Below are 72,089 nucleotides of genomic sequence, written 5' to 3' on the forward strand. Positions count from 1 at the left end.
GTCTCTGGCTTGTGATAGTATTAAATTTCAAAATAATGATTTTGTTTTGGGTTAAAACTTACTTCATAGGTTTTCTCAGAGTAGGTCATCTTACTCAGAAATTGTAGAGGAAAACGAAAATAAAGAGAAACCTGTTATGAAATTTACTCCAGGTTAACATTTGCAGAGAGACTCAGAGAAGGATACCATTTAAATGACCATATTAATGGCATTAAAATATTTAATTTGCTAGGCAAATCTAAAATCAACCTTTTCTCTAGAATTTGAAAAAGACAGTCACATCTTCAGAGAATTTGACTTGAGTGCCCTTGTGAGTGGCTGACAGAAATACTAGATGAAAGTTGGTGCAACAGAATCAAGGACATCACAATGTTAAATTTTAGACCTTCCTCATGAGAGAGCAAGTCCAGATAGTGCACCATGACCAGGTAAATGATCAGAAAATGACTTGGGAACTCTTTGTGGCTGCCTAGGCATATCGTGGCTGTGGTTGGAAGGCTGATTTCCCGTGGCTGGCATTGCCCTGCACCTTGAATATGGGCATTCGTCTCTACAACTGCCATCAAATGCCACTAAATGGTGTTCCCATTAATAAGGTCATTGTAATGCATGTAACGTAAAGACGGAGCGCACCAGAGTTCAGGATTATGGGAGTATTTATTTTATTCCAGTGTTTTTAATGTGTGTTTTTGTCTTTCAAACAAGGAACTCACAAATAGGATTTTTTTGGTTTCTGGAGGCTACATATTCTACCCCTTGAAATACAGGTTGGGCCTACAAGGTGACATGGAATTCTGCCAGTCATGAGTGGGACTCAGGGTAGAAAAGGGCAATGCAGCAGGTCCAGGTTGAATTGCAAACAGCTCAGCCCCTTGGGCCAGTGCAGACACAGAATAAGGCCATTGTAATGCATGTAACATAAAGACAGAGCAAATCAGAGTTCAGAATTATAGGAATATTTATTTTACTCGAGTGTTTGTAACGTGTGTCCTTGTCTTTCAAACAAGGAAGCCACAAATAGGACTTTTTTGGTTTCTGGAGGCTACATATTCAACCCCATGGAATACAGCTTTGGCTACCAGGTGACATGAAATTCTGCAGTAGTGAGTGGAACCAAGGGTAGAAAAGCGGTCTGCAGCAGGTGTGGGCTGAAGTGCAAACAGTCCAGCCCCATGGGCCAGTGAGGATACCGACGACTTGAACAAGGCTATCAACCATCTGGACAAGACTGATACTTAGAGAACACTCCACCAAACCACAGCCGATTCCATGATCTTTCAAAACATTGGCTAATGATACATATATTTTGGGCAACAAGATATTTCAATAAAATCAAGTTGATTGAATCATAAAAAATAAATTACATATAACTGAGGGGATTGTGTAAGAAATCAGAAAGAGAAAGTTATCAGAAGGGGGTTGGTGGGAGGAGGAGGGATGAAAAATTACCTATTGGGCACAAGGTACACTGTTCGGGTGATGGGTGACTAAAGCTCAGAGTTCACTACTACACAATTCATCACTGTAAGCAAAAACCACTCGTATCCATCAGGCCACTGAAATTCTAATTTAATTTTTTAAAAATTTGCCAAAAGAATCTAAATACTTGGAAAATAAGTAAAATACCACTAAATGTAGTTTGGGGCAAAGAAGCAACAAAAATGGAAATTACAAAGTACTTTGATCAGAAAATAAACATCACATATCCAAATTTATGAGATGCAAAAATATGCAGTTAATTTATAGCAATATGATTGCATTTTAGCAAAGAAGTTTTCACATCAATCACTGAAAATGTAATCCTGACAAACTAGGAAACAAAGAACAAATATTACTCCAAAGAACGATCTTTTATTCTTAGAAATGTGAGGATATGACAAGCACACATCTAGTATTCCACCAATAGAGTCATATCAGTCTCCAAATGTAAACACCATGAGCAGCTGCAGAAGAAGAAAGTCTTAGAGTGGATGGGCAGAGTGAGTAACTGCTCAGAGAGGATGAGGAGTCAGGGACTGTCAAAATAAGATTCCTATGTGATATTATTATAAGTTACACAAGCATGAGACTATCCTGAGCCCTGACTTACTCATAAGTCAAACATCATGGAGTGCAGGCCGCCGTCCATCCTCCTGATAGTTGGTGAGAGTGGGTTCACTTGGGAAAGCATGGGAAAGTGCCGTGAAGGTCATCAGTGGCTGCAGGTGAGGACAGGACACACTAGAGTCCCCTACAGTGACATGACTGAGTATCTCTACAGCCATGAGAACAGCAGGGAACTTTAGGGGCTGCTCCAGGGATGATGTGGCAGCCAACCCTGGAGGGTCGATGGGGCTTCAGCACCCTATGTGTGGAGGAAGGAGGAGGCTTTGGAACGTGTCCTGGAGGACCCTGGCCGTGTTCACGTAGAAGTGGAGCCTGTGCCTGTGCCTAAGGCCTCATGGCCTCTCTTCCTTCCTCAAAGGCTTTCCAGTCATCTCCCTGAGCCCTCCTGACTCCAGCTCCTGGGGACACATCCCCTGGCACCACAGCTGCTCCTGCCACAATGAGAGGCTGAACTTCCATTGAGGTTTGTGTTTAAGGCCATCACACTGTGCAGGGACCTGGTGAGTGTCCTGCTCACGGGAGGCTGTGCAGCATCTCCAGTCTCCAAAGTGGTGTTTGTGCTGGTGAAATCCCTAGAATTTTGGCTAGATGTGTTTTCTCACTTGTGAATACCTTCTGTAGACCTGTCATTCTGTGCTTTACAAACTCTTTTCTGTAAACTGTCTGTTCTTTGTTTTTGGACTTTGGGGTTAAGAATGTAATTTTAATTGTACTATCTTTAGTCTCCACACTGCTGATTGTGGAAGTGAAATCAACGTACTTCTGGTTCGATGCGTGTTCTCACACATGAATATGTGTAGAAAAGTCCTCTGAAGACTTGTCTGTCTTTGTTTGTGATAGATAATTTCCTATATACCATGTTTTCATTATTTATTTATTTTTGATATTTCTCCTGGGGAATACAGTTTTAACTTCATTTACCATGATGTGGATCATTGCAGAAGAGAATCATTTCTGATGGGGTTGATTATTTTAACCAGAAAAAAAGTATTTTGTCCTATTCATACAAAAAATTCTATATGTTGATTATAACACCTCATGAAATGAAACTGATTTGCCCATGATTTGTTCATAAATATTTTTGAATAATTATTTTAAGTGACACCATGCAAAACATACTTTTTCCATCCCATCACTGTTAGAATATTGGAGTCAGATTTATTTTCCGGTATTGACCCTATCATCTAAAAATTATACATATGATTATTTCAAAACCTTTTATTTTTTGTGATAATTTGGTACCCAAATTGTCATTTCTAAATGACTAGTAAGTTTCAAAGGGAATCTTCCTATTCTAGGGCAACAATGTAGGAGTTGAAAGGAATTGAAACCACTGCAAGAACCTGGTGATAAAACAATACAAAAGTTTATATTAATAACAGCAGAGAACAGGAGAAGAAATGAGAACTAAGTGACCTCAAATTCCAAACTGAAAAGCACCCCTTCTAGAGTTTAGCTGCCGTTGGCCTGACTCTTTGTCCTCCTGACATATCTCCCAAGTTTGCATGTGGACACAAGATCTCTCCTGGCACAAGCAGAGGGACTCTCCTGGGAACAGAGAATCAGGTTGACCTTCAGGGGTTGTGCAGGGCAACCTCTATACATAGCGTATGTCCTCTGTGGGGCGTAGGCTGAGGTCTGACTCAGGCGGGCTGGAGGAGATGGTCTAGAAAAACATAAAACTTCCACAGACTCAGCATGTTCTTCCAAATCCCCAAAGCTGAACAGAGCATACTGAATACATGTCTGAATCATGAATATCGATCTCCATCCCTGCAGGTGTAGACCCTGCCTGGCCTTCTGCTCAGCATATCAGTGCTTGTGACATCTCCAGACCCAACCAGTGGTCTCTGCTAAACCACCTCTAGGGGCAGAATGAGTTTCAGAAGCTCTGCTTGGCTGTTGTGATTTGACTTAGGACTGAGTGACATGACCTCAGGTCTCCTTGCACAGGGTCTTCACTAAACCTTTGGTGATTACAGACCTAAAGCCCTACTCACGACATTACTTTCCTGTGAGACTCCCAGTGGCACAGGTTTCACCCAGGAAGCCACGCAGCAGTGCCTTCAACTCTGTAGTCCTTCACCGGTATCACATATGGCTCCTTTGTGGGTCCAAATTAACTGCCAAGCCCACCACCATCCACATCCCCACCCACCATAAGCCAAGGCAGTTTAACTGAACAATAGCTGACCTCTCCTGTATTCCCCTCATGCTCCCATTCCTGCAGTCTGCCCAATCTTGAATTCTGCACTATGGGGAATAAAAAGTTTATATCATCCTTTATTTTCCCAGTGATTCATGGAAAATACTACATCTTCAGTATACTACCTCTTTCAGGATTTGCTTTTAACTTTGAAAACCAACTTTTGGAATTTCAAGAACTAACTTTTTCCATCAGCGAGAGACAATTATAATAAAAAAATTTTGTATTAGCATCTTGCATCTGATATGAAATTACAAAATCTACTTGACATTCACAACCAAGGTAGTACTAATTGTCCTCAGCCAGCTCCCTGTGAGAGTAACTAGTGGAGAATACCGTCTCAACTGACTTACGGAGTGAGCAATGAGTGTTAAATAGAAAAGCAAGGAAGCTGAAAAAGTAGGAAAGTACTTGGATTTGGATAAAACTGAACACAGATTTGCACCCATTGTATCTCACACCTTTAACAGGGGTCAAGGCATCTCAGCCTGGTGCAGTAGCAGAGGAAGTGGATTGAACCTCACCTAGTGAGGTCCAGAGGCTTATATATCCTTCATCAGCATCAGTGGGCTTCAGCCTGGGGTTCTGGGGAGTATTACTGATGCCCGACTAGGAGTGGTCAAATCACTGTGGCAGAGCCCCTGCACACACCCTCCTGTTGCCTATTCAGGGACCTGAATTTTGAGAAACTTATTCATTTAGAGGGAAAAAGGGAAACTTCCTATTTGCCCTCTAAAGGTTTGCAGAAAATGAATGGACAAAACACAAATTAATAGAAGAAAGAGGCAAAAAAAAAAATTGTGCAAAATGCAGGGGAAAAATCACAGGGTCTCACTCAGTTACCCAGCATGAAGTGCAGTACTATAATCACGGCTCATGGCAACCTTGAATTCTCCAGTGCAAGTGATTCTCCCACCTCAGCCTATGGAGTAGCTGGGATCACTTGGACGTGCCACCATGCCCACATACATGGGTATTTGCTGGATAGGAGATGGAGACTCTCTGTCCTGGATGTGAGACAGGAGGTTGGCATCTGGCTAAGCATGATGTTCCCTCTTTGCTAAAGAGTAAGAGGAAAGTGTCAATGATAGTGCAAGGCAGGGACATGCCCTCACCCAGTGAGGTCCAGAGGCTTATATATCCTTCATAGGGGAGTGGGAAGAAGACAGTGTAAGAAACCCATGGGAAACAAATGAACTAAAATAAAAGAAATAGGTCATCAAAAGTGTAGATGTATTAGTCAGGGTTCTCTAGAGCGACAGAAATAAAGAAATATATATATATATATACACACACACATATGTATACATGTATGTGTGTATATATATATGACGGGGAGTGTGATGATTAATACTGAGTGTCAACTTGACAGGATTGAGGGATACAGAGTATTGATCCTGGGTGTGCCTGTGAGGGTGTTACCCAAAGAGATTAACATTTGAATCAGTGGACTGGGGAAGGCAGGTCCACCCTTAATCTGGTGGGCACAATTTAATCAGCTGCCAGCAAATGTAAAGCAGACAGAAAAATGTGAAAAGGAGAGACTGGCCTAGCCTCCCAGCCTACGTATTTCTCCCATGCTGGATGCTTCCTGCCCTCGAATGTCAGACTCCAAGTTCTTCAGTTTGGGACTCAGACTGGCTCTCTGTTCTCATCAGTTTGCAGACAGCTCATTGTGGAACTTACGATCCTGTAAGTTAATACTTAATAAACTCCTATATACATATACATATATACACACACACACACGTAGGGGTGTGTGCTTGTGTGTGTATGTATATGTATGTGTGCATATATATATACACACACATATATATATACACACACACATATATATATCCTGTTAGTTCTGTCCCTCTATGTGTCACTTGCTAATACAGGAAGTTTATTAAGTAGTAACTCAAACAATCAAAAGGTCTCACAATAGGCCGTCTGCCAGCTGAGGAGCAAGAAGAGCCAGCCAGAGTTCCAAAACTGAAGAACTAGGAGTCCATGTTCGAGAGCAGGAAGCATCCAGCACAGGAGAAAGATGTAGGCTGGGAGGGTAGGCCCGTCTCTTTTCACATTTTTCTGCCTGCTTATAGTCCAGCTGTGTTGGCAGGTGATTGGATTGTGCCCACACAGATTAATGGTGGGTTGCCTTTCCCAGCCCACTGACTCAAATGATAATCATTTTTGGCAACACCCTCACAGACAAACCCAGGATCAACACTTTACATCCATCAATCCAATCAAGTTAACACTCAGTATTAACCTTCACAAGCACACCCCTTGCCAACTTGAACACATACATATCTCCTGAGATAATACATAATCTTAAAATACAGACAGTGGTAAGGTCATAGTTACCCCTAACGTAATACAACTATCCACCATATGACTGTTTCCTTCAGACCAGCTGAACATAGTGTGGCCGTGGCACACAGACTGAGAAGTGCAATTCAAGCTAAACATCCCCTTAGGGGACCAATCAATAATGATCCCATAGGAATCATTGCGCTGCACCTCGGACTGTTCTGCGTTGCAATCTTCTCAAACAAGTACATTCATTTTTTTCTGACCAGGTCCAATCCTGTTTACAAATAGGTTTTTGGGGGCAGTATGCTTCAATTATAGGAGCAGATTTATTTTGGTAAACCCTGAGATCAGAAAGCATGTATAACTGTGTCATAGAGTGATTACATCCAGGCATTATCATCAGGCAAGATTGATATTGAGGGGGTAGGCAACTAGTGGCCTTCCCCAAACAGATAGGTGGATGTTCAAATCCTAAAGAAATATTCATAACAGTTCCATCCTCATGTGGGTGAGATGTGCCTCTATCATCTGTAGGATCACGCATCCAAGAGCTATCATTAGTGTATACGTCCATTGCATATGGGGTCCAGCCAAGTTACAGGCCGTAGAAGTGGTGGATAAGATAAATATGCCCAATAAGTATAATTGTTCTCTGTGTCAGCCCTTACTGAAGGAATACTCATGGCAGTGGTGATAATCGCTACCATACCTATCATTAAATTACTCATTGTGACTGGTTGTTTCGCTTTCCTCAGGTTTTCCCCATCATCTGTGACAGTTTCTTGATCTGTCCCCAGGTAGGTGGCTATGTTCAACCGGTGTTGCTCGTGACAGTTGGGGTCCTCCTTAGTGTCAGTCTTGACATGACTGAAACTGGAGTGTCCTCAGGTTCCTCCCAGAATCTCTTCTTCGGCATCTGGCTCATGATTAGGTTTCAGGTGTCTTGATGGTATCCAAATCATATTCTGGTTTTGACCTGGAGAAACACAAGCATAATCTCTACCCCATGTTATTATTTTACTTATTTCCCAACTTTTTGTTATCAGATATCTCCTCCAAACCAGTTATTCTGCTTCTGTCTTTGCAGATGGTTTATGTAGATTCTGTTCAGCTGCTGATAGCATCTGGCCTTTAGGCAGGCTCAAAATATTTAAAGTCAATAATGCTAGATTCAATTGCATATGTGGGGTCCCATAGTCCCTGTTTCTCCCCTTTTGGTTTTGCAATGGCTGTTTCAGGGAGAGATTTATTCTTTCCACTATGCCTTGTCCTTGAGAATTATACGGGATACCAGTAATATGTTTAATATTCCATATAGAGAAAAACGTAGCTAGAGCTTGGCTACTATAGCCTGGGGCATTATCTGTTTTAATAGAAGCTGGAATGCCCATCACCGCAAAACATTGCAAAAGGTGACATTTAACACAGGAAGGAGACTCTCCTGATTGGCATGTAGCCCAGACAAAGTGAGAAAAGGTGTCCACACATACATGTACATAAGCTAGTCTCCCAAATGAGGAAACATGTGTGAGTGAAATCCATTTGCCAAAGAGAATTAGGGTATTAGGAAGGGTATTGTCCTCCTCTTGAAGTGATTTTTTTCCCAAGCTCTAATGCACACTCCTCTAAGCTGCTCTATGGCATCATCCTGCATAACAACTTGTGCATCTACACCAGTCCAGCTACTGATGCCCAACAGTTAATCTACAGTTATATTAATTTGTGGTTGGACCCGGGCATTGTGAGTAGCCTGAATGGAAGCTTCATCTGCCCACCAAGTTTTAAATTGTAGGAACTGAGCAGGAGATAGACAAGCTCAGGTAACAGCATCCCAGTCAGGAGGAATCATCCAACTGAAGACAGCAACATTCTGTAACAGTCCCATTACAAAAGGAGAACCTGGTCCATATTGATTAACAGCTTGTTTAAATTCTTTGAGTGATTTAAAAGGAAAAGGCTCAAATGTAGCTATAATATTTCCCTGTTCATCTGGGAGTTGTATTCTAACAGGGAACTGTCAAACCTCTGTGTCACCTTCATGTCTAGCTTGCTGGATTCCTGCCTGAATAGAAATGAGAGCGATTGCTCAAGGCGCTGCTCAAACAGTCACTGGGGCAACTACTTTTGACCCAGTGTCCTCTGAAACAGAAGGATCTGGAGGGTCAGGCCAGTCTTTTTCTTCAAACTAAAGAGGGGGTACAGAAGGGGAGGGATAAACCTCTCCTTCATTTGCCGCTTTAGCTTTAGCTTGCAAACAAATCTGCTCTGTCACCTCTTCTGTTACTTCATTATATTCTCCTTCTTCCTCATCATCAGTGTGAAAAGGTTCCAAGGTGGAACGAACCAGAGCTGACACTTGACCCATTGTTACCCTGATGCTTCTGAGCTCCGCTTCTTACTCACCACAGGGATTGCTTAAGAGTAGTCGAGTGTCCTCCAGCATAGCTCCACATTCTCCAAACACCACTGTAGTGACACTTCAACCTGGTTTCGAACCTCACGTATGGGCACCATGTGCTGGGACCAGCTCGGTCGTGGAGACTCTAACCCAGCAGCGCTAGAGGAATTAAAGACAAACACACAGAAATATAGAATGCAGAGTGGGAATCAAGGGGCTGGCAGCCTTTAGAGCTGAGAGCCAGGAACAGAGTTTTCCCACACATTTATTGACAGCAAGCCAATGATAAGTGTTGTTTCTATAGATATAGATTAGCTAAAGGCATTGCTTACAGGAAACAAAGGGATAGGCTTTTGCTAGTTATCTGCAGCAGGAACATGTCCTTAAACCACAGAGCACTCATGCTATTGTTTGTGGTTTAGGACTGCCTTAAGCAGTTTTCCACCCTTGGCGGGCCAGGTGTTCCTTGCCCTCATTCTGGTAAACCAACAACCTTCAGCATGGGCATCATAGCCATCACGAGAATGTCACAGTGCTGCGATTTTGTTTATGGCCAGTTTGGGGGCCTGTTTATGGCCAGATTTGGGGGCCTCTTTCCAACACCAGTCCAATCTCAGACTCCTGGGATGATGCGATTCTCCGGACTTAGCCTCTCAAAGTGCTGGGGATTACAGGCATGAGCTACCACACACAGCCTTATACTGTGTTTCATACATTATCCTGATTTTTCTGTTTCATCTATGACTTAATGAGTTTTCTTGCTATGAACCTAGACTTGCTGGTAAGACTTGAAAGCACATTCAAGTATATTTTGGGACAAGCTGTGACTGGCAAAGTTTTGAGCCTTGTGGAAAGAGCAACCTTACTGACCTGTCAGCTATCAATTCCCCATCACTACTATCACTTCTGGAAGCACATTTTCCAAAACCCCTTTTCTCTCTATGGTTTCTTTAGAGTTGCTTAACCAGAGGCCCTCCCATGAGATTGGGAAGTCAGAGTGGTGGATTCATGTACACTGACACCTGAACTAAAGCACGTGGAGTTATGTGTGGACTGGACAATCACCTGGAGACGTGCCGCAGGCAGCTGAGAGCATCAACACCCCCACCCTGGTCTTCCCAGACAGGTCTGAGGATCATCACACAGGTACTCAGCACATACCACCAGGGGCAGGTGCACTCTGACTTCTGTAGGAGCACCTGAGAATCCCTTGTCTCTAGTGGCTACTTCATGAATAACGTACCATATGCTTCGAAAAGACTGTGGTTTAGACTCTAATTTGATCAACTTGAAGAATTTATCCTTGAAATACCGAGAATATCTTCTCTTTTGCTGTATGAATTCCAATTATCCCGTAACACAGACTCCTAACGTGGACTTATACCTCTTCCTTATTCATTCAGGACAGGCATTGTCCTGTCTTTTCTGCTGGGGATGAGGGAAAAATAGGCTTAAGTTTCAGAGGAGCCTCCCTGAACCCCTCTACAAAAGTCTTCCAATGACTTTCAAAACCTGATTGAATTTAACAAATGCTCTTATCAGATAGAGGCACCAGGAGGAGCATCTGGGGTGGCTCAGCCTCACACATCTGCTTCCTTGGGGGTTTATGTTATGACTTGTAACACTGTGGGAGGGGTACCATAACCATGCTGACAGTAATAAGTTGCAACATCTTCAGGCTGCAGGCTGCTGATGGTGAGAGTGAAATCTGTCCCAGATCCACTGCCACTGAACCGAGAGGGAATCCCACTTTGCAAACTGGATGCAGCATAGATCAGGAGCTTAGGAGTTTTCCCTGGTTTCTGCTGATACCACGCTAAATTACTATAAATGTTCTGACTTGCCCGGCAAGAGATGGTGACTCTGTCTCCTACAGATGCAGACAGGGAGGATGGAGACTGGGTCATCTGGATGTCACATCTGGCACCTGAGATTGGAAACATAAAAACAAATATTCTTAATATTAATCATGTTACCAGAGGACTTCCCTGAAGTTTCAGCCAGAACTGAGCACACTGACTGAGTAAATTCCTAGTGTTTTCCTTCCTTACTTGGGAGCCAGAGCAACAGGAGCCCCAGGAGCTGAGTGGGGACCCTCATGTCCATGCTGTGTCCTCACTGAGACTGACTCCTGCACAGGGTGTGACCAGCCTATTAAAAAGTCTTCAGGGCAGGAGGCTGTGCTCTGGAACATGCAAATCAGCAGGGGATGGGGCAGGCTGGGCACAGCTGCAGGGCTGGCTCATCTCAGTAACTCAGCACAGGGGAAATATCCCCAGGGTCCCAGGTCATACCAGAGCAGTATAGATTTGCCAGGAGATAATGTATTTCTCTCTAGGGCCACTGTTGTGACAAGAGATATTTTGAGGGAAAAAAAAATCAAACTTTAATACAAACCTAAGGACTACATGGAATAATATATTTTATATTTGTATTGGGAGTGTACAGGAGAGTATAACCATTTGTAGGGAACATCTAATAAAGTCTTAGAGGGTGGATCTATCAGGTCTTCAAGTTACTTGAATGGATGCAGAGAGTAACAATCCCTTTTGCTATACTAACAACACCTCCGTGATTGTCACAGAGTTCCCATTGTTTCATGTGAGAGAAACAGTCTTTATCAGAAGCATATTTAATACACTCCAAAGTATTTGTAGTGACCATAAACATTCATTATTACCAGTATGTTTTCAAGCAATTCCCTTCAGAGGCACAATAATGATGCCGTGATTCCTCAGTGCCTCTGCCACTCACAGATCTTCCATTATCCAGAGCTACGGGTCTCTTTAGTACCCAGGGTCTCAATGGGCAGCAGCTTCATCTTGGTTTGCAGCTCCCCTTATTCTACACATTTTTCTGCTCTTGGGTATTATTTCCCATAGGTCATCAGTATGAAGGGTTGTCAAGTACTGCTAGATCTGTTTACTTCAGAAAACACCTCTGTTTCTTCCTCCAACTGTTGAAGCCTGAATCAGGATAAACTTGAAACTCCGGGTCAATCTAGACCCCCACATCAACTGCCTCCAAAGAAAGAAGACCAAGTTAATGCATCTTGCTTAATGCCCTGATCTGCCTTTTCCACCAGAGTGTTAGTGAGTGTTCAGGTACAGTTCTCGAAAAACTTGGTTCTCTGGAAAGCAGGGGAGGGACAGGCCCTAGGGAAAAGCCAGGTCAATGAACACTTTCTCTTCTGTGAGGGTGGCAGCTACTCAGTGCATGTCCCTGCCCTGCACCATCAATGCCACTTTTCTCTTTGACCCTTTAGCAGTGAGTGGGGACATCATCCTGACTCAGATGCCAGCCTCTTTGCTCCACATTCAGAAAAGAGAGTCTCCATCTCCTGCCAAGTCACCGCCCATGTACATGGAGAAATGCTTTGAATCTGCACAAAACTTGGAAACAGATTTGAACCGCTATACCTCACATGTCTGCCTCTGCCCAGGCATTCCAGCCTGGTTGTGCAGCAAGGGAAGTGGAATCAACTACATCAACATGAGAAGACTAGAGCCTGGGGAGTCCAGGGAGGATTACTCATGCATCACTAAGGGTGGCCAGACTGCAGTGGTATAGCTGGTACACAGATTTCCTACTGCTTTCCAGAGGCCTGAATTTCAAGAGAAGTTACTGGTAAACTGTTTGCTAAGATTTACGTTCAGAAAGAAGCAGTTCTGGATTGCGATACACAATTTCGTGTGTGTGTGTGGGGGGGGTAATATAGCTGTCACTCTTGCTACCCTTTCCATTTTCCGTTCACTATATTTCTGCTGACCCCCGTTGGCCATATCTTTTCCTCACTGCTCTATCTGAAGCTGGAGAAGGCAGCCCTGACTGCACACATGGCCTATCACAGCACCTGGAATGAGCATCCTCTAGGAAAGCCCTCAATAAGTGAGGACAGGGGAGGTGTATACATACCCCAGCTCCCTCCCTTCTGAGGTGGAATAATACCGAGACATTTTCCCATGTTTCCACGTGGACTTGAGCTCCATTCATGCTCAGTGGTAGCTTCTTGTTGAGGACACTTTTGTTATCACTACTCTCTTTCCTTTCTCACTGCCTTGTTTCCTCCCAGTGTTTCCTGTGCATTGTAAATATGCTGCTGGCATGGGCATCATTGTCTCTGAAAGATCCAACCTAAGATAGTGTACAAACCCTTGTTTTTGGACAGTAGATTCTGAATATTTGCCAATTTTCTTTTTCATGCATAGGGATATTCAGAAAATTTAGGAAACACCTGAATTATCTGGGAAAGACAGCATCATCACAAGCGTCTTTATAATAGGGACAAGTGGGGGTAACAGTCAGAGAGGAATGGAGACAATGGAGAGGGATGCTTCAGTGATGGAGAAAGGGGCCAGGCAGCCCGGAACATGGGGCTGTCTTTGAAGATGAAAAACTGAGAATCAGATTCTCTCCCCTGGAGCTTCCAGAAGGAATATAGCACTACTGGTACCTCGATTTTAAATCAGGGAGACTTCTCACCGCCAGAACTGTATGATAATAAATTTGTGTTGTGTGAAGCCGGTAAGATTCTGGTAACTTGTTACAGCAGGAGTAGGAAACTAACACAAGGGGCAGGGGTGTCTTTTACATCCTTAAGGGCATGGCCACCATCTGTTCTTCCAAATACTTTTATCTTGTCATTTTGTAGTGTCAATTTTAACAAGACACATAGAAAATTTCACTGTGAAGATCGCTAGAAGAATCCTTGTAATGTGTAAATGCTCTTGGATAAATCCTTTGATTGACTCTCGTACTCTCTGGATACGTGATTATTAACTCTTGTATGCTCTGAATATGAGAAAAGTAGGGGAATATTTGTCCATTTGTTTTCATATTAGGAGGAGAAATCAGATTTACAGTACACAATTTGAGGGGGAAGGACAGGGTCAGAGAGATGCGGATGGTAGACAAGATGCAAAGTGTTCAGGACAATGCAAGGTATTGCCTTGCCCCTGCCCTCAAATATTAAAGAAAGACATTTAATATTTGTAAAGACTTTGAGGAAGTTTTGCTTTGTAGACAAAACTGCATAAGGGCCTGAGTTTATAATTGGGGTAATCACGGTAAGGTGCAGAGGTAGCAGGGAGCTTGTATTGAGAATTTCACACCACCCTTCTGGCTTTGTCTCTTCTCTGAATTTAAAGCCATTCAATCCTCTGTGAAACAAACGTGGCCACGTGGAAGTAACATATTTAAGGTTATGCAGACGATGGTTCCAAGCTCAGTCCTGAAAATTGCTGACCATGTGTCCTTGGGCAAACCACCTCTGTTGAAGTGTTTCAACTCTGGGCTCTGATGAACAGTTTACTCGTCTGAAATGTATCACCAAGGGTGTCAAGGGCTGTACTGAGGATTTCTCTAGTTGATGCACTAGGAAATGTACCTGTACATATATGTATATGAAAAGACTACTTAGGGCTCCTTGAGTATCTTAGAATGAAGATTCTAGATAAGATACTACTAGTCAGATGTCATTATTATTATTATTATTATTATACTTTAAGTTCTGGGGTACAAGTGCCCAGTTTGCAGATTTGTTACATAGGTGTACATGTGCTGTGTGGGTTTGCTGTACCCATCAACTCATCATTTACATAGGGCATCTGTGGTCAATTTTAGAATAAGTGTGATGTGCTGCTGAGAAATAAGTATATTCTGTTGATTTGGGGTGGAGATTTCTGTATATGTCTATTAGGTCCACTTGGTCCAGAGTTGAGTTCAAGTCCTGGTTTGGTGTATTTATTTACTTTTTTTTCGAGGTAGAATCTTGCTCTCTTGCCCAGGCCTGAGTGCAGTGGTGGGGTCTCGGCTCACTGCAACCTCCGCCTCCCGAGTTTAAGGGATTCTCCTGTCTCAGCCTCCTGAGTAGCTTGGACTACAGGCACATGCCACCATGTCCAGCTAATTTTTTGTATTTTTCAGTAGAGACAGGGTTTCATCGTGTTAGGCAAGATGATCTCAATCTCCTGACCTCGTGATCTGCCACCTTGGCCTCCCAAAGTGCTGGTATTACAGGCGTGAGCCACCAAGCCCAGCCTCAGATGTCATTTTCAACTAAGAATTCTCATTATTTATTCTGTAACTAATAGATGCCCTGTATACACTGTGGGATTTCCTGTACAATGTTTCCATCATGAACTTCTTCTAAGCAATCATGTGTAACATTAGAGAATTGAAGGTGGAGACTACAAATCATCATAGTAACTGGAGGCTGGATTTATCCTAAGCCCCATTTTTATTAAAATTCTTGGGCTGCTATAACAAATTACTACAACTTCGGTGGCTTAAAACAACAGAAATATATTCTCCTATAGTTCTGGAGGCCACCAGTCCAGCACTAGTTTCAGGAGTCGAGAGCAGGCTGTCATCAGACCAAGCTTCTTCAGGGACTCCAGCGGGGGAGTACACTTTTTGGCTTCTTCCAGCTTTTGTTTGCTTCAGCTTTCTTTGGCTTGAGTCTACATCACTTCAATCTCTGCCACTGTCTTCAAATTGCCTTCTCTTCTGCAGGCTTTGTTCAAATGTCTGTCTATGTCTATCTTATAAGGACAATCGTGATGTCCTTATAAGATAGAGATAGACATTTAACAAAGACAGGCCCATTTAGGGCCCACCTGGTCAATACAGGATAATCTGCCCATTTCATAATCCTTAATTTATATGTTCAAAGGCTCTTTTCCTATATAAGGTATATGTATAGGCTGCATGGAATGGAACCTGATCATTGGAGCATCATACTCAGCAATAAACCATTAAAGAACGTACTGTCAGTGTTGGTACTATACACACATCACCACCCTTCTCTCTCTCGCCTCCTTTCCCTGTCTCTCTTCCTTGTGATTATAAATCTCCTCACTGTCGTAAGTGTATCCAGTGCCACCTGTGTCCAGGTTAGAGCAGCACACATAGGAAGGTCTTGTTGTGGTTTTGCTTACAGACCTGCTCCATCCCTCATTATCATTCAGAAGAAAGGACACAACCAAAGACAGCCCTCAGCCATCTGGGGAGAAGCTGTCTTTACAGGGGACAGTCACGAGCTATCATTCTCTGAACCTTTGCTTGTCTTCAGATGCCTGTGGGCGTGAGCCCTCAGTGGGGGTCTGTGTGGCCCCTGATTCCAGTAGGATCCAACAGGATCCTTATCAGAATATCTGATTCACAGAAGGCAGCGAGTGTAAGGTAGGAGATCGTCAGGATTTGTACTCTGAGCACTGATCACACCAGTCATGACAACACTGACCAGAAGAGGATCTGGACAAAACAGGATGCACTACAGAAACTGGCCCAAACCAGCTAGAACCCAGATGGTGACAAAAACGACCTCTAGTGGTTAGACAGCGTGAGCTGGTCTTCCCTCGGGGGCTCCCGTCAGACAGAGTGGCCGCCATGGCTCAGTGGTGTTTGGTCATAGTATAAAACCCCTCCATGGTCTTTTCACAGCCCCCCTCTGACTGCAGTGATGTGGGATTTCTCTGTCCAACATTCATGGCTCAGGCAGCTTCTGGGACTCTGTTCACAATGGGAGGTCATGAAGGTAGTTAGGCTGCTGATGGCCAGAGTGACATCTGTCCAGACTCACCCCCTTGACCTAGGCAGGCATCGTGTCCAGGGGGCAGTGGGAACCAGCAGGAGCTCAGTGTCAGCCCTTATTTCACACGGAGCTAGGCTAGGACACTGTTATTACCCTGACTGGCCCTGCTGGTGAGAGTGACCCTGTCTCCTGGAACACAGGGAGGACCTGGAGATGAGCACCACGCAATATCCCAACTGTCATGTAAGTGGGGTACAAATATGAACATTCCTAAATATTAATTCTAATACTTCATTCTGTTTGATTAAATTCTGTTGAGAAATCAAAATGGGCTAAAAACTTCATCTTCAAGGAAACATTCATGTTTAATGCACAGAAACTGAAGTTGAAGCCTGAGTCCTCTCTCCTCACCAGAGAGTTGGAAAAGCAGGAGGAAGAGGAGCAAAGCTGGGTCCCCATGTCCACGAGGGCTTCCTGAGGTTGCTCCTGTTCACAGAGGGTGGGGAAGGTGGATGAGTCAGCTTGTGCTGCCACATTGAAAAACCTGGACTGGATGGTGTAAACCACAGCATTTAATTTTCAATTAAATTAAATTAAATGTCTGGTGCCTGGAATATCCCAGATGGATGCTCAGCAGGGTTTGTTTTCTGATAAAGACTTTCTTCCTGGTTTGCAGATGCCACCTTCTTTCTCACCACGTCTTTACACAGCCTTTCCATTGAGGGGAAGGCAGTTAGAGAGAGAGAAGAAAAAGGAGAGGTCTCTGGATCTTATAAAATCACAAATCCTACTGGATCAGGGACTCCCCTCTTATGACCTCAATTACATCTCTCCAGGTCCTAATTTCTACAGTCACATTGAAAATTAGGGTTTCAATATGAATCTGAGGACACAATTCAGTCCATAGCAGGCGGGACAAGGCCAAGGCCGTTAATCCAGCCTCAGGGCACGGGGCCGGTTCCCACAACTCAGCACATGAGTGGTTCCTCCCACCTGCCCTGGTCATGGGAAAGATTTGACTCTAACTTTAGGACTCCCTGTTGATAATGGGACACTAGCATTTCTACTTTCCCAGGGTTCCTAACACCGTGGAGCTGTCTTCTGTTTATTGTGGAGCGTGTTTGCCATCTTCAGGCAGGTCTCTGACATAGCAACTTATAGGACATATGATTCTGTGATTGGGAAAATTAATTATTGATTAATTAATCGTAAGTAACAAATTAAACAATACATTGAATCAGAAAAAAAGGAGGGCCAAATGAAGAGGTTAAAAGGAGTCTGAGTATCTTAAAAAGACATATTCCTTTCAAACAACAACAGTTAGAGTCATAGATTTTTTCAACAAATAACTTTTTAGCAGCAATTATGAATTGTAAATGACAGCATCAAATAGGCTGCCGTCTATATAAGTTTATAGTCAAAAAATATTTTCAAGAATCATGTAAACACATTTTCATATTAAAACAAGCAACGAATGTGGGTTTATCAGCAGATCCACTCAATGGAAAATTTCTCAAATGTGTGATTGAGTCAAAAGAACATTTGTCCCTGATGGAAAGCTCCAGGATTTTTTGTTTCTGTTTTTGTTTTTAGTCTTTAGAAGAAAACAGCTTTCTCTCCACTCTGTTCCACCTCATGCTACTGAGGATGGCTGGGCAGGCTGTGACTGTGAGGAAGGAGGAAGGCTGTGTACTGAGGGTGGTCGTGCCTGCTGCCCATCTGAGTGACCTCATGGAGCAGAGCCACCGACACCGCCAAGGCCACCTGCCTGCCTCTGCACTGCCATGGCACAGACACAGAAACCTTGTCCCATTTAGTTCACCATATTAACAGGCTTCTATGTAATAAATTTGATTATGCTTTGATTCTCCTTGTATCTCTCCCCTTTCAGTTTTTTAGATCATTTACTTTTCACTATTTTGCCTTGAGAATATATGCCTTTGGGATATCAGCAGCATGTATATTGTAGATTTGTTTGCTTTCACTAAAATGTAACTAACTACCTTGAATGGGTTTTTATTTTATCTCGTTTCTCACAGAAAAGCAGAAACTCAAGGTGACTAGGTGCTCTCAATCACAGGGCTGCTAAAGGTGACGATGGTATTGCTTACCTTGTGCTCTTGCGACTTACATTTTATTTTGTTTTACTGCATTCTGCAATAAAATATAGGCACAATGATGCATTAATTAGTATTTTTCAATAGCATATTGAGTGACTTATATTTCTTAATTTGAGGGCTTCGGTCTAATAAATACCTATATACATTTTACCATGAAACTTTTAAACCTAACAGAAATGACACATTGGAATGTTAATTGCACTTCCTACGGAATCTGCTATCTTGAAATAAATTATCTCAAGTATTATTTAAACCCTTAACCTGCATCAGGATCTTGTTCTATTGATTCAATCAGTCTTTTGTGTCTCTACACATGTGTTACCACATGTGACAGACATCACTCATCATTATTCGGGTTCATGGAAATTTATTTGGCAGAAAGATCAGATCATGGATGCAGATTAGTGGTAGCACAAGTGGTAACACGTGTCAGAAATGACTGGTTTGGGGTAGTTTTCTACATGATAACACTTGGTCATATTGCGAAATTGCTATGTTCCCACTTCCCAAACTTTCTCTCTCCTTCACCAGTCGCGTGAAACTGCCCTCTAGCATTATGGTGGAGAAAGCACTACTGCATTTTTAACAGAAAGCATTTCTGTTAGGTTTAAAAGTTACATGGTAAAATGTATATAGATATTTATCAGACTGTAGCCCTCAAATTAAGGAAGCATATAAATTTAGAGCACTATTGTCAATGGAATCTACTAAGAGCATAATTTTTCTATGCATTTACAACTGAAATAGAAGATTCAGATTTATTTTCAGGAAGAATGTCATATAAAAGTAATGCATTCATTCATTCTTAGAATCATTTTCTTATGACAACAGAGCACTAAATATTTTCTCTTTAAAAGGCTATGCCTGTAAAATATTTTTAAAATTCTAAGATTTGAGAAGGAAATAAAATCTCATTTAATTCTGCATTGTTCCTGTGGCACATTATGTAAACTTTATGTTCTCCATCTGAATTATTTTGTTTATTTTCAAAGCCCACTTTTGGAATCGCAAGAATTCTATGCCAGAGTCCTCAGCAGCAAACTCTGCCCTGTATTCTCCAACAGCGTACTCCTCTGCAGACACAGAGACCCTGCTGACCTGCTCGCCAGACAAGCAGTGCATGTGAGCAGCTGGGACACCCCAGAAGAAGGTTTCTGTTCAGTACTGTACCACTGTGGAAGGAAACTGTAGGACTGCCATGCAGTAATAAACCCCAACATCCTCAGCCTCCACTCTGCTGATTTTCAGTGTGAAATCAGTGCCGGAATCACTGCTACTGAACCTGTCTGAAACTCCAGAGGCCCAGTTTGAAACAAAATAGATCAGGAGCTGTGGAGATTGGCCTAGCGTCTGCAGGAATCAATACAAATAGGCGTATCCATCATTGGGCAAGAGGCTCTGACTAGACCTGCAGGAGATGGGGGCTGGTTCTCCAGCGGAGACAGGCCAGGAGAGTGGAGTCTTGGTCATCACAATATCCCCACTTGGTCCTGAAATAATAACAGAAAAGTGCAAAGTTTATATAGACACATTATGAGCAACTTTCATAATTTCCTTATGATACTGATTTACAGTTATACGTATTTTCAAGTTTTGATTTATATCATGGAAAACAGACTTTCTAAAATGAACCCATTATTTGCCAGCCAGCGGGGAACTCCCCAGCTAACTGCCTGAGCCCACCTGACTCCACACACTGTGGACACATTCCCTCTTTATTTTCAAGATCTTAATCAGAGCAGGAGTCATTGTTCCTTGGAGGTGAATCCTGTTTATTCTTAAGACCAAAATATGAATTTTCTTTCCTGGAGCATAGATAATGTGACTCTAACACATGATTGAAATAAATATGGAAAACCGTGGAGCCCCCAGAACTCACCTTCTAGTCCCATTTTCCCACCTCATTTCACTTCTGTCTCTACCAGGGAGCCAGAGCATTAGCCGCCCCAGGAGCTCAGCGGGGAGCCTCACTGTAAGAAGGTGAACTGAGGAGACCTGATCAGTCAAGGCAAGGTTAGACCTGAGCTTTTATCTCAGACTCACAAGGGAAGGTCCTCCCTGGAGGACAATATGCAAATCACCTGGTGGGGGCAGCAGTGTGGAAAGGGTCTATGGTGTAGGGGGTATATCTCTACTGTGAACAATGTGACATAAAATGTTCAATGGAGCAAAACAAACATAGTTCAAGTCAAGTATGCCTGTAGCAGGTGAGGACAGGACACACTAGGATCTCCTCCCAGTGACGTGACTGAGCATCCCTGCAGCTATGAGGACAGCAGGAAACTTTAGTGGCTGCTCCAGGGATTATGTGGCAGCCAACACTGGAGGGTCTGTGGGACTTGTGTACCCAAAGTAGTTAGGAAGGAAGAGGCTCTGGATGGTGCCCTGGAGAGATCTGGCCCCTGTTCACACAGAAGAAGAACATGTACCTGTGACTGAGGCCTCATGTCCTCTTCCTCAAAGACTTTCTAGGCAACTGCCTGAGCCCACCTGATTCTACCTGCTGTGGACACATTCCCTGGCACCACAACCTCTCCTGCCACACTGAGAGGCTGAGCTTCCTTGGAAGAGTTGTGTTTGGGGCCATCACACTGCACAGGGGCCCAAGGAGTGTCCTGGTCACAGGAGGATGTGCAGCATCTCAGGGCTCCAAAGTAGTGTTTGTGATGGTGAAATCCCTAGAATTTTGGTTAGATGTGAGTCCCCACTTGTCAATACCTTCTACAGACATGTCATTCTTTATTTTGCAAACTATTTTCTATAAACCGTCTTTTCTTTGTTTTGGTACCTTTCGGTTAAGACTGTAATTTTAATTGTGCTACCTTTAGTCTCCACACTAATGATTGTGGGAGTGAAATCAATAGATTTTGGATTGGTTGTGTGTTCTCACTCATGAATGGAAAAGTAAAGACTTGTCATTCTTTGTATGTGTGACAAATTCTTTGCTATATTCCTCTTTCTTTCTTTCTTTCTTTCTTTCTTTCTTTCTTTCTTTCTTTCTCTCTCTCTCTCTTCTTTCTTTCTTTCTTTCTTTCTTTCCTTCTTTCTTTCTTTTTTGATATTTCCGTTTAGAAATACAATTTTAGTCTGCACATGGTGGCTCACGGCTGTAATCTCAGCACTCTGGGAGGTCGAGGCGGGTGGATCTTGAGGTCAGGAGATTGAGACCATCCTGGCTAGCACAGTGAAACCCTGTCTCTACCAAAAATACAAAAACATTAGCCGGGCGTGGTGGCGGGTGCCTGTAGTCCCATCTACTGGGGAGGCTGAGACAGGAGAATGGCATGAACCTGGGAGGCAGAGCTTGCAGTGAGCTGATATCGCACCACTGCATTCCAACCTGGGTGACAGACTGAGACTCCCTCTCAAAAAAAAATAATAATAATAATAATAAAATTTTAAATTCACTCACCATGGGATCCATCATCTTAGAATAGACGATCATTTCTGATGTGATTAAATTTTCTAACAAGAAAAAAGGTATTTTGTCCTTTTAATACAAACATTTCTTTAAGCATATCACCTCATGACAGGTAACTGACATGCCCATGAATAATTCATAAATATTTTTGGAGCTTTATTTTAACTGAATATATACAAATCATACATTTTTCTATACCATTACCACTAGAATATACACATCAAATTTATTTTAGGTAATGATCACATTGTGTAAAAATAATATATTTACTTACTTCAAATCCTTTTATTGTTTGTTTATGACCACTTAATATCAAAGTTGTCATTTATCAAAACCTGCTGGATTACATCCTGCTGGGCCTTCTGCTGAGCATGTCAGTGGTTGTGACAACTCCCAGACCCAAACAGTGGTCTCTGCTAGACCTCCTCTAAGGATAGAATAAGTTTCAGAAGCTCTGCCTGGCTGCTGTGATTTGACTAGAACTGAGTGACATGACCTCAGGTCTCTTTGCACAGGGACTTCACTAAACCTTTGGTGATTACCAAACTAAATGCTTACTCATGACATTACTTTCCTGTGAGACTCCCAGCGGCACAGGCTCCACCCAGGAAGCCAGGCAGCAGTGCCTTCAACTCTGTGGTTCTTCACAAGAAGCATTTGGCCTCTTTTTGGATCCACATCACCAGCTGCCATGGCCACCACCAGGCACATCCCCACCCACCATAATCCAAGGGCAGTTTAACTGAACAATAGTTGATCCCTCCTGTGTTCTCTTCATGCACACATTCCTGCAGTCTGCCCAATCTTGAATTCTGAACTTTGGATAATAAGACAGTTTACATCATCCTGTATTTCTTCAGTGATCCATGGAAAATACTACATCTTTGCTACACTGCATCTTCCAGCATATGCATTTTATTTTTAAAACCAGCTTTCAAATTTTCAAGAACTCCCTTTTCTATCAGCAAGAGGTAGCTGTAATCAAAGATTTTTAGTATTAGGAACTTGCGTCTGCTTTGAAATTACAAAGTCTATTTGACACTCACAACTAAGATGTTACTGATTGTCCTCAGCCAGCTCCCCCTGAGGAGAACTAGTGAAGAATCCTGTCTCTATCATGGAGTGGAAAAGAATGGCAAATAGAAGAAGCAGGAATTTAAAAGGTGGGAAAATCCCAATTTTACATATAACCAAATATTTTCTTTAAAAGGTACCCAAAACTGTTAAACCCTAAGAGGTACTCAACGTGTTTTGTCAGAAATGATCAATTGTCTGGCTATTTTGCTCAAATTTAAACAAATGTAGGCAAGGAAGGAGGATTCAGATGAGCTTCCATTCTCCTTTCCCTGTCTTCCTGATATTTTACTCACAGAGCCCTAGAACCTCCTCATTCTCCTGCTGCTTATGAGAGTAAAGACTGTGGCAAGTGACAGGAACATAAACAGGGGTGCTGACCTGGTGCAATGGTTCACACCTGTACTCCTAGCACGTTGGGAGACCAAGTCAGGTGGGTGTTTTGAGCCCATGAGTCTGAGAACAGACTGGGCAACATAGTGAAGCACCGACTCTACCAAAAAATATATATATATATAAAAATTAGCCATGCTTAGTGGCATGCACCTGTCGTCCCAGGCAGAGTCCTCAGCAACAAACTCTGCCCTGAATTCTCCAACAGCCTCTTCTCCTGCAGATTCAGAGACTCTGCTGAGCTGCTCTCCAGAAAAGTACTGCATGTGAGCAGCTGGGACACCTCAGCAGGGAGGTTTCTTTTCCAGGCTGTACCACTGTGGAAATAAACTCTATACATTGCATGCAGTAATAAACCCCAACATCCTCAGCCTCCACCCGGCTGATTTTCAGTGTGAAATCAGTGCCTGATCCACTGCCACTGAACCTGTCTGGGACTCCAGAGGCCCAGCTTGAAACAAAATAGATTAGGGGCTGTGGAGACTGGCCTGGCTTCTGCAGGTACCAATCCAAATAGGTGTATCCATCGTCACTATCCAAGAGGCTCTGACTAGACTTGCAGGAGATGGAGGCTGGCTCTCCAGGGGTGATGGGCAGGGAGAGTGGAGTCTGGGTCATCATAATGTCTCCACGGGATCCTGAAATAATGACGGAGATGTACAAGGTTATATAGATACATTTTGAGCAATTTTCATGATTTCCCTTAAGATGTTGATTTACAGTTACATTTTTTTTTAAGTTTTGATTTATATAATGAAAGGTAGAGTTTCTAAAATGAACCCATTATTTACTAGCCAGGAGGGAACTCTTTATTTTCAAGATCTTAATCAGAGCTCTTGTCCTTGTTCCTGGGAGGTGATTCCTGATTATTCCTGAGAAAAATAAAAGAATTCTCGATCATGGAGCATAGACCATGTGCCCGTGACACACGGTTGAAATAAGTATAGGAAGCTGTGGAGCCCCCAGATCTCACCCTCCCACCCCGTTTTATCACCTCATTTTAATCCTATCCTTACGAGGGACCCAGAGCATTAGCAGACCCAGGAGCTGAGCAGGGAGCCTCATTGTGAGAAGGTGACCTGAGGAGTCCTGATCACTCAAGGCAAGGTTAGAGCTGAGCGTTTATCTCAGAATCAAAAGGGAAGGTCCTTCCTAGAGGGCAATATGTAAATCACCTGGTGGGTGCAGTGGTGTGGAAAAGGTTGATGGGGGCAGGGGGAATGTCTCTTCTGTGAACAATGTGACATAAAATGTTTGTTGGAATAAAACAAACATAGTTCATGTCAAGTTTGCCTGTGGTCAAGGGAAGAAGTCTGTGACTGTGCAAGTTGGGACCTCGGGCAGGGACACATTGTGCAGTGTGTGCCACACAGAGAAAGCACGAGGACCCTGACAATGTGGAAATGTGTTTCTAGGATGTATCTCTGGGAGGTGAATGCCATCCTGCATGGCTCCCTCCAGTCAATCTAAAGAAGAAAACAGCCTCATTTCCACAAGCACTGACGGGCAGAGGGCCTGCAAATGAAAAGTGCTCCTGAGCCAGCTCAAGTGTTGCCTGGTGTCTGCTGTTTCCAGGGTAACTGGTCAACGTTGTTCAATGCAAGTGTTAGAATCTCCCCTTCCCTGGAAACTGGCGAGTGAGCCCCATCAGACTGCTCTGACCAAAGACCTCACAGAGAATGATGTGGGTCTCTACATTTAGAGACAAGAGCTTAGCATAAGTAAGAGGATAGGGGACAAGAATGCTATGCCTCAGGCGGTGAATATAAAAATTCCTGGTGACCAACTGTTCAATCTGTTATAATCCCATCATAATCATCTTACATATACAAGGTTAACCAGCAGGCTCCCATAGGGAAGAATTTCATAGGTTAATGATACAGAACAAATAAGAAAAAACATTCCATGATGTTTTTCCTAGTGGTTCTCAGGAAAATTCTTCCCATACAGTCTCCCTGGTTACGTGGGATCAGGTCCGATCAGGTCTTCCGGGTTCTTGCCAATCCTGAATGAGACCTGAGTCTCCGCCAGCCTGGATGTGCTGCAGCCACAGCCATGAGTGTGCAGTTGAGAAGCAAATTGTCTATGTGGGAAGATCAAGGACTGCATCTACAGTTTGATGTCTCAGGGTAACCTGAACCTGTAATTGACATTTTCATGGTTTCTTGGAAAGACACTCACAGCTCAGGGATGTGAGTCTGCCACACACCTGACCATTACAAAGGGAAACAATCTCATGTTTCTTCATTTGTTAGTGAAGTCCTTATTATTTAATTGAACAGTTCCTTAATAATGGTGCCGATACTAAACACCATCACAAGGACAGTCACATTTCTGGAAAAAGAATTACAGGAACAATGGAAAGAGTGAACTGTAATTGAAAGACTATGTAATCATGGGTCATTTAACAGAAATTCATAATTGATTGCCCAAGAACACAAACAAATGAAATTCTAGGTAACATTCCAGAGGAAAGCTCTGTTTAAATGTCTTATGGAATTCTAAGAAAATAACATGTTTTACATGATTGGAAAAGATAATTGAAAACACAACAATATTGACCTTTAAATATTGAACACCACTGCAATAATGTGGGTTAAGGAGATCAAATTGTAATTAAGAGTTTGGATTAGAATAAAGGCTCATATTTTACTATCTCAATTTTATTTACTCTTTTCTCATTGAATTTAGTAACTTTTGTGTATATGACTTTTCTTATGTAACTAAACAATTCTAATCTGCTTCTTAGTCTTCAAAATTCAGACTCCTAGTTAATCATAACAGTGAAAAAAGAAACATTAGAGGCTGAAGGAAAGGAAAAAGAAAACACAAAACACAGTCAGCCCAACTAAAGTGGAACTAGATGGTACCTCTTACTGCAAGTTTTAAATAATTATTCTGAAAGGGTGTTAAATGAAGAGTCAGGTCTATTCATCATCCAATCTGGAAACTTGAACGGCAGGAAAGTGAATAACAGTAAAACAAAAAAAAAAAAAAGAAAAGAAAAGAAAAAAGTGTCAGTTTTTCTTTTACTAAAAGTCAATTCTTGAAAACGTTATTTTTGCAAAGATTTCTTTAAGATGCTTGAATTTAAGATAGCCCTGCAGTTTCCTATGAGACTTGATAATAAATTGTTCAGAAGGTTAACACCGTGATTTTTAAAAATCTCATCCTCTGTTGCTTTACATAATCATAAAATGTGAAATCTTGTAAAGACCTCTTTTATTCAGAAAACGGTTTTAAATTACCATGTATTACCTATAGACTTAAAGAATAACATATCTAATTCTGATTAGAAACCTCCCTCTCTTATCTGTTGACACATTACACCAAGGCTTCGACAACAGCAGACAAAGCTGGTCACTCCACAGTGGACACAGATCAGAAGGTGTCAGAACCACCTCCATTCAGATCTAGGTGTGCAGCAGGCCTCTGCCTCTGTGTGTCTCTAACATGAACCATGGTCACCTGAATGAGGGAGGACTTATGCAGGTGGAGTTTATTGTGGCTGTGTCTCCTGTTTCTGATGTGGTTAGTTTGGGGTTCATAGAATTGGGAGCAATTGCATTATTCATAAGACTTGAGAAGAGTCTTAGAAGTGGAATTGATTGTGTTCATGACCCTGAGTCAGTGTGGACACTGTGATCCAATTTGTAGGGGGTTGGAAGGATTTGTGGGCTGCTCAAGGTAAAGAGATGGCCACCGAGGGGCAGTCACACACATGAGTTTATTGGATGAGGCTTTGACAGGTTTGCAGAGACAAGTCCCTCCCAGCAGTAATCTGTGCAGAGAATAAGGGGCCAGATTGATTCTCAAAATGATGGGACACTGGACAAGGGGCCGTGTGTCTAGGGGATGCCACATAGCAGCACAGTGGAGAGTTTCTGGTTTAACGTTTTCATAACTGGGGTTTATCTTATTGTTAGCAGATGTGGTTGAAATTGCATGGACATGCAAAGTAAGTATTTTCTGAAAGGCTGAAAATATTCTTCTTTTGGCTGTTTTAAAATAATTGCCCTGCAAAATTTCAGTGTGGAAAAGGCCATTAAGAAGTATACACAGTTTTGAGAAAAACAACATAGGGGCCAGGACACGCAGGTCATCTTTAGCTCATTTATATGTCACTGTTTCCAATTCTGTAGACTTTCTTCTACAGACTGTATCGGCCCATATTGTCCAAACAAACACTACCATGGATGAGGGTGAGAAACACAGAGACCTGTTCCCCATCTGGAGTACAATGAAGGTTATTTTGAATAAAGAGGAGAGGTTCCCTTTGGTTGAGAATTGAGACTAAGCCACCCATGGAGTGTCCCTCTGTGAAGCTGCAGGTCCTGTGACTGGATTCCTGGCTGGATTCCTGGCTGCAAGGAAGCTGGGGTGGAAGCTGTCTGCATTCTCTCACTAACTGTAAATTGTCACTCACTGGAGCATCGATTCACAGATAAATACTCTGGAACACAGAGAGCTCAGGGAATGAAGGCTCCGTGAATGTGTATCTTCTGCTTCTTAGAATCCATCTCTCCAGCACTGGAAGAAACAGGGTTGCTTGTATGTTGCATCTTCAGGCCCTGCTCTAGACCTGTCTAAGCTGAACCTGTTTCCAAATATTTGAATTATTGTTCTTTACTTTTTCTTGGAAAAATGTTTAGAAATCCTATAAACCTATACACACAGCTGTGGGATTAAGTGGTGAGCCTTGCTTCTGTTCTTGTTACTCTTTCTGCAGAGCCCACCTCACCTACCAACAAACTGCACAAAGAGAAACAATGATTCTGTTTCCTTCCTGAGCATTCTGTCTCTTAAAAGTTCCCTCTTGATTCTCACTCTTGAATAAAGGGGCTTCTGTCCTCAAAAGTAGGTCTCCATAAAACCATATCTTGCCTAGGAGGTTAGTAATTTTTTTTCACTCTTTGAATGTGATGTTGACCTTGTTGATCATAAAATACACCCTGGTTTACTTGAAAGGCAGAACGTGGCACATCTAAAATTTCTAGGGACTTAATTGCAGAATTTAGCCTTTTAAACTGTAGTGGAAGCTGCAGTTGATATGACAATTTCTGTGAATATAACAAGATAACAAAGTAAAGTAACTTTATTATTTTAACTTAAATCAGATAATTTACCTGTAGAACAAATGAGACTAGACTTTGAGAGGTCTCACATTCATAGCTTTTTCTTTCATATTAAATAATTCTAAGAATCCATGAAATACTTACATTAATTAAAATTAAATAAATTTTGAGACTGTCAGGTAAAATCAGGAATCCAATTAACTCACCTAAACTGATTCCTAAAATGAACTGAAATTGTCTTTGAGCTTCTTCCTTTTATCTCCCTCCAACAAAAATCAAAAATTGTGAATTGGAAAGAGATAAGAGCTGAATAAATTATTTAGTGATCATTCCATGTCTTATAATAATAATTAATAATATTAATTATTAATAACATTTCTGTTATTATTAATTAATAATTAATAATATTTCTGTTATTATTAATTAATTATATTATTAATATTAATCAATATTAATTAATAGTAATTCTAATAATTAATAATATCAATTATTAATTAATAATTAAGAAGTCTCTGCCTTGACAGCTGGAAATGGTGACCCTCTGCCCTTCTGGAAGCAGCAGCTTCACATCACAGTAGAGAATTTTATTATTACTTGGTTATTCTGGGGCAGGAGCTAAGGATCACCCAACTGTAAATGCTCTGTGAAGAAACAAATGCACTTATTTTGGAGTATTTCCAGATTTGATATTAACTTTTCTATAATATCTACCAGCAAAAAAATGATCAGTAATAAATTCTGACCTCCCAGGAGCAGTCAGGAATAAAATTATCATGTTTAACAAGTGAATAAAGGCATAATCTCTCGCTAGACACTGATTTAGCTGCATCTTACTCATATTCAATATTCTTACCCTAGTCAATTAGAAACATCCTCAAACTAGAAAATGGTTTATTTTGTATTCTGGAATCCTAGCAGATTTAGGCGGAAATTAAAACTGAAAATAAGAAGGTAAGCCAATCTATTACTCCAGGAAAATTGTTTATACAAAAATAATTCATGTAAGGAAAGAAAAAAGAGAGAAGCTTATTGATTCTATGGAAAATTAAAGCAAATGTTTACTAATCAGTAATAATTTTAAGTAAATCAAAAAGTAAGAGCAACATCTTTTGTTTCTGGCTTATCATCAAAGTATTACATTTCAATATAACTATTTTGTCTTGGGTTTAAATTAACCTCATAGAATTTCTCATACTAGGTCACTTTACTGAGAGACTGTAGAGGAAAAGGAAAATCATGAGGATCCTATTATGAAATTGCCCCATATTAACATTTGTAGAGAGACTGAGAGAAAGATACAACTTAAATGGCCATATTTGTAACATTAAAATATTTAATTTGCTTTAATTTAATTTGATTAAAAATCTAAAATCAACCTTTTGCCTAGAATTAGAAAAAAGATGATCATATCTTTAGAGAATTTGACTTGAGTGCCCTTGTGAGTGACTGACAAAAAGACTAGATGAAAGTTGGTGCAATAGAATCAAGGACAACACAATGTTAAATTTTAGACCTTCCTCATGAGAGAGCAAGTCCAGGTTGCCGAGGATAGCTTGGTCGTGGGGACCATAACCCAGCAGCGCTAGAGGAATTAAAGACACACACAGAGAAATATAGGGTGTGGAGTGGGAAATCAAGGGTCTCACAGCCTTGAGGGCTGAGATCCCTGAACAGAGATTTACCGACATATTTATTGACAGCAAGCCAGTGATAAGCATTGTTTCTATAGATTATAGATTTACTAAAAGTATTCTTTATGGGAAACAAAGGGATAGCCTGAAACAGAGAGAAGGGCTCTGGCTAGTTATCTGCAGCTGGAACACGTCCTTAAGGCACAGATCGCTCATACTATTGTTTGTGACTTAGAAATGCCTTTAAGCAGTTTTCCACCCTGGGTGGGCCAGGTGCTCCTTGCCCTCATTCCGGTACACCCACAACCTTCAGTACGGACATCATGGCCATCATCAACATGTCACAGTGCTGCAGAGATTTTGTTTATGGCCAGTTTGGGGGGCCTATCCCCAGCATGTCCTCCTTCTTGTTTTGCAAAGCAGTAAAAGCAAAGGCAGCTTTGTCAAGGTGAGCTACTTCTCACAGGAGTTGGGATCCACATCTACAGACTACACAAAGACAAACAACACAAATTAATAACACAATCATCATTGAAATCGCAGAGCCTGCAAGTGTTTTCTATCTATTTTAATGGGTTACTAGCTGCTAATCCATCTGCAGCTCCTTCAAGCACTCCAGTTCCTGGCATTAAGGTCAGGTGTGCTGGGGATGCTTTAAATATGTGTTCTTTTAATTTTGCAATATCCAAAGACAAGTTTGTAGATTGTCCTTCTAGATACTTTTTTATTCTTTCCCAAATTTTGATCTTATTAAGAGCCATTAGTAGTTTTCACAAATCCTTATGTTTAGTTCCTACAGAGGGCCATATCATTTGACGTTGAGGTGCCACTATACTGCCATGTTTCCAGATAACAGGAACTCTTGCCATATTTCTTACTATTTATGCCATCTGACCATTTTGTTTAGAGCAGCTGGACATAGTGCACCTGTGGGAAGTACACTGACAGGTGCAATTGAAGCTAAACATCCCCTTAGAGGATTGATCAATAATGATTCCATAGGAATGGTTGTGCAGCACCTCTGCCTGTTCTGCAGTGCAATTTTCCCAAACAAGTACATTCATTATTTCCGGCCAGGTTCAATTCTGTTTACAACTAGGTTTTTGAGGGTGGTATGCCTCAATTATAGGAGCAGATTTATTATGGTAAATACTGAGATCAGAAGGCGTGTGTAGCTGTGGCACAGGGTGATTACATCCAGGCATTATTGCCAGCCAGGATTGATAAATATGCCCAATAAGTATAATTGTTCTCTGTGTCAGCCCTTGCTGAAGGAATACTCATGGCAAAGGTGATCACTGCTATCATAGCTATCATTAAATTACTCATTGTGACTCTTTATCTCTCTTTCCTCAGGCTTTCTTCTGCCTTCTGTGACAGCTTCTTAATCTGTCCCCAGGTAGGTGGCTGTGTTCAACAGGTGTTGCAGGAGTCAGTTGGGGTCCTCCTCAGCATCAGTCTCGACATGGCTGCAACTGGGAGGCCCTCAGGATCCTCCCGGAATCTCTTCCATAGCACCTGGCTCAAGATAAGTTTTCAGGTGTCTTGATGGTATCCAAATCGACTGTTGATTTTGACCTGGAGAAACGCATGCATAACCTCTTCCCGAAGTTATTACTTTAACTATTTCTCAACTTTTTGTTATTGGATCTCTCCACCAAACCAGTTGTTCTGCTTGTCTTTACAGCTGGTTTCTGTAGATGCTGTTCAGCTGCTGATAACATCTGGCCTTTAGGCAGGCTCAAAAAATTTAAAGTCAGTAATGCTAGATTCAATTGCATATGGGGTGTCCCATAATCCCTGTTTCCCACTTTTTGCTTTTGCAACTGCTATTTCAGGGAGAGATTCATTCTTTCTACAATGGCTTGTCCTTGAGAATTATATGGGATGCCAGTAATGTGTTTAATATTCCATATAGAGAAAAATGTAGCTAGAGCTTGGTTAGTATAGCCTGGGGCATTATCTATTTTAATAGAAGCTGGAATGCCCATCACCACAAAACACTGCAAAAGGTGACATTTAACACAGGCAGGAGACTCTCCAGATTGGCATGTAGCCCAGACAAAGTGAGAAAAGGTGTCCACACATACATGTACATAAGCTAGTCTCCCAAATGAGGGAACTTCTGTGTGTCATCCATTTGCCAAAGAGAATTAGGTTCCAATCCTTGAGGATTAACTCTTCCTGTAAAAGATGAGGAATGCACCATTTGGCAAGTTGGGCATCATTGGATAATAGCTTTAGCTTCTTTCTAGGTAATGCTGTATTTGTGTTTGAGACCAGAGGCATTAACATGGGTTAATTTGTGAAAGTGTCTAGCATTAGATATTGCAGTAGCAACTAAGTGATCAGCCATTTGATTCCCTGCAGTCAAGGGTCCTGGAAGAGGTGTATGAGCCCTAATGTGAGTGATGTAAAAAGGGTACATTCTACTCCTAACTGCTGTTTGCATTTGGGTAAATAAAGTCATCAGTTGTTCGTCTGTATGAAATTGTAACTGAGCATTTTCAATTAACTGTGTGGAATGAACCACGTGTGAGGAATCAGAAATCACATTAATAGGCATATCAAAAGCAGTCAATACCTCAATTACAGCTACAAGCTCCGCTTTTTGAGCTGAAGTATAGGGCCTCTGGAAAACTTTACCTTTTGATCCAGAATAAGAAGAATTACCATTACTAGATCCATCTGTGAAGATGTTTTCAGCACCTTCAATTGGTTGAAATTTAGTTATTTTAGGGAGAATCCAATTAGTTAATTTCAAAAATTGAAATTATTTAGTCGTCGGAAAATGATTATCAAGAATACTCACAAAGTCAGCTAAATCGGTTTACCAAGTAAGACTATTTATAAAAGTTTGCTGTATTTGTGCCTTCATGAAAGGGACAATAATTTTTCCAGGATCATATCCATGTAATTTAACAATCTGAGTTCTCCCATTTCCTATCATAGGAGCGGTTTGATCCAAATAAGGAGTTAGAGTCCACGAATTAGTATGTGGAAGAAAAAGCCATTCTACCAAGTCCTGCTCTTGGACAGTAACACTAGTAGGTGAAGCCTGAGTTGAAAAAATTAGCAAATCTAGAGTCTTCTCTGGATCTATTCTTTTATTTGAGCCTTGTGCACTTGCTTCTCAATCAGCTGTAACTCTGCCTCAGCCTCCTTTGTGAATTGCCGGGGGCTAGTGAGACTAGGATCTCCTCTAAGCACAGAAAATAGATAACTCAGCTGGGCGCAGTGGTGCATGCCTGTAATCCCAGCAATTTGGGAGGCTGAGGAAGGCGGATCACGAGGTCAGGAGATCGAGACCATCCTGGCTAACACAGTGAGATCCCGTCTCTACTAAAAATACAAAAAAATTAGCTGGGTGTGGTGGCGGGTGCCTGTAGTCCCAGCTGCTGGGGAGGCTGAGTCAGGAGAATGGCGTGAACCCAGGAGGCAGAGCTTGCAGTGAGCTGAGATCGTGCCACTGTACTCCAGCCCAGGTGACAGAGCAAGATTCTGTCTCAAAAAAAAAAAAAAGAGATTACTCATGGCATATGTAGGAATGCCTAGAGCAGGTCGTACCCAATTAATATTCCCTAGTAATTTTTCAAAGTCATTTAATGTTTTTAATTGATCACTGAGTACGGATTTTTTTTTTTTTCGAGACGGAGTTTCACTCTTCTTGCCCAGGCTGGAGTGCAATGACGTGATCTCGGTTCACCGCAACCTCTGCCTCCCAGGTTCAAGCAATTCTCCTGCCTCAGCCCCCCGAGTTGCTGGGATTACAGGCATGCACCACCACGCCTGACTAATTTTTGTCCTGACCTCGTGATCCGCCGGCCTCAGCATCCCAAAGTGCTGTGATTACAGACATGAGCCACCACGACTGGCAGTATGGTTACTTTTTGTGGCACTAGTGCAGTGTCATTTACTAAGATCCCTAAGTAGGAATAAGGAGTAGTAGTCTGAATTTTATCCGGAGCTATAATTAAACTAGCATGAGAAATTGAATTTTGCAAGTAATCATAACATTGGAGTGGGGGTAGCACAAAGAATGTCATTCATGTAATGAATAATTTAACGCTGTGAAAATTTTTTACGAGTAGGTTCAGTTGCTTGCCCTACATATGTCTGTTAAATTATTGGACTGTTTAACATGCCTTGTGGCAACAATTTCCAGTGAAAACGCTTAGCAGGCTGTAGTTTGTTTACTGCAGGAATTGTAAATGCAAACCATTTACAGTCTTGCTCAGCTAAGGAGATATTAAAGAAACAGTCTGAAATCTGACTCTTAAATGCCAATTTTTTTGAATCATAGCAGAAGAAGGCAATCCTGGCTGTAATGCTCGCATAGGTTGTATAACTGAATTAATGGCTCTAAAATCTGTCAACATTCTCCATTTACCTGACTTTTTCTCTTTTTTTTGTTTCTTTTCTTTTCTTTTTTTTTTTTTTTTTGAGACGGAGTCTTGCTCTGTCGCCCAGGCTGGAGTGCAGTGGCCGGATCTCAGCTCACTGCAAGCTCTGCCTCCCTGGTTCATGCTATTCTCCCACCTCAGCCTCTGGAGTAGCTGGGACTGCAGGCGCCCGCCACCTCGCCCGGCTAGTTTTTCGTATTTTTTAGTAGAGACAGGGTTTCACCGTGTTAGCCAGGATGGTCTCGATCTCCTGACCTCGTGATCCGCCCGTCTCGGCCTCCCAAAGTGCTGGGATTACAGGCTTGAGCCACCGCGCCCGGCCCTGACTTTTTCTTAATAAAAAAGACTGGAGAATTCCAGGAGGAAAATGTTGGAGCTATGTGTCCTTTCTCTAATTGTTCAGTAACTAAATCCTCTAAAGCCTCCAGTTTCTCTTTACTCAGCGGCCATTGTTCTTTCCAAATTGGCTTATCCATTAACCATTTTAATGTTATAGGTTCTGCAGGCTTAACAACAGCTGCCATCAAAGATGATATCCTAAACCTTGGCGGGAACTTTGTCTCTCCACTTGAAGCAGTTCCTTTAAACCTTGCAAATCTTTCCCTAGTTCCATACCAGGGACATACACCTTTTCATGCATCATATGTTGACTTTAAGGGCTATATAATTGTTCTGGAATTAGCACTTCTGCTCTCTATTGTTGTAAAATATCTCTCCCCCATAAATTTATAGATACAGAGGTTGTGATTGGTTCAATAGTCACAGGTTATCAACCAGGCCCTTCACAATGCAAAATATAACTGCTTTGATATACTTCAGGGACTTTACCAACTCCATCTATGTTAAATTGAGTGGGTTGGATTGGCTATGCCTATGGCCAGTGCTGTAGAGAAATGATTGAAATGTCTGCTTTTGTATCTACCAAACCTTTAAATTTCTTTCCCTGAATAGTTATTTCACAGGTAGGACACTTATCAGTAATTTAATTCACCCAATAAGCTGCTTTGCCTTGTTTATTAGTGCTTCCAAATCCTCCTGTCCATTTAGTTTCACTTTTCCCCATTTCCACATACGGCATAATTAGGAGCTGTGCTACACGCTCTCCTGGCTCTGCTTTCCAGGGAACAGAAGTAGATATAACAGTTTGAATTTCCCCATTGTAATCTGAATCAGTGTCTCCTATACGTACCTGCACTTCTTTTAAATTTAAACTAGACCCTCCTAGAAGGAATCCTATCGTCCCCATTGGCAAGGATGCACAGACTTCTGTTGGCACCTATTGCAGGGGTTCCCCAAGCAGAAGGCTCACAGCTTTTGTGCAGCATAAATCTACAGCAGCACTACCGGCTGTGGCAGGGGACAGGCATTGTACAGGGGTGAGGGAGTGACCTGAGCCGGAAGTGCCCCGGTTTGGAACAGGGCCCGAGACAGGCCCCTCATGGAGTTTCCCAAAATCAGGTTTCCGTCCTTATCAAATTTAGAGTGATTAAGATTAGACCAACGTTTTCTTTTTTTGCATTTGGGATATATTCCAGGTTCAGCAGTTTTCTTTTTTCCCTCAACTGGAGGCCTGACTCACTGATTTTTTCTACGTTCTTTTTTAGTATGACCATGCTTCCCACAGTTAAAATAAGCTCCAGGAAATGGAGTATTTCCTTTACCCACTCTCAGCCCTGCCACAGCTTGTGCCAACAAAGTAGCTTTATGCAGATTACCTCTGATACTGTCACATGCCTTAATATAATCAACTAAATGTGCTTTCCCTCTAATAGGTCACAGAACTGCTTGGCACTCAGGATTGGCATTGTCAAAAGCTAGTAACTGCAACACTATATCCTAAGCAGCCGAATCTGCAATCACCTTTTTAAGAGACTCCTGTAACTGAGCTATAAAACCTGTATAAGTTTCTTTCAGCCCCTGCATAACAGCACTAAAGGAAGGGTATTCTTCAGCACCTGAAGTGAATTTTTCCCAAGCTCTAATGCATACTCCTCTAAGCTGCTCTATGGCATCATCCTGCATGACCACTTGTGCATCTAAACCAGACCAGAAGCCAACCCCCAAACTTGGTCTGCAGTTACATTAATTTGAGGTTGGGCCTGGGCATTGTGAACAGCCTGAATGGAAGCTTCATCTGCCCACCAACTTTTAAACTATAAGAAATGAGCAGGAGTTAGACAAGCTCAAGTAAGAGCGTCTCAGTCAGTAAGAATCATCTGACTGGAGACAGCAACATTCTTTAACAGTCTCACTACAAAAGGAGAACCTGGTCCATATTGATTAATAGCTTCTTTAAATTCTTTGAGCAATTTAAAAGTAAAAGGCTCAAATATAGCTATAATATTTCTCTGTTGATCTGGGGAGTGTATCCTAACAGGGAACTGCCAAGGCTCTATGTCACCCTCTTGTCTAGCTTGCTAGATTCCTGCCTGAGTAGAACTGAGAGTGGTTGCTTGAGGCACTGCTTGAACAGTCACTGGGGCAACTACTTTTCATCCAGTGTCCTCTGGAAAAGGAAGTTCTGGAGGGTCAGGCCAGTCTTTTTCTTCAAACTAATGAGGGGTACAGAAGAATAGGACAAACCTCTCCCTCCTTTGTCACTTTAGCTTTAGCTGGCAAACAACCCTTCTCTGTCACCTCTTCTGTTACTTCGTTATACTCTCTTTCTTCCTTATTATCAGTGTGAAAAGGTTCCAAGGTGAAAAGATGCAGAGCGGACACTTGTCCCATTGTTGCACTGGTGCTTCCGAGCTTTCCTTCTTACTCACCATGAGAACTGCTTAAGGGTACTCGGGTGTTCGCCAGTATAGTTCCACATTCTCCAAGCATCACTCTGGCGACCCTTCGACCCGGGTTCGAGCCCTACATATGGGCACCACTTGCCGAGACCAGCTCGGTCGTGGAGACTGTAACTCAGAGGCGCTAAAGGAATTAAAGACATACACACAGAAATACAGAGTGCAGAATGGGAATCAAAGGGCTGGCAGCCTTCACAGTTGAAAGCCATGAACAGGTGTACCTACATATTTGTTGACAGCCAGCCAGCGATAAGCACTGTTTCTTTTTTTTTTTTTTTTTTTTTTTGAGATGGAGTCTCACTCTGTCACCCAGGCTGGAGTGCAGTGGCCAGATCTCAGCTCACTGCAAGCTCCACCTCCCTGGTTTACGCCATTCTCTTGCCTCAGCCTCCCAAGTAGCTGGGACTACAGGCGCCCGCCACGACACTTGGCTAGTTTTTTGTATTTTTTTAGTAGAGACGGGGTTTCACCGTGTTAGCCACGATGGTCTCGATCTCTTGACCTCGTGATCTGCCCGTCTTGGCCTCCCAAAGTGCTGGGATTACAGGCTTGAGCCACCATGCCCGGCCAAGCATTGTTTCTATAGACTATAGATTAACTAAAGGCATTCCTTACGGTAAACAAAGGGATGGGCTTTTGCTAGTTATCTGCAGCAGGAATAGATCCTTAAGGCACAGATGGCTCACGCTATTGTTTGTGGTTTAGGAACACCTTAAGTGGTTTTCTTCCCTGGGTGGGCCACGTGTTCCTTGCCCTCATTCTGGTAAACCAAAAACCTTCAGCATGGGCATCATAGCCATCATGAGCATGTCACAGTGCTGCAGAGATTTTGTTTATGGCCAGTTTTGGGGTTTGTTTATGACTAGATTTGGGGGTCTCTTCCCAACACCAGTCCAATCTCAGACTCCTAGGATGAAGCAATTCGCCTGCCTTAGCCTCTCAAAGTGCTCAAGATTACAGGCATGAGTTACCACACACAGCGTTATAATATATTTCATAAAATTTCCTGATTTTTCTGTTTCATCTACAACTTAATGAAGTTTTCTTGCTATGAACCCAGACTTGCTGGTAAGACTCGAAAGCACATTCAAGTGTATTCTGGGACAATCTGTAACAGGAAAAATATTGAGCCTTGTAGTAAGTGTACCTTACTGGCCAATCAGCTGTCAATTCCCCATCATTACTATCGTTTCTGGAATCACATTTTCCAAAGCTCCTTTTCTCTCTACGGTTTCTTTAGAGTTGCTCAACGAGTTGCCCTCCTATGACACTGGGAACTCAGAGTGGTGGATTCATGTAAACTGACACCTGAAGTAAAACACGTGGAATTAGGTGTGGACCGGAGAGTCACCTGGAGACATGCTGCAGGCAGCTGAGAGCATCAGCACCCCAACCCTGGGCTTCCCAGACAGGTCTGAGGATCATCACATGGTACTCAGCACATACCACCTGGGGCAGGTGCACTCTGACTTCTGCAGGAGGACCTGAGAATCCCTTGTCTCTAGTACCTGCTTCATAAAGGACATACCATAGGCTTCAAAAAGACTGTGGTTTAGACTCTAATTTAGTCAATTTGAACAAATTCTCCTTGGAAAACTAAGAGTATCTTCTCTTTTTCTATATGAATTCCAATTATCCCATAACACAGATTTCTCAGGTGGACTTATCTCTCTTCTTTATTCTGCCAGGTCAGGCGTTGTAACATATTTTCTGCTGTGGATGACGGCGAAAGAGGCTTAGGGTTCAGAGGAGCCTCCCTGGTCCCTCTACAGAAACCTCCCAATGACTTTCAAAACCTGACTGACTTTGAGAAATGCTCTCAGCACATGGAGGCACCAGGAGGAGCATCTGGGGCAGCCCAGGCTCACATATCTGCTTCCCTGGGTGTTTATGTTATGACTTGTAACACTGTGGGAGGGTAACTGTAATAATGTTGACAATAATAAGTGGCAGAATCATTAAACTGCAGGCTACTGATGGTGAGAGTGAATTCTGTCCCAGATCCACTGCCGCTGAACCGAGAGGGAATCCCACTTTGCAAACTGGATGCCTCATAGATCAGGAGCTTAGGAGTTTCCCCCGGTTTCTGCTGATACCAGGCTAAATCATCAGTAATGCCCTGACTCGCCCGGCAAGTGATGGTGACTCTGTCTCCTACAGATGCAGACAGGGAGGATGGAGACTGGGTCATGTGGATATCACATCTGGCACCTGAGATTGGAAACATAAAAACAAATATTCTTAATATTAATCATGTTATCAGAGGACTTCCCTGAAGTTCCAGACAGTACGGAGCACACCAGCTTGGTAAATTCCTGTTGTTTTCCTTCCTTACCTGGGAGCCAGAGCAGCAGAAGCCCCAGGAGCTGAGCGGGGACCCTCATGTCCATGCTGTGTCCTGACTGAGATTGACTCCTGCACAGGGTATGACCAGCCTATAAAAAAGTCTTAAGCACTGGGGGCTGTGCTCTGGGACATGCAAATCAGCAGCAGATGGGGAAGGCTGGGCACAGCTGCAGGGCTGGCTCATCTCAGTAACTCAACACAGGGGCAGTGTCCCCAGGGTCCCAACAGATCAGGCAGTGCAGACTTACCTAGAGAGAATACATTTCTCTCATGGCCATATGCTTACAGAACATATTTTGGAGTGAGTTTTCAAAATTGTAAGTGAACCTAAGACTAGATTAAATAAAGTTTTCATCCTTGTATTAGGAGTGCATAGGAAAGCATCAGTTTTGGCAGAAAATTCATAATAAAGTTGTAGAATATGGGGATGTCAGAACTTTCAGTTACTTTCAAAGAAATTTGATGAGTGTAAAAGTATTTAGTGCTGTACTAACAGTGTCTCTGTCAGTGTGAAATTGCTTCTTTTTTGAAGTGAAAATAAAAAAGTCTTTTTCAGAAGTGTGTTTGATAAATTCAATAGAATTTACTAATAAACTTAAGCCACTGTTCTTGCAGTATAAGAAAAAACAATTTGCTGTAGATACACAAAGGTGATACCTGTGCCATGCATAGATCTGCCATTCTCCAGAGCTGTGGGTCTCTTTAATGCCCAGGGGCTAAAGGGCTGCACATTATTCCTGGCATGGAATCCCCATATTCCATCCCCTTTCCTGCCTTTGGTATAATTTCTTATGGTTCTCCAGCATGGAGCCTGACTAGTGATGCCAGGTCTGATTATTTCAATTAAAATCTCTGTTTCACTCGCTGACTATAGGAGCCTGGATTAGGATCAACTTGAAGCCCTCTATCAACCTCTGTCAACCTAGGCTCAAATAATCAATTGTTTCAAAGCAGGATGAGAAAAGCTACAGCTCCTGGGTAATGCTCTGAGCTGTGCTCCCCAACAGCCTGTTCCTGGGGTCTCAGGTGCATCTGTCCTAGAGCTTGGGTTCCTGGAGGGTAGGTGAGGGGGAGGCCTTGGGGAAAGTCCAGGTCAGTGAACCCTCTCTCCTTAGTGAGAGCGGCTGCTGCTCAGTGCAAATGAGGCAGAACTCATGGTCTGGAATTAGCATCCCCTAGGATGGCTGTCAATCAGTGATGACAAAGTAGGTGTACACATACCCCAGCTCCCTCACATCTCAGATGGAATAACAGAGGCATTTTTCCTGTGTTTCTATGTGGGCTTGATCTCTCGTCATCCTCAGAGGTGGCTCCCTCTGAGGCACTTTTAACTTTCCCCGTCCCCTCTCTTGCTGTCTTGCTTGTTTCCTGCACTTTGTAAATATACTGCTTGCATGGGAATCTTTGTCATCCTTCTCACTGGGGGGATCCAACCGAAGGTACTGTAAAAAATCCTCATTCTTGGATTTTGAGGCATCCAAGAGTCTCAGGTTTTTTTCTAGGTCTATTGCCTCATCGATCTGCCTTGTGATATTTTTATTCTACTTTAGGGCAAGACCATTGTGGGGATAATGAGACTTGTTTGTGAAATGAATAATACACCCCCTAAAGACATCATTGTCCTAATATCTGGAATCTATGATTATTACTTACGAATATGCCAAACGTAACTTGGCAGACAAGGTTAAGTATTTTGAGGTCAGGAGAGTATCCTGAATTATCTGGGTGAGACCAGCATAATCACAAGTGTCCTTATAATAGGGAGGGAGAAAGGTCACATCTAGAGAGGAGCTGGGACAATACAGAGGGGTGCTGGAGTGATGAAGAAAGGGGCCATGGAGTCACGAATGTGGAAACACTGAAAGATGGAAAGCTGAGTATTGGATTTTCTCTCTTGATGCCTCCAGAGTGAATACAGTCCTACTACTCCTTGATTTTACTTCGTTGAGACTTTTAACCTCCAGAAATGTAAGATAATACACTTGTGTTGTATGGAGCCAGTAAGGTTGTGGTATTTTGTTGCAGCAGCAACAGGAAACCAATGCAAGGGAAGGGGGTGTGTTTTACTTCCCTGAGTGTATTATTGTCCTCTATTCTCCCAAATAGTTCTATGTTGTTGTGTTTTGCTGCCAATTTCGACAAAAGACAGAGAACAATTTTCTATGACTGGAGCTAGCACCAGAATTCTTCTTATGTAGAAAGTCTCTTGAGTAAATCTCTGGGTTAAGTTTTATACAATCTTGATATCTGAGAGCCTGGAGGTCATCTCTCACAGCACATGAGCAGAGGAGGGGGCTATGGGTTTGCTATTTTAAGATTCAGAGGGACATTAGCTGTACAAAACACAATCTGAGAAGCGAGGACTGAGTCAGAGAGATGGGGATGGCAGAGGAGACAAAATGTGGTCAGGGCAATGCAAGCTGTGACCCTGCTGCCATATCTGAAGGAAAGGTTCTTGGTGTCTGTAAAGGCTTTGAGCAAGTTGTGCTTTGTAGACAAAACTGTAGAAGGGTCTGGGTTTAAGCTTAGTGTCAGCGTGATGAGGACTAGAGGCTGCAGTGAGCATGGGTTAAGAAACACACCTTGTACTTCTGGCTTTGTCTCTTCCTGGGATTTTTAGGTTATGGGTTCCTCCATGGAATGAATGTGGCTCTGAGGAAGGAACATAGTTAAGGTCAGACAGACCTAGATTCCAAGTTCAGCTTCAACAACTGCTGACCAAGTGACTTTTAGGCAAATCAGCCATGTGCTGTCATGAACAGTTGCCTCATGTGTGAAATGGGGCATTGAGGATATGAAGGGGTGTCCTGATGGTTCCACCAGCTGACGCACCATGAAGTGAACATACATGTGTAGACACACACACACATATGAGAAGAGTATCTAGTGCCCCTTTTATGCATCCTTGAGTAACTCAGGATGTGATGTGAGATATTACCAGTCATATGTCATTTTCAGCTAAAATTATCAATATTTATCTTATAACTAACAGATGACTCTCTGTACTCTGTAGTTTCATGTACCTTTCTTTAATCACAAAATTTTCCACCAATGTATTTATGTCTAATATCAGAAAGTTAAGCAAGGAGATTGCAAACCACCACAGCACATTTAGTCTGCATTTTCCCAGAGCCCCATTTGTGTTAGTGTCCTCAGGCTACTGTAACAAGTTCTCAAAAATGTGGTAGCTTCAAACAACAGGAATGGAATCACTCATAGTTCTGGAGACCAAAAGTCCAGAATCAGTTTCGCAGGTATAACATCTTGGAGTCGTCAGGTCTAGCTCCTCCAGAAGCTCTAGAGAGGAATGGGGTTTAGCTCTTCCATCTTCTGGTGGCTTCAGCTCTCCTTGGCTGTGGACACATCACTGCAATCTCTGTCTCTGTGTTCACATTGCCTTCTCCTCTTCAGTCTATGGTAAGTGCCTCTCTGCCTCTTTTTTTCTCAGGACACTTGTGATCGCATTTAGGGCCCACTTGATTAACCTAAGATGATCTCTCTGTTTCAAGCTCCCTAATTTACAATTGCAATTGCCCTTTTCCCAAATAAAATACATGCATAGGCTTCTTGGAATGAAATCTCATTATTTGGGGATGATACTCTTTACTACACCATTACAGAACCAGGTCTCAGTGTTAGTCCTGTACATACATCAATAGTACTCTCTCTCTCTCTCCACACACCCTGCTTTCCTTCTTTTCTCAGTATCATAAATCTCTTCACTTCTCTAAGTGTATCCAGTGGCAGCTGTAAACTAGTATGTATCTGAGACAAGTCTCAATCAATTTAGAAATGTATTTGGTCAAAGTTAAAGACATATAAGTGAAACAGCCTCAAGAGGTCTTCAGAATGTGTGCCCAAGGTGGTCGGGCTACAGCTTGGTTTTACACATTTTAGGGAGACATAAGATGTCAATCAATATGTGTAAGCTGTACATTGGTTTGATATGAAAAGGCAGGACAGCCCAAAGGAGGGGGGTTGTTGAGGACTTCCAGGTCATAGGTGGATTCAAAGATTCCATAGGCAGAATCTAGTGACCCGTAATCAACAGAAGGGAGTTTCTGTGTTAAGAAAAAAAGTTGTGCAGCCAAGGTTTATCATGCAGATGAAGCCTTCAGGTAGCAGGCTTTAGAGAGAATAGGCTGTAATTGTTTTTCAGACTTAAAATCAAATGGTAAAACGTGCCAACTCTTAGTTAAATCTCTGTGCATCAGGAAAGGGACTTGAAAAGGGGTTGGATTCTCCATAGAATGTAGGGTTTTTTTTCCCCCCACAAGAAACAGCTTTGCAGAGACATTTTAAAGTACATTAAATAATAATATCTTGGTTATTTGATTTCTCCTCGGGCCTGGTATCTGTCATGTTGGTATCTTATTGCGACAGACAGTTTGCTTTGTCAGCCTCAGGGTCTCTGTCTTAATATTAAACGCTGGTCAGTTGTGCCTGAATTTTAAAAGAAGAAGGGTAAGTTAAGGCATATCCAATCATCCATTCCCATCATGGCCTGTACCTGTATTTCAGGTTGATTTTGGCGTATTCTTGGCTGAGAGGACAAGTTCATTTATTTGGCCAGGGAGCATATAGTGTCATTTTTGGTTTGCACAAGTATGTCCAGGTAAGAGGCACCCACACAGGAGGGCTTACACAGAACCTGGCTTTCAGGGCTGCTTACCGACCTGCTCTGTGTCCTGTTGTCATGCACAAGGAAGGACACAGCCAATGACAACCTTCAGCCATCTGCGGAGAAGCTGTGTCTGCAGAGGACAGTCATGAGCTGTGAGTCTAGAGACCTGTGATTATCTTCAGGGGCCTGTGGTCCTCAGCTTTCATGGGAGTTGTGTGGGTGCTGGCTCAAAGAGCATCCACCAGGATTCTAATCAGAATATCTCATTCACAGAAGGCAGTGGGTGACATGACAGCACAGAGGGAATCTGTGGGGCCAGCTGCATGGAGCACTGTGAGAGACTCACTGGCACCCGGGCTAGACAGAGCTTCTTGCAACTTCTGAAGCACATGGATTTGGATCTCTTAACATCATTTTGAAAGACCATTTATCATTCTGAAGGCAACCACTGTAATTAACTAAGATAACATGTTTAATAGCTAGGAATAAAATAGTTATTATTTTATTGCTAAGATGATTACAAGAAAACAAACAAACAAAAATAGTGTGAAGGAAAAGAGCAACCCTAGACTGAGGGCTTTGGGTAAGAGGTTGAGACTCAGTAGCGAATCCCCTGGGCCATCTTCTGTCAATAGAGAGGGACAATCAGGAAAGGGAAATGTGCAGAAGACGCAAAATCTTGTTTTGTTCAAGAATCCTAACAGGAAACAAGAAGTCTCCTTTCTGAGCATCACGGCGGGAAGATGGGTTTAATCCCCACATTCTGTGTCTCACACTTTTCAGCAATTAGGGCTCAGGATGAATTTAGAAGACACCATTCACTTCACAGCAGATGGGGACACAGTCAAGGCAGCGGTGAGAGGCAAGGCTGGGCTTTCAGTCTCAGAGCACAGAGCAGGTTCCCCACTCCTCCGCAGCCTGATGTCTTCTCCCAGATGTTCCAGATGTTCCCAGCCATTCTTGTCTTAAGGGCTCCAAGTTGTTAATGGGACACTGGCCCTCTTCCTTTCCCAGGGTGTCTAAGAACTTGGCTGTCTTTTGGGAAGTGTGGGCTTTGTTTGCCATCTAGAGGCAGATCTTTGGCATAGCAACTTATAGGAGTTTTCTACTGTGATAGCGAAAATAAATACATCAATAAATTTATCGTAAATAAATTGACTTAATGTGTAGAATCTGTAAAAACATAAGATCAGCTTAAGAGCTTAAAAGGTGTCTGATGAGGTTGAAAAGACAAATTACTTTCAGTGAAGGACAGAACAACAGATGCCTTTTTTTTTTTAATTGATGGCATTTTAGGAGTCATTATCAAAAGGTAAAAATAACAATTTGAAATAAGGTGCTAAAACAAAATTTTATAATCAAAAAATTATTTCCAAGAATCATATAGATACATTTTCAGATTAAAACAGAAAAAAATGTGAGTTTATCATCAGATCCGCTCAATGGAAGATTTCTCAAATGTGTACTTGGAGCAAAAATAACATTTATTTTTCTATTTGCCAGAAATAGAAGATCTTTGATCTTTAGAAGAAAACAGCTTTCGTTTCATTTTGTTCCACTCATGCTGCTGAGGATGTGTATGGGGGCAGCAACTGTGAGGAAGGAGGAAGCTCTGGGCTGAAGGTGGTCGTGCCTCCTGCCCACCTGAGTGACCACATGGAGCGGAGCCACCCACACCACCAAGGCCACCTGCCTGTCTGCACTGACATGTCACAGACACAGAAACCTTGTCACATTTGGTCAACTGCAAGTAGAGGCTTCTTTGTACCAGCCAATTCAAATTTTCTTTGTATCTTCTCTCAGGTTAAGGGGATTTTTTACCTTTCACCATTTTGTTTTGAGAGTGTAGCCCTTTGTTACAAATTAGACTTGCAAAACACATTCTGAGAGGCACAGAGTAAGCCAGGGAAATTGGAAAAGAAAGAGGAGATGATGTAAAAGGGGTAAGAGAAAAGAAAAATGTGTCCTTGTTCACAAGTCCAAAACAAAGTCATTTATAACTCACAAAGGTGTTGACAGAGTTGTGTTTTGTAGGGAAAACTGCAGATGGGGCTAGTTTATGATTAAGTTCAGCATGGTGTGAGGCAGAGACAGCAGGAAGCTGTGGAGTCCACACTGTCCCTACCATGTCTTCTTGCTTATTATAGGCATTGGGTTCAACTATGGAATAAAAATGGTTGCATGAAAGAAATATAATAAAACCAGACAGACTTGGCTTCAAATCCCAGTCCCGCCTGGGTTCAAATCCCAGCCCTGCATGTGCTGGTCATGTGACTTTGGGTAAACCATCCATGAGCTCTGATCATTGGTTTCCTCATCTGTGAAATGGAACATTGTGTATATCAGGAAGTCTCCTGAGGACTTAATCAGATGATGGACCTTGAAGTACATATATGTGTGTGTGTGCACACGCATGTTTGTGTGTGTTTTAAAGATATATATGTATATGTGTGATCAATTATCATATGGTTTATCTTTCTAATATATACATATCCAATCCCCTTTTTATGTACCCTTGAAAATGTTAGAATAAAAAGGCTATGTAAGATCTTACTAGCCAGATGTCATTTTCAATTCAAATTCTTCCCTATTTATTCTACAACAAACAAGTGCATCACTAAGGGCAGTGGGGTTTCACATGCATAGCTTCCACTGTAAACAATTCTGCCTTCTCTTTTATGTGAGGTATTAGAAAGACAAACAAGATGATAACTGACCATAACACTTTTAGTCTGAGTTGTCTCTGAGCTGCGTCTGTGTTAGTGTCTCATTCTTTGGCTCCTAAGGTTGTGACCACAGTTCTGAGTTCTAATTCTTTTCTTCCCACATGCACAGCCCTTCTCAGAATTCACTCTGGCCTCCTCCATGCTGGGAATCCAGACTCACCCTCCTGCTACCCTCCCCAGAATCCAGCACTAACTGCCTGGAAACTTTTCTTTGTAAGCCCTCCAAACGCAACCTCTGATAGAAACCTGGTTAGAAGAGTCAGCATCTTCCCATCAAAAACCACTGAGAAGAAGGAGAAAGCTGCTAGCACAATGTTGCTGTTGAGGAGATGCATACAGTTCACAGCTTTTACGTCTTCTTCCAGTGTTCTTGTCTCTTTCTTGACCACTATTCTAATTTCATGATCATAAAGGAGGGAGGAATTAGGGACAACAAAAAGACTTTCATCCCTAAGACATAAAACTTGAAATTGAGACAGGAAGACAGCAGAACTTACGAACTCTTTGCAGTGGTTTGGGTTCCCCTAGCTACAAATAGAGCAGATCCAAGATGTCAGGAAAGGACATCACTTATTTTGGTTACCACTTTTATTGCCTTCAACACCCACAAACACACACACACACACACACACACACACATACACCACTCAAACTCACCCATGATAATGCATTTCTTCTCCTAAAGGGCAGGTCAATGGCCAATGAGGCTTTCTCTTCAGTATCATTTAAGGGTAAGTTACAATAATTTTAGAAACAAGTGAAAGTATAGCAATGGCTTAAGCAATGAGAAGAGATCTGAAGTTTGGCACATTTAGGGTTAATATAGCAGCTTGGTGACAGGAGAAAGTCCCCAGATTCTTTCTACATTTCTGCTTGGTAAACTTGGCCACATTGACTTTTCTGTCTTGGGCTCAGTGCCTCAAGGTCTCCAGAAGGCTGCAGGGACTTTAAGCTTCACGTCCTCTGGTAACTGCCCAAAGAGGAAATGGAGGGCAAAGCTCTTCATCATCCCTCTTTTTATGAGGGATCACCATTTTCTCCAGAAGTTCTGCCCTTCCTTCACACCCATGACATCTCACTGTGGAGCTGATCACATGTGCACCTAAATCCTGCTCATTTCCCGGGCTGGGAGCGGCTCAGTGTCCTTGTCAGGCACAGCAGGACAGAGACAGTGCCCTATACACTAAAAGCGGAGTGGGTGGCTGTTCTGCAGGTGACACAATTTTAAATTCCACTGTGCTTCTAAAGAAAGTTGTATGAGGAAGAGAAAAGCTAGGGGCATCTTCATCTTGCAGCATTCGAAGAAGCCGGGCCCTGAGGATAAAAATGAAGTCAAATTTTACATTTCTCACATGACCTTGTTAGTTTCAGCAATTGTGGAAACGTAGCCTACGCATTTATGTAAGTCAAGGACATACTTTCAGTCACCAGATTACTTGTGGAGAAATTTATAATAAGATCCTTAAATCAGGGCTAAGGTCAGACTTGTACTGTCTGAGGGCTGCTGAACTCTGGCCCTGGGCTGTGGAGGAAGCAGGTGTTCTACAGAAACAAGGGGCTGAGAAGGGAACCAAAGACTCTGCCCACAGGGCTGCCTCACAGGGGCTTCAGGGAAGGAAACTGCTCACGCACTCATAGGCACTGCTCCAAGCCCAGCGTCTGCCACCAGGATGAAGGCTCAGAGACAAGGGTCTTGGGACTGGGCCCAAACTTCTGGGGTCAGCTGCTCTCAGCTCTGTTCTCACTGGTTCTCAATGTCCAGGACTGTGCTGGAGCCAAAGAGGTCAGTAAATGTCCCCAGAGTCTTGATTGAGCCTGATTCTGTTACAGTTAGAAAGAAAAAGGACCACATGCTAAATAAACATAAAATTGTGCGAGTACATATATATGCATTTGTGACAAACTTTGTATATTAAATATGTATAATATCATAGATGTAAATTGCGGTGATATCTTTGTATCTACTATGCATATATATTATGAATAAATATTGTGAAAGGAAAATATCTTGGGCTCCCCAAATCACTAAGCTAAAGGGAAAATTCTAGCTGGGAAATGAATATGGCAAACCTGCCTCCCATTCTTTTCAAAGTCAGCCCTCTGCTCCCTGAGATAAATGCATATGTAATTACCTTCTCTGGAAAGGCTAATCAGAAACTGAAAAGAATGCAAGTTTTTCTCTCACCTACCTGTGACCTGAAAGTCCTCTCCCTGCTTCCAGTTGCCCTGCTTTTCACTTGGAGTTGTCCTGCCTTTCCAGACCAAACCAATGTTCATTTTACATATGCTGATTGATGTCTCATGTCTCACTGAAATGTATAAAACCAAGCTATGCTCTGACCACTTTGGGCACAGGTCTGCAGGACCACCTGAGGCTGTGTCACAGGCATGTGCCCTAAACTTTGGCAAAATAAACTTGCTAAATTACCCCATACCTGTCTCAACTGTTCTGGGTTCACAATGTAATATGTACATTTATATAAATAGGCATATTTTTAATCGTTGGTATAAAGTATGATGTTAAACTTTAATGTATGAACACTAAAATCCAGCAAGGTTTGCCACACCATGACACTTTCTCACCACAGAGCCCAAGAGTCAAAAGCTCAAGACCCTCCCTGATGTCCCTGCTGGGTCAAACTGTAACAGTCTAAGGCTGAGAATGCTGCGTGACATGAGGGCTGTCTGAGAGCACAGAGGTGCAAGTGCTGAGGAGAGAGTGGCAGTGGCTCTGGGCACGCAGTACAGAGATATTTTATGCTAAAGATCAGCATGGGTAGTTCTTCTCCTGGGGACTCCCATCAGACAGAGCAACACACGTGGCTCAGTGGCTGTGTTCACACACACACAAAACACTTGATGGTCCTTTGGCAGCCTCCCCTCTGACTGCAGCGATGTGGGATCTTGCTGACCAGCTTCTGTGGCCCACAGTGCTGCCAGGACTCTGTTCAGAATGAGCCTCCATGAAAGCAGCTCAGCTGCTGATGGCCAGAGTGACATCTTCTGTCCATGTCCAGCACCCTTGACCCAGGCCTTGTGTGTAGGGGGAAATCATGAACTAGGAGGAGCTTAAAAAGGGCCTGGGTTCAGCTGGTGTCAGGATAAGATACTGTTAATACTCTACCTGGCCCTGCAGTTGACAGTGACCTCTCTCGGGACACAGGGCAAGAGTCTGGAGACAGGGTGTATACAATGTCCCCTCTGACATCTATGTCAAAAGCAAGCATGAGCATTGCAAAATACTAGTTGCAAACAAGTTGTTCCTGCAGTTTGATGTAATTCTAATCAGAAAGCGAAAAGGCTGGTCACCTGATTGTGAAGGAAACATTTGTATTTAATGCAACCAAACTGAGGGTGAAGCCTGAGTCCTCCCTCCTCACCAGAGTCTGATAACAGAAGAGGAGGAAAGTTGAGTATCAATGTCTACGAGGGCCTTCTGAGGCTGATCTTGCTCAGAGAGGGTTGGCACGGTGGGTGAGTCTGCTGGCACTACCACACCAAAGTCCCACAGCCTGGATGGCTTAAACAACAGAAATTTATTTTCGCAATGATGTCATTGCTCATCTCCTGCTCATGCTACTTACCCTTAGTTCCTCTGCAATATCATTCTGTAAAAACTTTTACGTTCCACGATGCATTTATTAGGATTTTAAAATAAAATATTAAATGTCTAATGTTTTTTAATTTGAGGGCTCCAGTCTGCATGATTTCTATATAAATTTTGCCATATATCTATTAAACCTAATAGAAACGGCACTTTGGAATTTTAATTGCTCTGGCCATTGAATCCATTATCACAGAATAGAAAACTATGTCCAATATACTTTAAACCCTAGGCCTGAAACAGGAGCTTCTTGTTCTGTTCCTTCAGTCATTCTTTTGACTCTATCACACCGTGTTCTGTCATGTAACTGACATTGTTGTGTGGGTGGGGCGGAGGTGGGGAGGGGATCCTTGTTCTTAGAGCTCCCAAGATGGTGGCAAGCCTCTTGTTCTCTGACGTGGGCTTCTTGGCCTCATGGATTCCAAGGAATGGAATCTTGGGCGCCTCAGTGAGTGTCATAGCTCTGTTCAGCTCCATTAGGATGAACCCCGGGCACTTAGCCCATGCAGGAACAATGGCCAGTCTCTGTCCCCATTGGGAAAGGCAATGGGCCCCGTCTGGCTGGATCAGAAGTGCAGCAGACACCCTGCCAGACGGGGAGGGGTGGAAGTCAATGGCAGGTCTGGGATGGCGGCAAACAGCAGCGATAGACAGCAAAGGAAAGCTCAGCTGGAGCAATAACAAACCAATCAGAAGAGTGTGCAGTTGCAAGATTTAATACAGTGATAACAGAGCTCCCATACAATAGGAGGAGACACAAAGGGGGTTGCCTTTGTGGGTTCGAATGCCTGGGTTTATGTCCCGATCATTGTCCCTCCCGTGTGCTCTCAGAAGAGAGATGATTGGCTATTTCTTTACCTCCCGTTTTTTTCTAAATAACATTTTAATAAGCTCTTTTTACTACCTGAATGGTGGGGTGTGAGCTAAGTTACAAGCCCCGTGTTTCAAGGTGGATGTGGTCACCTTCCGGGCTAGGCTTAGGAATTCTTAGTCGGCCTAGGAAATCCAGCTAGTCCTGTTTCTCAACATGACTCATTAAGTTTGATGAAAATTTAACATACGATTTTAAGTGAAATCAATTGAAACCTACATTTTTTACACCTTTATACCTAAAATAGAGGATTCCGGTATATTTTCTAGTAATGATTACATAATATGTAAAAAAGGCTTTTTGGTATTCTTTGACATACTTTCTCATGGGGACACACCATTAAATTTGTCATCTCTAAAACAATATTTAGATTAATTGCTTTTAAAATTCTTAAAACTGGGGTAAGAAGGAAAAATGTCATGTAACTCTTCATTATTCATGTGACATATTTACTGAGTCTATGTTGTCCGTCTGTGAGTTCATGCTGTTTATTTTCAAAGCTCACTCTTGGAACTGGAAGAACTTTCACTGAGATGAAGGTAATTGAGGAGAATTGAAGTATTTTGGCATTGAGATCTTTTATCTGCCATGTATTTACCAGGTCTATGAATAGTCAAAATGTAAACATTTTTACTAATTATTCTTTGCCACACTCCCCTGAGGACAGCTTGTGTGGAACGCCTTCTCCAGCATGACACTGGAGAGGTAGTTTAGTGCATGAGTGCTAAAAAGGATACAAGGTTGGGAAAGTGAAACAGAAAAACGATTTCTCAATAGGACCAAGTATCATCCTGTACAAAATAAACCCCAAGCTGGTCATTTCCAACACGTATTCCACTTGTGTTGTCACTAATCTGCATCCATGGTCTGGTTGTTCTGACAACTAAATATACTTGAAAAATGTAGGCAAGATAGGGAGGGATGAACTTCCATTCACTCTCTCTTCATCATAGCTGGTTGCTCCCAGGGCACATGGCCCCCATGAATTTTCCTGCTGATGCCTTCCCAAGGCCGTGGCAGCAGATGGGACCTTAACGTATGGAACTGAGGCACAGTTGAGGCTCTCATCAGCCAGAGTCCTCAACAGCAAACCCTACCCCTGAGTGCCCCAAACAGCCTCCTTTTCTGCAGACTCAGAGACCCTGCAGAGCAGCTCCCAGGCAGCAGCTCATGTGGGCAGCTGGGACACCACAGAAGGGAGGTTCGTGTTTAAGACAGTACCACTGTGTAAGGATATTATGTAGCTTGCATGTATTAATAACCTCGAATATCCTCAGCCTCCACGCTGCTGATTTTGAGTTTAAAATATGTGCCTGACCCACTGCCATTGAATCTGTCTGGGACTCCAGAGGCCCACTGGAAAACCCATAGATCAGGAGCTGTGGAGACTGGCCTGGCTTCTACAAGTACCAATACAAATAGGTGCTTCCATTACTATGCAGGAGACTGTGACTGAACCTGCAGGACATGGAGGCAGGCTCCCCAGGGATGACGGACAAAGAGAATGGAGTTTGGCTCATCACAATATCCCCACTGGATCTTGAAATAAGAGAAAGAAGTACAAGATTATGTACAAATATTATGAGCAAATTTCATGATTTCCCTAATGACATGGATTTATCATTCATCTTTTAAAAGATATTTGATTCACATTATAAAAAAAAATTATTTTTAATGAGCTAAGGCAGGGCGTGGTGTCTCACACCTGTTATCCCAGCACTTTGGGTGCCAAGGGAGGCAGATCATTAGAGGTCGGGAGTTCAATATGAGCCTGACCAACGTGGAGAAACCCTGTCTCTGCTAAATACAAAAAATTAGCCAGACGTGCTAGTGCATGCCTGTAATCCCAGCTACTCGGGAGGCTGAGGCTGGAGAAACGCTTGAACCCTGGAGGCAGAGGTTGCGGTGAGCCGAGATCGCACTATTGCGCTCCATCCTGGGCAACAAGAGCAAAACTTCATCTAAAAAAAAAAAATGAACTTAGTATTTACTAGGTACAAGAGACCCTTTATTAAAAGATATTATTCAAGGCCCTGGTCATTGTTCTTTCAGGTGGTTTCTAATTATTGCCCATAGGCTCAAAGTAAAGGGAGAGAGACAGATCTGTCACACAAATGGAAAGCAAAAAAGATCAGAGGTTGCTGTGCTTATTTCAGATACAACAGACTTTAAACTAACAATGATCAAAAAGGATGAAAGAGCATTACATAATAATAAAGAGTTAAATTTAACAAGAAGGCATAACTATCCTAAATATATTATTATAAGCACACACAATGGAGCACTCAGATTTATAAAACAAGTTCTTAGAGGCTTACAAAAACACATACATAACCACACAAACATAGTGTGAGACTTCAACAACGCACTGACAGTATTTGACAGATCACTAAGGCAGAACAGTAACAAAGATATTCAGAACCTAAACTTGACACTTGACAAAATGGAACAAACTGACATCTACAGAACAACCACTAAAAATAACAGGATATACATTATTCCCATCTGCACATGGCAAAAACTCTAAAATTGACTATACACTCACCCATACTGCAAGGCTCAACAAATTCAAAACATAAAAATGATAGAATGAAACGGAATCATACCAACTACACTCTTAGACTGAAGTGCAATAAAAATAAAAATAAATACCAAAAAGATCTTTCAAAACCATAAAATTAAGTAGAAATGTAACAATGTAACAATCTGCTGCTTACACACTTTTGAGTAAATCATGAAATTTTGGAATGAGTTAAGAAATTCTTTGAAACTGATGTAAACAAAGAGACAATATACCAGAATCTCTGGGACACAGCAAAAGCAGTGTTCTGAGAAGTTTATAGTGCTAAATGTCCACATCAAAAAGTTAGAAAAATCCCAAATTAACAGCCTAACATCACACCTAGAGGAAGTTGAGAAACAAATGTGAACCAACCCCAAAGTTAGAAGAAGAAATAACCAAAATCAAACCTGAACTGAATGAAATAGAGAGGAGAAAAAAAAAAGGTCAATGAAATCAAAAGTTAGGATTTTGAAAGAAGAAATAAGATTGATAGACTGCAAGCTAGACTAATAAAGAAAAAAGGAATATCCAAATAAAAACAACCAGAAGTGACAAACAGGACATCACCACTCACTCCTCAGCAATAAAACAAACAAACAAAACAAATGAAAAACACTTGGAATCTATAATGAAGACCTCTATACACAAAAACTAGAAAACCTAGGAAAAAGTGTGTAAATTCCTGGAAATGCACAATCTCCCAAGAATCTCCCAGGAAGAAGTTGAACACCTGAGCAGACCAATAATGAGTTTTGAAATTGAATCAGTAATAAAAAGTCCACGAATCAGAAAAAGCTCTGAATAAAAAAATAAAAATAAAAAAAAATTGCAACCAAATACTATCAGACATAGAAAGAGCTAGTACCAATCGTAGTGAAATTATTCCAAAAAAACGAAGGTGGAAGATCTCCTTTCTAGCTCATTCTGTGAAGCCAGCATCTGCCTGATAATAAAAACTGACAGAGGCACAACAAATAAAAACTTCAAACCGATATCTCTCATGACATAAATACAAAATTTCTCAACAAAATACTAGCAAACCTAATTGTGTAGCACATCAAAAGCTAATCCACCATAATCAATCAGGTTTTATTCATGGGATGCATAGTTGGTTCCAAATGTAAAAATCAATACATGAGATTCACTTCATGAACAAAACTAAAAACAAAAACTACGTGATATCTCATTAGATGCAGAAAAGCCTTTTGGTACAATTCAATGCCCCTTCATGCTAAAAACCCTCAACAATCCAGGCAACAAAAGTACACAACTTAAAATACTAACAGCCATCTATGACAAACTTACAGCCAACATCACACAGAATGGACAAATGCTAGATGCACTTCCATTGAGACCTGGAATAAGGCAAGGATACGCACTCTCACCACTCCTATTCAACACAGTACTGGAATTTCTAGCCAGAGCAATTGGGCAAGAGAGAAAAATAAAAGGCATCCAAATAGGAAGAGAATAAGTCAAACTATCTCTCTTTGTAGACAATGCTATATTATACACAGAAAATCCCACTGTCTCTGCCCAAAAGCTTTGAGATCTCATAAATAGCTTCAGCAAAGTTTCAGGAAACAAAATCGATGTATATAAATCAGTAGCATTTCTATACACCAATAACATTGACACCAAGAACAGGTCCAAGAATCCAATCCCATTCACAATAACCATAAAAAGAATAAAATACCTAGATATACAACTAAGCAAGAAGGTGAAAGATCTCTACAACAACAATGACAAAATACTGTTGAAAGAAATCAGAAATGACACAAACATATAGAAAAACATTCCGCCTTCATGGCTAGAATCCATACTTTTGAACTGGTCATACTGACTAAAGCTATTTATAGATTCAATGCTATTCCTGTGAAACTAACAATAACATTTTTCACAGAATTAGAAAAAAAAAAATTCTAAAATTTACTTGGAACTACATTAGAGCTAAAAAAATAAAAAATAAAAAAATCTTACACAAAAAGAGCAAAGCTGGAGGCATCACATTACCCAACTTCAAGCTAGACTACAAGGCAACAGTAACTAATTCAGCAGAGACAAAAACAGGAACCCTAGACCAGTGGAACAGGTTAGAGGGCTCAGAAGTAAAGCCACACACCTACAACCATCTGATCTTCAGCAAAGTTGACTAAAACAAGCAATGCGGAAAGGACCTTCTTATTGAATAAACGCTGCTGGGATAACTGGCACCTATATGCACTGAAATGGAAACCTTTCACTATATAGAAAGTCAACTCAAGGTGGATTAAAGGCTTAAATATAAAATCTAAACTATAAAAACTCTCATAGAAAATCCGGAAATGCCATTCCTGACATTTACCCAGGGAAAGAATTCATGACATAGACTCCAAAAGCAATTGCAATAAAAACGAAAATTGTTAAGTGTTACCTAATTAAACTACACAAGTTCTTTACGGCAAAAGTACTAACAAAACAGTAAACAGACAGCCTACAAAATGGAAGAACATATTCACAAGCTATGTAACTCACAAAGATCTAATATCCAGAATCTATAAAAAAAAAAATTTCAAACAAACCACCAACAAAAAACAACTCCGTTATAAAATGGGCAAAGGACTTAAAAAGAAGTTAATCAAAAGAAGACGTACAAGCAGCCAACAAACATTAAAAAATGCTCATCACCACTAATCATCATAGAAATGCAAATCAAACCACAATGAGGTACAATCTCGTGCCAGTCAGGACGGCTATTGCTGAAAAGGCAAAAAATGACAGATGTTGATGAGGTTGCAGAGAAAAAGGAATGCTCATACACTGCTGGTGGGAATGTAAATTAGTTCAGCAATTGTGGAAAGCAGTGTGACGACTTCTCAAAGAACTTAAAACAGAAGTACCATTCGACACAGTAATCACACTATTGCACATATACCCAAAGGAATATAAGCCATTTTACTATACACACATGTACACACATATGTTTGTAGCAGCACTGTTCACAATAGGAAAGATATGAAATCAACCTAAATGACTATTAATGGCAGGCTGGATAAAGAACATGTGGTACACATACACCATGAGATACTACGCAGCAATTACAAATGAAATAATGTCCTTCGTAGCTACATGAATGGAGCTGGAGGTCATTATCCTAAGCAAATTCACACGGAATCACAAAACTTGATCAGACAGCACTGTCCTGTGGTCACAGCCTCCTGCCTCACCATCTTCCTGTCACAATATGAGGACTTTCATTTTTCTCCTTTTTCTCTTTCTTTTTCTTTTTCTTTCTTTCTTTCTTTCTTTCTTTTTCTTTCTTTCTTTCTTTTTCTTTCTTTCTTTCTTCTTTTGTTTCTTTGTTTCTTTCTTTCTTTCCTTTTTTTCCCTCCTTCCTTCCTTCCTTCCTTCCTTCCTTCCTTCCTTCCTTCCTTCCTTTCTTTCTTTCTTTCTTTCTTTCTTTCTTTCTTTCTTTCTTTCTTTCTTTCTTTCTTTCTTTCTTTCTTTTCTTTCTTTCTTTCTTTCTTTTTCTTTCTCTCTCTCTCTCTCTCTCTCTCTCTCTCTCTTTCTTTCTCTTTCTCTCTTTCTTTCTTTTTTTTTTTTTGAAGGAGTCTTGCTCTGTCACCCAGGCTGGAGTGCAGTGGTGTGATTTTGGCTCACTGCAACCTCTGACTCCCAGGTTCAAGCGATTCTCTTGGCTCAGCCTCCTAAGTAGTTGGGATTACAGGCATGTGCCAGCACGCTTTGCAAATTTTTGTATTTTTACTAGAGATGGGGTTTCACCATAATGACCGGGTTGGTCTCGAACTCCTGAACCTAGGCGATCTGCCTGCCTTGGCCTCCCAACGTGATGGGATTACAGGCGCGAGCCACCGTGCCTGGCCTTGGACTTTTCTTGATCATGGAAACAGACAGATATCAGGGAGGAGTGAAATGAGTGCTGGGAGCTGTCTGAGCTCACTCCTCTGCTTTTTCAATCTGGTTTCAAGTCACCTAATCCATCAAAATAAACGCAATTTTGCCTCACCAGGCACAGTGGCTTCTCTCACGGTCAACTGATTCAATGATAGAACAAGTAAGAAGGAACGAATGGACTGTTATTTGTGCTTCTCAACCCAAGCTGACCAAGAGGTTGCCTTTGGTGGTCACATCTCCTAAGTTCACCGTGCATTTCATCTCTCCTCTGCTGCACTAGCGTCCAAGTGCATGTGATGCTTCTGCCGCATTACTTAAAGCTTCTTTCTGAAGTCTGTTGAAGTTAAGAGAAACTTTTACCAGTGGAAATGTCACTAAATAAAAAGAGGCTTGAAATTCCTCTAGCTTTCACATTTTCTCTACTTCCTCTCTAAAATATGTTGAAGGAAACCTATTTCCCCTTGATTATCAGGTTCTACGACCCCAGTCCACACCACAGGACACTTTGTTCAGAGTTTGTCCTGAACCATAATAAGAAATAAATGGCCATATGATCATCATTTTTTCAATTTAATGCAACAATTATCATGCCAATTCTTTGAATTAAGAACTATCAACCAGAAAACCCCAGACAAGAGTGAATAGAAATAACATTTCGATCTTCTCTGTACCCATAATGAATAGTCGTCTCTCAGATTCTCCTGTTCTGTTGATGGGGTAACAACGTCTTACACATCGGTGTTTCAGGGCCTCAGCACATCAGGTAAGACAGTGATTTGACATTACAAGAGTTTGTATTTTGACTTTCCCTGACTAGTAATGAGTTTTCTCCTTTCTGTAAGGACAGCTGCCCCTGGACACATGACAACATCATGAACATACATTGCTTCACTTTTTTTTTTTTTTTTTTTTGTGCTATAATTAAGTTGCTTCTGCCAGTGCTAAATCATGGAAGGATTTCTTGACCCTGATAAAAGCACTCAGAAATCTTCCAAGAGATGATTCTGGCAGAAACGTGACTGAAAAGAAAGGCAAATGCATATATAGGAAAACTACCACTGTCCTCTAGATGTTGGTTTAGGTGCACTGTACTCATTTTACATGCATTGTTAATCCGAGCACTCATGTGTGGTACTATGTTAGTGGTTCAGGAGAGGTTATGCTACTTAACAAGTTGAATGCTCAGAAGAGCCACAGGCATGCAAGCCTCATTAACTGAAATTAATATTGTTGAGTTCACGCATGGATTTCTATGGTTCATATGACTTCCTAAAAATTTTGGGAAAGATGACAGACTGAAGACCAAGCATTTGATCCTCTTAATTACTAAGAGCTGGTCCTCAGTAATGGAATAGAGACAAATATTCACTTGGGAAGCATTCATTTTTGATCTTGACATATTTTCAAAGATCCAGTCATAGCTCTTCCAAACCAACTTTATCTCCAGTCCTTCAGTTTTGTTTCTTCTGAGGCCTGATGATCTCTGCAAACCAATAGCCAATGTCATGGAATTGCTAATCTCTCATTGCAAAGTGTACAGTGACTTCACACTTGGAGTTTACCCACTATTGTAACTTCGAGTCTCCCAGGACATCCTTGACGACGGCAGTGGTGTGACATCACTACAGTACCCAGGTATGAGATCTCCATCCAGCATGGCATCAGTGGGGGCATATGCATGATTGGACTTCCATAGGATGCAATGATTCATTTTTAACATCAGGCAGTTATCCCCGTTCAAACCCTTTACCCCTCCACTAGAGTTAGAAAAATATCTTAAGGTGTAAATGGCCATTAAGTGAGTGTTTTATAAGTAATAGCTATAAAGGAAAATGCTGTAGCCGGAGCAGATACTATACCAGGTCTTGGGCACCAGTGTTTTCATGGAGGGAAACTGAAATAACCTTCACAGATTTAATTTTTGTGTAACTATTTTGTAAATATGGATGTGTTACTTCTATATATGTGTATATATATATATACTTACATAGCCTTATTTAGATATAAATATGTGTACATATAAGTATCTGCAGTCAATATTTCAAAAATATAAACGCACCAATATGTATGTTATACACACTCAAATATGTACATTTTCCCCAAATGATATCAATTTCATAGTTTTTATTGGTAGCAATTTTTAATGTTTTAAATGTTGTCAGTATCTCTATATATGGATTAATAAATATTCATATTTATGCCATCAATTTTAATAAAATGCATCTATCTAAATAGGTAGATGTATGAATACCATATTGGTCGGTTTTTGCACAAGAATTATTGACAATCAAACGCTTAAACTCTTAGTGTTTTATACACTAGGTATTTATTTTCACATTCCTGAATGTTCATTTTAATAATCAATTGGCTGATCAAGGCCAGGATCAGCTGGTTGGTTCGGCTGCAGGGAACTGAGCTTGTCTCCAGCCTATGGATTGCATTTATCTGAGGCCAAGACTGAAGAACACTGACTACTCAGGGCAGAAGGCTCTCGTGGCAGATCTCAGGAGTAGACAACATCCCAAACCAAGCTGACCTGATACAGTTATAATAGTCCAAGAATCTCTAACATAGGTACACACAACTTTAATTGATTCTTTCACTTGGTAATCATTAAAGTTTCTAAAAACTTTTACTCCAGTTAAACATTTTTGTTTATTCCATGGGTATATAACTATGATTTTCAACCTTTGAAATCTTCAAAATGATTTCAAATGCAATGTTGCATCAATTGGAAAGTAAAGCTGGGTGTGCTTTCAACATGTGAGCCTCCATTGAAATTTTCTCAAATGTCCTCATTGAGAAAAAAATACATCTCTTTAGCGAAAATATCACCTAAAACATACCTTGTTAAGCTTTATATAGATCACCTGTTACCATGTTAAAAGGAAGATTGTCTGTCAGGTAATTTGAGGTGGGCATGCAATGTTTCATACAAAACACCCTCTCAGTATTGCTGAGGTGCTGCTGGGTTCTGGATAATTTTGAGTAGCAAAGGACTTTCATATTAAGGGGAAAAGTGCTATATCCATGTTTAGGATTTCTCTTGTTGTTTTCCTTTTTGTCAAGGAAAAAGGTTGCCAAATGATTGTTATAACTATCTATTTACTTATCTTTTTGTTTCGTTTTGTTTTGTTTTGTAGAGAAAGAGTCTTCCTATGTTACCCAGTCTAATCTCAAACTCCTAGGATGATGCAATTCTCCTGCCTTAGCTTCTCAAAGTGCTGGGGATTACGGGCATGAGCTACCACACAGAGTCTTACACTTTATTTCATACAGTTTCCTGGTTTTTCTGTTTCATCTGTGGCTTAATGAAGTTTTGTTGCTATGAATCCAGACTTGCTAGTAAGACTTGAAAGCACATTCGAGTGTATTCTGGGACAATCTGTAACTGGCAAAGTTTTGAGCCTTGTGGAAAGAGTAACCTTACTGACCTGTCAGCTGTCAATTCCCCATCACTACTATCACTTCTGGAAGCACATTTTCCAAAATGCCTTTTCTCTCTATGGTTTCTTTAGAGGTGCTTAATGAGAGGCTGTCCCATGAGATTGGGAAGTCAGAGTGGTGGATTCATGTACACTGATACCCGAAGTAAAACACGTGGAGTTGTGTGTAGACTGGAGAATCACCTGGAGATGTGTTGCAGGCAGTTGAGAGCATCAACATCCTCAGTCCGGGGCTTACCAGACAGGTCTGAGGATCATCACGCGGGTACTCAGCACATACTACCAGGAGCAGGTGCACTCTGACTTCTGCAGGAGCATCTGAGAATCCCCTGTCTAGTGACTGCTTCATGAATAACATACAATAGGCTTCGAAAAGACTGTGGTTTAGACTAATTTATTCAACTTGAACAATTTCTCCTTGAAATACCAAGAATAGCTTCTCTTTTGCTGTATGAATTCCAATTATCCCATAACATAGACTCCTCAGGTGGACTTATCTCTCTTCCTTATTCAATCAGGACAGGCATTGTCACATCTTTCTGCTGGCGATGAGGGCAAAAGAGGCTTAGAGTTCAGAGGAGCCTCCCTGAACCCCTCTACAAAAGACTCCCAATGACTTTCAAAACCTGACTGAATTTGTGAAATGCTCTCAGCAGATGGAGGCACCAGGAAGAGCATCTGGGGTGGCTCAGCCTCACACATCTGCTTCCTTGGGGGTTTATGTTATGACTTGTAACACTGTGGGGGATACCATAACCATACTGACAGTAATAAGTTGCAAAATCTTCAGGCTGCAGGCTGCTGATGGTGAGAGTGAAATCTGTCCCAGATCCACTGCCACTGAACCTTGATGGGACCCCACTTTGCAAAGTGGATGCCTTATAGATCAGGAGCTTAGGGACTTTCCCGGGTTTCTGCTGATACCAGGCTAAATTATTGCTAATGCCCTGACTTGCCTGGCAAGTGATGGTGACTCTGTCTCCTACAGATGCAGACAGGGAGGATGGAGACTGGGTCAGCTGGATGTCACATCTGGCACCTGAGGTTGGAAACATAAAAACAAATATTCTTAATATTAATCATGTTACCAGAGGACTTCCCTGAAGTTTCAGCCAGAACTGAGCACATTGACGGAGTAAATTCCTAGTGTTTTCCTTCCTTACCTGGGAGCCAGAGCAGCAGGAGCCCCAGGAGCTGAGTGGGGACCCTCATGTCCATGCTGTGTCCTGACTGGGACTGACTCCTACACAGGTTGTGACCAGCCTATTAAGAAGTCTTCAGGGCAGGAGGCTGTGCTCTGGGAACATGCAAATCAGCAGGGGATGGGGCAGGCTGGGCACAGCTGCAAGGCTGGCAGATCTCAGTAATTCAGCACAGGGGCAATGTCCCCAGGGTCCCAGGTCATACCAGGACAGCATAAATTTGCCTGGATGGAATGTATTTCTCTCTGGGGCCACTGGTGTGACAAGAGATATTCTGGGGGGAAAAAAGTCAAACTTTAATACAAACCTAAGGACTACATGGAATAATATATTTTATACTTGTATTGGGAGTATACAGGAGAGTATAACCACTTGCAGGGAACATCTAATAAAGTCTTGGAGGGTGCATCTATCAGGTTTTCAAGTTACTTAAATGGATGCAGAGGTTAACAATCCCTTTTGCTATACTAACAACTCCTCTGTGATTGTCACCTGGTTCCCATTGTTTCATGTGAGAAAAACAGTCTTTATCAGAAGCATATTTAATACACTCCAAAATATTTGTAGTGACCTTAAACATTCATTATTACCAGTATGTTTTCAAGAAAATTCCTGCAGATGCACAATAATAATGCTGTGATTCCTCAGTGTCTGTGCCACTCACGGATCTTCCATGATCTTGAGCTATAGGTCTCTTTAGCACCCAGGGTCTCACTGGGCAGCAGCTTTGTCTTGGTTTGCGGCTCCCTTTATTCTACCCACTTTTCTGCCCTTGGGTATTATTTCCCATAGGTCATCAGTGTGAAGGGTTGTCTAGTAATGCTAGATCTGTTTACTTCAGACAACATCTCTGTTTCTTCCTCCAACTGTTGAAGCCTGAATCAGGACAAACTTGAAACTCTGGGTCAATCTACACCCCAACATCAATTGCCTTCAAAGGAAGAAGACCAAGGTAATGTATCTTGCCTAATGCCCTGAGCTGCCTTTCCCACCAGAATATGTGTGAGTGTTCAGGTACAGCTCTCAAAAAACCTGGCTTTCTGGAAAGCAGGGGAGGGAGAGGCCCTGGGGAAAGGCCAGGTCAATGAACACTTTCTCTTCTGTGAGGGTGGCAACTACTCAGTAGGCTGCCCTGCACCATCAATGCCACTTTTCTCTTTGACTCTTTAGCAGTGAGTGGGGACAGCATCCTGACTCAGATGCCAGCCTCCTTGCCTCACATCCAGGAAAGAGAGTCTCCATCTCCTGCCAAGCCACCGCCCATGTACATGGAGAAATGCTTTGAATCTGGATAAAACTTGGAAACAGATTTGAACTGCTATATCTCACATGTCTGCCCCTGCCCAGGCATCCCAGCCTGGTTGTGCAGCAAGGAAACTGGAATCAACTACATCGACATGAGAATGCTAGAGCCTGGGGAGTCCAGGGAGGATTACTCATGCATCACTAAGGGTGGCCAGACCACAGTGTTATAACCTGTACACAGTTCTCCTGCTGCTTTCCGAGACCCGAATTTCAAGGGAAGTTACTGGTAAACTGCTTGCTAAGATTTAGGTTCAGAGAAAAGCAGTTCTGGATTGCAATACACAATTTTGTGAGTGTGTGTATGGAAGAGTGAATATAACTGTCACTCTTACAACCCTTTCCCTTTTCCCTTCACTGTACTTCTGCTGATGCCCCATGGCCATGTCTTTTCCTCACTGCTCTATCTGAAGCTGGAGAAGGCAGCCCTGCCTGCACACATGGCCTATCACAGCACCTGGAATGAGCATCCTCTAGGAAAGCCCTCAATCAGTGAGGACAGGGGAGATCTATACATACCCCAACTCCCTCCCTTCTTAGGTGGTGTGATACCAAGACATTTTTCCAAGTTTCCACCTGGGCTTTGTCTCTATTCATCCTCAGTGGTAGCTTCTCATTGAGGACATTTTTGGTATCGCTACTCTTTTTCCTCTGTCACTGCCTTGTTTCCTCCCAGTATTTCCTGTGCATTGTAAATACGCTGCCTGCATGGGCATCATTGCCCCTGAAAGATCCAACCTTAGACAGTGGACAAACTCTCGTTCTTGGACAGTAGAGTCTGAATACTTGCCAATTCTTTTTTTTTTTTTCATGCATAGGGATATTCAGAAAATTTAGGAAACACCTGAATTATCTGGGAAAGACAGCATCATCACAAAGGTCTTTATAATAGGGACAAGTGGGGGTAACAGTCAGAGAGGAACGGAGACAATGGAGAGGGATGCTTCAGTGATGGAGAAAGGGTCCAGGCAGCCCGGAACATGGGGCTATCTTTGAAGATGAAAAGCTGAGAATCAGATTCTCTCCCCTGGAGCTTCCAGAAGGAATATAGCACTACTGATACCTTGATTTTAAATCTGAGACTTCTCACTGCCAGAACTGTATGATAATAAATTTGTGTTGTGTGAAGCCAGTAAGATTCTGGTAACTTGTTACAGCAGGAGTAGGAAACTCACACAAGGAGGGCAGGGGTGTCTTTTACCTCCTTAAGGGCATGGTCGCCCTCTGTTCTTCCAAATATTTTTATCTTGTCATTTTGTAGTGTCAGTTTTAACAAGACACACAGAAAATTTCACTGTGAAGATGGCTAACAGAATCCTTGTTATGTTTAAATGCTCTTGGATAAATCCTTTGATTAACTCTCATACTCTCTGGGTATGTGATTAACTCTTGTATGCTCTGGATATGAGAAAAGTCAGGGAATATTTATTCATTTGTTTTCACATTAGGAGGAGAAGTCAGATTTACAAGACACAATCTGAGAGGGAAGGACTGGTCAGAGAGATGAGGATGGTAGACAAGATGCAAAGTGTTCAGGGCAATGCAAGATGTGCCCCTGCCCTCAAATCTTAAAGAAAGACATTTAATATTTGTAAAGACTTTGGAAGTTTTGCTTTGTAGACAAAACTGCATTGGGCCCTGAGTTTATAATTGGGGTAATCATGGCAAGGTGCAGAAGTAGCAGGGAGCTTGTGTCGAGAATTTCACACCACCCTTCTGGCTTTGTCTCTTCTCTGAATTTAAAGGCCATTCAATCCTCTGTGAAACAAATGTGGCTATGTGGAAGCAACATATATAGGGTTATGCAGACCTGGGTTCCAAGCTCAGCCCTGACAATTGCTGACCATATATCTTTGTGCAAACCACCTCTGTTGAACTGTTTCAACTATGGGCTCTGATGGACAGTTTACTCATCTGTGAAACGGATCACCAGGGGTATCAAGGGCTGCCCTGAGGGTTTCTCTAGTTGATACACCAGGAAATGCACCTGTATGTATGTATGTATGAAAAGAATACTTAGGGCCTCTTTTATGCATCTTGAGTATCTTACAATGAAGATTCTATAGGAGATACTACTAGTCAAATGTCATTTTTTTTGTATTATTATACTTTAAGTTCTGGGGTACATGTGCACAACTTGTAAGTTTGTTACATAGGTGTACATGTGCCACGTGGGTTTGCTGTACCCATCAACTCGTCATTTACATAAGGCATCTGTGGTCAATTTTAGAATAAGTGTGACATGCTGCTGAGAAGAATGTATATTTTGTTGATTTGGGGAGGAGAATTCTGTATATGTCTATTAGGTCCACTTGGTCCAGAGCTGAGTTCAAGTCCTGGTTTGGTGTTTTTGTGTTGTTGTTGTTTTGTTTTTGTTTTTTGTTTTTTTGCTTTTTGCTTTTTTGTTTTAGTTTTTTTCAGGCAGGTTCTTGCTCTCTTGCCCAGGCATGAGTGCAGTGGTGGGGTCTCGGCTCACTGCAACCTCCACCTCCCAAGTTTAAGGGATTTTCCTGTCTCAACCTCCCAAGTAGCTTGGACTACAGGCACATGCCACCAGGTCCAGCAAATCTTTTGTATTTTTTAGTAGAGACGGGGTTTCATCGTGTTAGGCAAGATGTTCTCAATCTCCCGACCTCATGAACAGCCACCTTGGCCTCCCAAAGTGCTGGGATTACAGGTGTGAGCCACCAAACCCAGCCTCAGATGTCATTTTCAACTAAGAATTCTCAATATTTATTCTGTAACTAACAGATGCCCCTGTATACACTGTGGGGTTTCCTGTACAATGTTTCCATCATAAAAATCTTCTTCTAACCAATTATGTGTAACACTGGAGAATTGAAGGTGGAGAGAGCAAATCATCGTACTACCTTTAGGCTGGACTTACCCTAAGCTCCATTTTTATTAGAATTATTGGGCTAATAATTACCAAAACTTTGGTGGCTTAAAGCAACAGAAATATATTCTCCTATAGTTCTGGAGGCCACAAGTCCAGCTCTAGTTTCAGGGGTCAAGAGCAGGCTGTCATCAGACCAAGCTTCTACAGGGACTCCGGGGGAAGTCTACTTTTTGACTTCTAACTTTTGGTAGCTTCAGCTTTCTTTGGCTTGAGTCCACATCACTTCAGTCTCTGCCACTGTCTTCAAATTGTCTTCTCTTCTGCAGGCTTTGTTAAAATGTCTGTCTATGTCCATCTTATAAGGACTTTACGATTGTCCTTATAAGATAGACATAGACAGACGTTTAACAAAGACAGGCCCATTTAGGGCCCACCTGGTCAATAGAGGATAATCTGCCCATTTCATAACCCTTAATTTATATGTGCAAAGGCCCTTTTCCTATATAAGGTGTATGTATAGGCTCCATGGAATAGGACATGATCATTTGAGCATCATACTCAGCATTAAACCATTAAAGAACATACTGTCAGTGTTGGTACTATACACACATCACACACTCTTCTCCCTCTCTCCTCCTCTCTCTCTCTTCCTTGTGATTGTAAATCTCCTCACTTCCCTAAGCGTATCCAGTACTACCTATGTCCAGGTTAGAGCGGCACACATAGGAAGGCCTTGCTGTGGTTTTGCTTAGAGACCTGCTCTATCCCTCATTATCATTCAGAAAGAAGACACAGCCAAAGACAGCCCTCAGCCATCTGGGAAGAAGCTGCCTTTACAGAGGGCAATCGTGGGCTCTCATTCTCTGGACCTCTCCTTGTCTTCAAATGCTTGTGGTCCTCAGCCCTCAGTAGGGGTCTGTGTGGCCCCTGACTCGAGTAGGATCCAACAGGATCCTTATCAGAATATCTGATTCACAGAAGGCAGTGAGTGTAAGATAGAGATTGTCAGGACTTGTATTCTGAGCACGGATCATGACACTGGTCATGACAATGCTGATCAATACAGGATCTGGACAAAACAGGATGCACTACAGAAACTGGCCCAAACCAGCTAGAACCAAGATGGTGACAAAAATGACCTCTAGAGCACCTCTTGAGCCGGTCTTCCCAGGGGGCTCCCGTCAGACAGAGTGGCCACCATGGCTCAGTGGTGGGTGGTCATAGTATGAAACCCCTCCACGGTCTTTTCACAGCCCCCCTCTGATTGCAGTGATGTGGGATTTCTCTGTCCAACGTTCATGGCTCAAGCAGCTTCTGGAACTCTGTTCACAATGGGAGGTCATGAAGGTAGTTAGGCTGCTGATGGCCAGAGTGACATCTCTCCAGACTCACCCGCTTGACTCAGGCAGGCATCGTGTCCAGGGGGCAGTGGGAGCCAGCAGGAGATCAGTGTCAGCCCTTTTTTCACACGTAGCTAGGCTAGGACACTGTTATTACCCTGACTGGCCCTGCTGGTGAGAGTGACCCTGTCTCCTGGAACACAGGGAGGGCCTGAAGATGAGCACCATGCAATATCCCAATTGTCATATAAGTGAGGAATAAATATGAACACCCACAAATATTAATTTTAAGTAAATACTTCATTCAGTATGATTATATTCTGAGAAAGCAAAAAGGGCTAAAAACTTCATCTTGAAGGAAACATTCATGTTTAATGCATAGAAACTGAAGATGAAGCCTGAGTTCTCCTTCCTCATGAAAGAGTTGGGAAAGCAGGAGCAAGAGGAGCAAAGCTGGGTCCCCATGTCCACGAGGGCCTCCTGAGGCTGCTCCTGCTCACAGCGGGTGGGGAAGGTGGATGAGTCAGCTTGCACTGCCTCACGAAAAACACAGGACAGGATGGCGTAAACCACAGAATTTAATGTTCACATTTCTGGTGCCTGAAATATCCCAGATCAACGTTCAGCAGGGTTTGCTTTCTGGTAAAGACCTTCTTCCTGGTTTGCAGATGCCACCTTCTCACCATGTCTTCACACAGCCTTTCCACAGAGGGGAAGGCAGTTAGAGAGAGAAGAAAAAGGAGAGGTCTCTGGATCTTATAAAATCATGAATCCTACTGGATTAGGGACCCCCCCCCCACTTATGACCTCAATTACATCTTTAGAGGTTCTGATTTCTACAGTCACATTGAAAAATTAAGATTTCAATATGAATCTGAGGACACTATTCAGTCCATAGCAGGTGGGACAAGGCCAAGGCTGTGCTTCCAGTATCAGGATATGGGACAGGCTCCCCATAACTCAGCACACGGGTGGCTCCTGCCAGGTGCCCAGCTCACAGGCAAGATTTGACTCTAACTTTAGGGCTCCCTGTTGATAATGGGACAGTAGCATTTCTACTTTCCCAGTGTTCCCAACACCATGGTGCTCTCTTTTGTTTATTGTGGAGCGTGTTTGCCATCTTCAGGCAGGTCTCTGACATAGCAACTTACAGGACATATGATTCTATAATTGTGAAAATTAATTAATGATTAACTAATCATAAATACATTCAATCATAAAAAAATACATTGAATCAGAAAAAAAGGAGGGCCACATGAAGAGCTTAAAAGGAGTCTGAGTATCTTAAAAAGACATATTCCTTTCAAACAACAACAGTTAGAGTCATAGTTTTCTTTGACAAATAACTTTTTAGTAGCAATTATGAAATAGTAAATGACAACTTCAAATAGGCTACCACAAATATAAGTTCATAGTCAAAAAATTTTTCAAGAATCGTGTAAACACATTTTCAGATTAAAACAAACAACAAATGTGGGTTTATCAACAGATCCACTCAATGGAAAATTTCTCAAATGTGTGATTGAGTCAAAAGCACATTTTTCCCTGATGGAAAGCTCTAGGTATTTTTCTTTTTGTTTATGTTTTTAGTCTTCAGAAGAAAACAGCTTTCTCTCCACTCTGTTCCACCTCATGCTACTGAGGATGGCTGGGCAGGCAGTGACGGTGAGGAAGGAAGAAGGCTGAGTTCTCAGGGTGGTCGTGCCTCCTGCCCACCTGAGTGACTTCATGGAGCAGAGCCACCCGCACTGCCAAAGTCACCTGTCTGCCTCTGCACTGCCATGGCAACAGATGCAGAAACCTTGTCACATTTAGTTCTCCATATTATGAGGTTTCTTTGTAATAAATTTGATTATACTCTGATTCTCCTTTTATCTCTCCCCTTTCAGTTTTTGGGATCATTTACTTTTCACCATATCGACTTGAGAATACAGACCTTCGGGATATCAGCATCATGTAGGTTGTACATTTGTTTGCTTTCTCTAAAATATAACTAAGCACCTTAAATGGGTTTTGATTTTCTCTCCTGTCTCACAGAAAAGCAGAAACTCAAGGTGACTAGATGCTGTCAATCACAGGGGGGCTAAAGGTGACGATGGCATTCCTTACCTCGTGCTCTTGTTACTTAAATTTTATTTTATTTTATTTTATTTTATTTATTTATTTATTTTTTGAGACGGAGTCTCGCTCTGTCGCCCAGGCTGGAGTGCAGTGGCCGGATCTCGGCTCACTGCAAGCTCCGCCTCCCGGGTTCCGGCCATTCTCCTGCCTCAGCCTCCCGAGTAGCTGGGACTACAGGCGCCCGCCACCTCGCCCAGCTAGTTTTTTGTATTTTTTAGTAGAGACGGGGTTTCACCGTGTTAGCCAGGATGGTCTCGATCTCCTGACCTGGTGATCCACCCGTCTCGGCCTCCCAAAGTGCTGGGATTACAGGCTTGAGCCATCGCGCCCGTCCAAATTTTATTTTCTTTTACTGCATTCTGTAATAAAATATAGGCTCAATGATGCATTAATTAGTATTTTTCAATAACATATTGAGTGATTTATGTTTTTTAATTTGAGGGCTCCGGTCTAATAAATGTCTATATACATGTTGCCATGCAACTTTTAAACATAATAGAAATGACACATTGGAATTTTAATTGTACTTCCTATGGAATCTGTTATCTTGAAATAAATCATCTCATGTATTTTTTAAGCCCTTAGCCTGCATCAGGATCTTGTTCTATTGATTCAATCAGTCTTTTGTGTCTCTACACCATGTTACCACATGTGACAGGCATCACTCATTACTCGGGTTCATGTAAATTTATTTGGCAGAACAATCAGATCATGGATACAAATTAGTGGAAACGCAAGTAAAATATATGTCAGAAAAGTCTGGTTTGGGGATAGTTTTCTACGTGGTAATACTTGATCATATTACAAAATTGTTATCTTTCCACTTTCCAAACTTTCTCTCTCCCTTGCCAATCACGTGAAACTGCCATCTCTAGTATTATGGTGGAGAAACCACTATTGCTTTTTTAACAGAAAGCATTTCTGTTGGGTTTAAAAGTTGCATGGCAAAATGTATATAGATATTTATCAGACTCTAGCCGTCAAATTAAGGAAGCATATAAATTTAGAGCACTATCTTCAATGGAATCTCTTAAGAGCATGATTTTTCTATGCATTTACCACTAAAATAGAGGATTCAGATTTATTTTCAGGAAGAGTGTCGTATAAAAATAATGCATTTATTCATTCTTTGAATCATTTCCTTACAACAACATAGCACTAAATATTTTCTCTTTAAAATGCTGTATCAGTAAAATATTTTTAAAATTCTAAGAATTTGAGGAGGAAATAAAAACTCATATAATTCTGCATTGTTCCTGTGGTACATTATGTAAACTTTATGTTCTCCATCTGAATTATTTTGTCTATGTTCAATGCCCACTTTTGGAATTGCAAGAACTCTATTTTCAGTCAGCAAAAGGTAATTGAGGCAAATCAAACTATTTCGGTATTAGGATTTATATCTGCCCTGGATTTTAAAAATCCATACATAGTAAAAATAAAATCAAACATTTTAACTAATTATTCTTAGCCATACTCCTGTGCAAACAGCAGAATGCTTTCTCCACCATAATACTAGAGAGGGCAGTTTTGTATGAGTGGTAAAGGAGAGAGAAAGTTTGGAAAGTGGGAAGACAGCCATTTCCCAGCATGACCAAGTGTTACCATGTGTAAAGCTATCCCCGAACCAGACATTTCTAACATGTATTTCACTGTGTTACCACTAAGCTGCTTCCATGATCTGATTGTTCTGCCAAATAAATGGACTTGACAAATGTGGGCCAGACAGGGAGGGTGAGGATGAGCTTTCATTG

General features: G+C 41.9%; 3 gene segments (V, D, J or C); all 3 read right to left on the reverse strand.

The window, feature by feature from the left end:
- Positions 1-10,612: 10,612 nt before the first annotated feature.
- On the reverse strand, positions 10,613-11,139 carry LOC112604965. The segment is given in 2 exon segments: positions 10,613-10,935; positions 11,060-11,139. Coding segments are annotated over 2 exon segments (378 nt in total).
- An 8,925-nt stretch (positions 11,140-20,064) lies between these two features.
- LOC112605302 lies at positions 20,065-24,615 on the reverse strand. The segment is given in 4 exon segments: positions 20,065-20,152; positions 20,542-20,657; positions 23,866-24,188; positions 24,567-24,615. Coding segments are annotated over 4 exon segments (576 nt in total).
- Positions 24,616-39,345: 14,730 nt separating this feature from the next.
- Positions 39,346-39,847, reverse strand: LOC112604964. The segment is given in 2 exon segments: positions 39,346-39,668; positions 39,793-39,847. Coding segments are annotated over 2 exon segments (378 nt in total).
- Between the last annotated feature and the right edge of the window lie 32,242 nt (positions 39,848-72,089).

This window comes from Theropithecus gelada, chromosome 13 (assembly GCF_003255815.1).
Source record: "Theropithecus gelada isolate Dixy chromosome 13, Tgel_1.0, whole genome shotgun sequence".
In the NCBI taxonomy this organism is placed as follows: Eukaryota; Metazoa; Chordata; class Mammalia; order Primates; family Cercopithecidae; genus Theropithecus; species Theropithecus gelada.